The 68,952-nt window shown below is 55.0% G+C and overlaps 2 protein-coding genes and 1 long non-coding RNA gene across 3 annotated transcripts; 2 read left to right on the top strand and 1 right to left on the bottom strand.

The window, feature by feature from the left end:
- Positions 1–9,869: 9,869 nt before the first annotated feature.
- LOC123349544 (thyrotropin-releasing hormone receptor-like) lies at positions 9,870–16,862 on the top strand. Its single transcript, XM_044987709.1, has 3 exons — positions 9,870–10,246; positions 11,013–11,436; positions 15,968–16,862. Exons 1-3 carry the CDS (start codon positions 9,870–9,872, stop codon positions 16,397–16,399), a joined length of 1,233 nt encoding a protein of 410 aa, XP_044843644.1. The 3' UTR covers positions 16,400–16,862.
- Positions 16,863–26,554: 9,692 nt separating this feature from the next.
- Positions 26,555–47,329, bottom strand: LOC123349593. Its single transcript, XR_006573589.1, has 3 exons — positions 47,174–47,329; positions 33,504–33,636; positions 26,555–26,847 (listed from the first exon to the last, which is right to left on the bottom strand). It is a non-coding gene; the product is annotated as an uncharacterized LOC123349593 (long non-coding RNA).
- A 3,681-nt stretch (positions 47,330–51,010) lies between these two features.
- CIDEC (cell death inducing DFFA like effector c) lies at positions 51,011–55,397 on the top strand. The gene is made up of 6 exons (XM_044986773.1): positions 51,011–51,102; positions 52,822–52,895; positions 53,211–53,352; positions 53,431–53,580; positions 54,315–54,499; positions 54,862–55,397. Exons 2-6 carry the CDS (start codon positions 52,843–52,845, stop codon positions 55,025–55,027), a joined length of 696 nt encoding a protein of 231 aa, XP_044842708.1. The 5' UTR covers positions 51,011–51,102; positions 52,822–52,842; the 3' UTR covers positions 55,028–55,397.
- Positions 55,398–68,952: the final 13,555 nt, after the last annotated feature.

The following is a 68,952-nucleotide window of genomic DNA, read 5'->3' as shown; positions in this document are numbered from 1 at the left end:
AAATCCTTGAATGAATGATTTGTTGTGAATCATCCACCTTGCGCTGCCTCCCACTCTCTCCCCTCCGCTCCTGGCTGGAACCGCTCTCCTCTTCTCAGGCAGCTGCATACAACAGAGAGATGGGTCTGAGCCCTTTCTCCCCATCTGTGGGCTCTGGAGAGTCTAAGGCACGTCATGCTGATCTTGATATCAGTCAGCAAGCAAACAGCAACTCAGCCTGGTGTCTTTGGCTTCACCTGGTGCCCCGTGGCCCCATCATTGTTCAGTCACACAGGCGCCTGAGTTCTTAGCCACGGACGGAGGAGCGACAGAGTGAAATCACTGATTGGTCCCCTCTGCTCCCAGCGGAGGAGAGTCCCCGCCTAGGAAAGGATGTCCAGTTCCCTGGGGATGGGGTCGCGAGACACCACTGTGGAGTCCTTACCCCGAGAAAGAGGCAAGGAAGTGTGTGTAACTCACCGATGGAGCCACATGGCCAATGGGCCTGGATAGCGAGAGCCCTGGTCTTGTCCCAACACTGATTTCTCTTGAATTAGCTGAACAGGCCATTGCCCAATGCCCCACGGCCCAGCTGGCTGGACCCCCACCCGGTGCTTACAGCACCAGGAATACGGACTGGGGGCACTCGACATTTCCACGAGCTAATTAACTAATCCCGCACCTGACCCCCACCCAAGGTAGGGAAGCGCCAACACCCCCATTGCACAGATGGAGACACCGAGGTACAGAGCAAGCCTATGGGCCTTGCCCAAAGATGCTGAGAGCTGGGTCACCCCCTCTCCCTTAGGGCGTGGCCATGCCCAGTCCGTCCCAAGCTGCTGTTCCACCGAGGGCTGTGAAAGTTACCCCAGATACTGGCCTCTGAACCTACAAAGCCTCTGCCCTGATACAGGGATCCCCAGCCCACCTGCCACCAGCTGAGATTCCTTGGTGTGTCTGCCGTTTGCTAGTAGTCAGTGTCCTAGTCAAACAAACACCCACTGAGCCAGGTTCCCCCCGAACTAGCACAGGGGCTGGAGACCCCTTGGCTGCAGCAAAGCCCCCGGCTTCCCCACGAGGAGTGACACCTGTGTCCTGCCTTTACCCTCCCTTGAGAGCGCTAATGGGGAGGGCAGATTTCATTACCCCTGGGGGGTATCCTAGGGTCCCTACTGGTGGGGATGAGCTTCACCCATTGGCCATGCCCCCACCCTAGCCAGAGCCGTGATCCTCATTCCAGGCTGCAGGAGGGCCCTGGCAGAGGGAGACTCTCTGCGGTGGCCTGAAGCCCTATGATGGGATTGACTCCACTGGAAACCAGGGGTGCAACCAGCAGGTGGAGAGACTCCATTTCCCATGCAGCCACTTCGAGCAGAAGAACGGCCGTATGGGTCAGATCGAAGGTCCATCCAGCCATGTCCTGGCTTCAGACAGTGGTCAGTGCCAGGTGCCCCAGAGGGAATGAACAGAACAGGGAACCATCAAATTCTGCCTTTACTCTCTCTGTCCTCTTGGGCCCATCCCCATGGTATCTAAGCATTGCCCTGCCGGGGGCATATAATGCACATCTCCCTTCTAGAGGCGAAGGAGCAGCATGCTCTGGCCCTGCCGCTCTGGGCGGTTGGTTTCAGCACCCAAATCCTGTGGACAGCGGACCCAGGGAACTCTTCATTAGCACCACTCAGCGCACCCAGGTTAGGGACTGATTCTGGCCAGTGCCACAAACATAGGGGCTGGAGCCAGGCGTGTTGGGGGAGCTGCAGCACCCCCCCGGCTTGAAGTGGTTTCCATCATATCCAGGGGTTACGGTTTGGTTCAATGGCTCGCAGCCGCCCCCCCACTCTACACATGGCTCCAGCTCCGCAGGCCATCCAGTGAGGTACAGAGACTCCTCTCAAACCCCGCAGAGCTAGTGACCAGGGAGGGATGTCTGGGGTGATTCTTGCATCCCTCTTTGACAGGGCCTGGCCTGTGGGGGTCTGATCCCAGAGGACCAGGCCTGTTCCCCTGCACACACCTGTAAGCATGGGGAATGAAGCCCTCAATCCGGCGCAGGAAGGCCAGCATCCGGGGGCACCTGCGGGTTGCCCTCATGGGCTTCTGTCACATTAGCCACTCCTGGTTTTTTCTTGCTGTCAGCGAGGCAGCGGGGACTCGTCTCTCCTCTCATAGGTTAGCCGGAGAGTGAGGAGCTGGATCAGCTGATGAGGAGCCCTCTTATATCTGTGAGCAAGCGGCCCCAGCCAGGCAGAAGGGGGAGAGGGAGGGAGCTGGGCTGCTGGCTGGCGGGGAAGGGACCAAGAGGAGCCACCCCACAGAGGTGAGATTGGGTCCCTGGCCGGTGCGCCAGCCTTGGGGTGGCGGGAGCGCTCTCCTCCAGCTGAGACCCTAGGAGGAAGCAGATGCATTTGAAGGTAAGTTCTGCAGGGAAGTTTCTTTGGTGCTTTGGAGTGGCTGGAAAGGGGGGAAGAGATGGCCAGGGGCTGGGCGTGGCTGATGGACAGAGCCAGGCGAGCCAGAAGTGTCAGTGCGGGTCTAGCATCCGACGTGAGGGGAAGAACCAAAGTCATTCCCCGCAGGGCTCCTCGGGCAGCAGAGCGGGACCAGGGCAGCTGCTAGGTGGGGAAGCCGCGTGAAAGTGACCTGGCGCTGCCAGCTGGCCGAGTGTCCATCGAGTCCGCCGGATCCCCCGGGCCGGTGTCTTGTCCGGGGGCTGCAGCCTGGCGTCTGGCAGGACCAGACCGGTCCTTGGCCCCCCTCCGCCTGGCGCAGCGGTCACAAGGCGGGGCGGCTTGGCTCGCCGGGTCATTCCCTTCGGGGGACTGCAGCCGTTCGGACACCCAGGCAGGGTGTGTTTTCAGCGAGAACCCCGCCGGGCTCCCTCCCGGGCGGCCCGACGGGGCGGAACCAGGCGGTGGAGACCAGAACTTCGCTCCCGCGAAGAGCCGGGCGGGGGAGGCAGATTCCGCGGTGGGCAGGAGGTCGAGATTCGGGTTCATTTCGGGTCCGACCAGAACAACGGAGCCTTCTGCAGTTCCCCGGGGTGGGGTGGGGGGATTGAACCCCCCCTTTAGAGCGTCAGACAATCCTAGGAAATAACCACAAACCGGCACGAAAATCGGTTCACAATCATCGCGGAAACCAGAGCGGACTCCGGGGCTGGCCAGGCCCGGGCGGGACAGGGGAACAGCGCGGGCGCTCGGGGGTTTGGGTTGGAGCCAAAGCGGAATTTCGGAGCGATTGACGCGCCGCGGTCCCATTCCCAGGCCGCCGCCTTGCCCGCGTTTGCCCAGCCAGCCCCGCTCAGCAGGTCGCCCCCGGCCGCCCGCTCCCTGGAGCAGACGGGGTGCAGCGGGGCTCTCCGGGCTCCGCTCTGCGAGCGCTGGCCCCTGTGCGGAGCTCAGCGCGCCAACCTGCCGGCGTAGGCGGGGAATCGCCGGAGCGCTGGCGAGAGAGACCACGGGGAGCAGCGAGCGGGCTGGTTCTGCAGAGTGCGCTCAGCCACACCGGTGTGAACACGGAGTACCGGTTTGGTTCGCGTGCCTCCAGATCACCAGAGCGTGCCGCTCGATCACCAGAGAGTGCACCCAGATCACCAGAGCGTGCCTCCAGATCACCAGAGAGTGCACCCATAGCATGCCTCCAGATCACCAGAGACTGCACCCAGATCACCAGAGCGTGCACCCAGATCACCAGAGCGTGCACCCAGATCACCAGAGCGTGCCACCAGAGCGTGCACCCAGATCACCAAACTCCCCCGACACACAACCACCACCGCTGCCCAGTGAAACCCAGGAACTAACCACCTCTTTTCCGGCCTCGGATCCTTTACATCCCCACCCGTCTGTTTGCCCCAGCGCAGACGCTGGGCTGCGGGTGTAGCTTGCCCGGGCGGGGAGTGGGTGCTGTGACATGCCCCCGGGAGCATCATGGCGTGGGCTCCCTGCCAGCCTGGCTGGAGCCCCAGGAGATGCGCTCTGCAGGAGGATTCTGCATTGGGCTTGGTGAACTAATCCAGCTCCAACTTTTGGGGTTGACGGGGGGCTCAGTGACCAATGGACATGACTGAGCATGAGCTGGGGAGAGCCCCTCATGGGGAGTGGTCACCCCTCCCCAAGCCAGCCACTGGCACCCGCTCAGACCCCTTAACGCATGAGCATGTCGGGCTCCATCCTGCTACAACTCCCCTCGGCTTCGGGGGCGCTCAGCACGCGGCCGGATCAGGCCCTCGCTGAACTCCAGCCTGGCCCTGCCAGAGAGGGGTGAACCAGAGAGTGAGCGAGCCCCGTGCCCGGAGCTACCCAGGCTCCCGCCCTTTGCACTGCACCCCCCGGGCAGCACCAGAGCCGGGGAAGCCGCTGAACGTACCGGGCAAGGAACAGGACACCCGGGTCCTGCATGGAGGGGGGCTGCGCGCTGGCAGCAGGAGGGGCCGGGCCTCCAGGGCTGGAGAACGATTTTGTAATTTGCTCCAGTCTCTAAGACTGACAGGGGGGAGCTGTTACTATGGTGATGCACATGGGCTGGATGGAAGCGACCACACAGAGCCAGCAGTGGTGCTGATGCTGCGCGTGGCTCGAATCCTAATGGAGCCCTCCAGGGCAGAGCCAATGGGGGTTGGGGCACGGCTTAATTTGTGCCAAGGCTGAGCCCCGGGCACCTATCGGCCTGGCGGTTCAGAGCCCCGGGCACCTGGGCACCTCCAGGCCTGGCCATTCAGAGTCCGGCCCCCGGGGCACCTCCAGGCCTGGCCGTTCAGAGCCCGGCCCCCGGGGCACCTCCAGGCCTGGCCGTTCAGAGCCCGGCCCCCGGGGCACCTCCAGGCTTGCTGTATCAGTTATGAATGTAAAAAAAATTGCTTGTGTTGCAGCATCTCTTTTGTTACACGTTAAGCCCCGGCTGGAGGCGCTCACTGGGCATTTCCAGGAGGGGTGCAGGGCTGGGGTTCTTTGACACGTGAATTCCCTGTGCTGGGGACACGGTCATTACAACCTCCCTGCAACCCCTAACCGCACTGGCACCATCTCTCCCTCTTCGCTCCTGCCCAGCACAGGGCTCTGTCTAGGAATTACTGTGGCCAACGCGATTGCAGCCAGGGCCGCACTGGGCCAGGGACTGCACAGACACATGACAAAGGCTGGCCCTGCCCCAGAAAGCTCCCACACCAGGGACCATGCAGCAGGTGGCATGGGAACAATGTGCCCAGTGCGGAGGCTGAGAGCCATTGAACCAAACTGTAACCTCTAGAAACCACTTCAAGCCTTGGGGTGCAGCAGCCCCCCCCGGCACCTCTGTCTCCAGCTCCTATTGCTTTGTGTGCGGAGGGAGGAGGACAAGGGAGCAGCAGAGAATAGTCAGCACAGTAGTTTTAACCCTATATCTTTTCTCATCACATACGCCGACAGCTTTCCATGCCCCCTTTTGCCGTCCCTAGCTGTAATTTTTGGACACATGCATTTTTGGTGCTGTCAGCCATTTTAGGGGTGTGTGTGGGGGGAGAGAGAGAGAGAGAGCGAGCGCACGCATGCTTTAAAATTCCCATTTAATCTAACCTTATTGGGAGCATTAGAATTAAGTAAGTTAATAGAGTTTTCCATGCCTTTTCCTTATTTGAAGAAAACGTATGTTCCATATTAAGTGCAATTCTAAATAAAGTCTAGTAAGCAGGGGTACGAAAAGTCTCAGGGACAGAAGACTATAGTGGTGTTAAAATTTTTTCTAAGAATGCATGTTAACAGCACAATTCTAAATAAAGTTATATAATAATTTTAATTTTTTAGGGATGACAGAATAAAGTCTTTATACAGAACATGCATTTCTCATTTACATTTTATGCATTTAGTACATTTCTAAATAGCCATTAAATAACCGGACAAAGTCTTCATGAGAGAGGAATAAAGGAAACAAGTTAATACATATATAGAATTATGCATTTTTATAGGAAAATGTGTTTTATGCCATTAGTGCATTTCTAAATAAAGTCATTAAATAATATATACAAAATCTTAGTAACAGCAGAATAAAATGTGTTAGGCCATATATATGTTAGCATGCATTTTCCTCAGTTTTTAGAGATTTTTTTAATGCAGTTAGTATATTTCTAACTAAAGTAATTAAATAACTGTACAAAGTATTAATGACAGGAATAAAGGAGAAGTATTAATACACAAAAAAATTCTAAAGATGCATGGTATCACAGCTAGTACAATTCTAAATAAAGTTGATCAAACAATTGCAAAAGGTCATAGTATTAGTGACACAGAGGAAAATACAGCCATAAAGTTAGTTACACTACACAGAGTACAGTTGTTCCACCACCACCTTAAGTTTCAGACATTAGCAAGGAAAAAAGGCAGGAAGAAGAGATAAGCGTCTCATCCCATAGACTGTTACTTGCCAAATGGCAGAAACTGGAAACCTTGTTCCGGGAGCTTGGGACAAAGCACACCTCATTGGCTCAGCCAATCAGAAGGCATTCTTTTACCCCAGGCTGTCTTGCAGAATCACACATCATAGAATATTAAATTGCATCACATTTTCCTGAGTCACTCTGCAGGTTTTTTCTAAATCTACAACCTATAGAAATAGTCACTACTGCATATTTTAAAATGTAAATTAGAGCTAAAATGCCAGTCACAAGGGGCATGCATGTAGATTCCTTTACTGAACTTTTAACAAAAAAGTTATGTGAATTTAGCAATTAGCCAGATTTGTTTTTATTTCTGGACCAGAAATAAAGATTGCCTCTTTCTACATAAGATTTGTCCTTGAAAACTGGCAAAGAGACCCTAGATGAATACATGCCTAACTTATTACTTCCCTTATTCCATTTACTCAAGGTAATGTATTTCTTCGGATTTATCGTAAATTAGCATGATTGGCTTTAGCTCGAAGGAGGCCTGTTAATTTTAGCAGACCTTTGCTTAAATGAATAGCCCACCATGCAAAAGCAACCCTAGCTGAACAAAAACCTGGAAATATAGTTCACATGTTTACCATCTGTAACGCATGAAGAAAGTTGTAGATTCCAGGGGATAGTATAAAATCCCCTCTCATTTACAGAGGAGCTTTACAAAAATTAAAAACACAAGCCAAGGCTTTCTAAGGTTTAAAGGACAGGGATAAGAAGGTTGGCATATGCCACCCTCCTCCTCAGCCCCCCTACTTTCTGTTCTGTGTTTTAGTGGTTATCTGAAGAAACATGATTCACCCTCCAAAAGGAGCATGTAGATGTATTGACTTTTTGCAAAACTTACATAAATGTTGTAGTTAAATTTATATCTGTTGATTTATGGACCAGGAATAAAGTGTCCTCTTCCTACATCATTCCTTTCACATTTGTCTTTCAAAACTGGCGGAGTGACTCTAGCCGAAAGACATGTCTAACTTTTATACCAATTTCCCTTATTCCATTTACTCAAATTATATTTCTGCAGAGCCTTTATGTTCATCTGAGATTAGCTTCTATTGGCTTAAGTTGTAATAGAGGCCTTCTGAGTTTTGTTCAGTTTTTGAAGGACAGATCAAGAAATAAAAGTTAGCAAATCATATAACCCACAGGCACAGCACTAGTCACCCCAGCCCTACTCTGCCCTGCTCTCCAAAACAAATTAAACATACATTCAAGCCAATGTGTATACAATTTTAGGGCTCAACCACCATAAACACACATTGAAACTAGTTTTATGTGTGTCACCCAAATATTCATACTTGGTTCCCTCCCCCTCCCCAGCATTTACTTTATGCAAAACACAGAACCTAAAAAAACAAAAACAAAAAACACTAACAGCCTAAAATTGGTTACTGCACCCACATATGAGACAAAATGCAGGTCCAGTTTAAACTACTTTATATAAAAAAAGTTGCTTACACTTTTCTGCACACTAATTGTGCTCTTTGTTGTTCTGGGATCCTGTAACTCTTTCAGAGGTTAAGGTCTGGAATGTAGATGAATTAAACTTGGATTTAATAAGTCAAATAAAAGCAGGAATGAAATATTAGAGAAAATTATAATTTTAGTGTTTGAGGCAGTAGATACAAACAAAATGTTCTTAAAATAGTGTATCAAATTCTTTAGCAGTAAATATTTTGAACTAACAACTTATTTGGCATGTAAACACATGGCCTTCTCCTGAGTGCCCCTGTATGGCTGCCCTGCCTCAGTTTCCCTCTTGGGCCCCTAGTAACTCCATGGAAGCTTAGCCTCTCTAGTCCATCAATACAGTTTATTAACAAAATCAGTGCAAAGAGGTTATAACAGGAGGCCCACAAGAGAGTCCCGATCACCCCAGTGTACATAGTCCTTAAAACCCAGCTTTGGTCTCACCCCACCCCACTGTATTCTGCCATCACTTCAGCCAGGACAGCCAACCCAGCCCTACCTTCCAGGATGCAATCCCACTCGTCGGTTCAGCCTGGCTGTCTGATTTGGGGTGACAGCCAGCAACCCCCTCGACACTCTCCTTGCCTTCAGCCTTCTCCCAGGAAGCACCTCTCTCATCTCCTGCTCTTTCAGTCCCGTATGACTCCTGTCGGACCTTTTACAGCCCACTGGTGCTGTCCCGCCCTCTTCATTGGCCCAACTGGGAGCACATGGCCTAGAACAGGAGTGCTGAGCCCAGTTTAAGTTAATGGTTCAGCTACCCTAGTCCATGGTACATTTAGCAAAATACAAAAAAGGAATAAAAAGCCACACTCCACAAAAATACAGTCAGGAACAGGGGGCCAGCAAAGCCCTCGGTTATACTCTGCAGCCACGCTGGTGCAAAACTTCAATGAGCAAACTCTATTGATTTTTTCAGACATCCAGAGCGCCCTCTGCAGGCCAGTGATCCACCTGTCCTCTGGCCCCAAGTCCCTCCCTGGACCCCGGTGCCTCTGTTAACTGGGTCTCCCGCTCCCAGGGGAACCCCCACCCCACTATCCCCACTCTGCCTCAATATTGGCTACTGCCCAGGCTCCATCTAGCCCCCGTTCCCTGAGGCAGGCTGCAGTATCAGCCACTCATCATCGGCCAAGGGGTTTGGACCTGCTGCCTTTGCCTACCCCTGGGTTGCCCCCTGCAACCCCCAGTACCTCTTGGCCTAATGCTAGGCAGCAGCCTGGGGCTTTCCAGGCAGGAGCTCCCCAGCTCCTCTGCCTTCCCCCAGCCCTGCTCCACTCGAGGTACCTTGTCTAGCTCCCTGCAGCCAGGCCCTTCTCCCTCCACAGACAGAGGGAGACTGTCTAGGCTCCTGGCTCACTGCCTCTTATAGGGGCCAGCTGGGCCTGATTGGGACCTGGCCACAACTGGGCCTGCTTTCTCCCAATCAGCCCAGGCTTCTTGCCCCAGCTACAGCCCTCTCCTGGACTGTTCCCCCACTACACCCCCCCTTTCAGTCCCCTTCCTACTATGACACAAACGCCAGATACAGATCGAGAGTCCCTCATCCCCCCCCAGTTTTCGCTGGGTTGCCCACACCTGGTGCTTCAGATCTCATCCCACTTCATGGGACAGGGCTATGCTGGATAAAGAACGACAGGCAGCAGACAGTGTGTTGCCCTCCTCAGGGGCTGGGTCAATGCTTGCAGAGCCAATGAGAAATCAATCACTCTTTGGGCTTTGCTGGGCTGAGTCCTTGGAGGAGTCGGGGAACTGGAGAAGTGGTTTGCAGGGGATGAGGCAGATAATCCTTCACTTTGCTCCTTTGTGCTTTTCCTGCAGCAAACAAAGTTGAGCCGGTTTGGTCTGACGAAGCCTCCGAGCATCCAGCTGGGGCCGAAGGCCAAAGACCGTGTCTTGGTATCTGGTGACACCGACCTGCCCCTTCCAGTTCTCTATAGAGCCGCGCCATCTGGAAGCACATAGGAAGGCAGCGGTACTGGCTCCCGCCGTCTACGGGCCCGCAGCCATGGAGAACAGCAGCAAGTTCGACAGCCCCACAAACATCTCCCTGGCCAGCGGCGACGCCGTCTTTGATGTGATCGAATACAAAGCCATCTCGGTCTTCCTGGTGCTGGTGATCTGCGGGGTGGGGATCGTGGGCAACATCATGGTGGTGCTGGTGGTCCTCACCACCCGGGAGATGAAGACGCCCACCAACTGCTACCTAGTTAGCCTGGCAGTGGCCGACCTGATGGTCCTGGTGGCTGCTGGCTTGCCCAACATCTCGGACAGCCTGGCGGGGACGTGGATCTATGGGCACGCCGGCTGCCTCGGGATAACCTACTTCCAGTATCTGGGCATCAACGTCTCCTCCTGCTCCATCACAGCCTTCACCGTGGAGAGGTGGGAGAGGACGTGGCCTGCCCCTTTGCTCTTGGTGCTGGATTGGCAGCCCTGGGGGCCAGAGCCCTCTGCCCACAGTGCAGGGCAAGCTTCCCCATAGCCACTCCCTGCCCCTCGCCCTCATGCAGACAGACCCCCTCTAGGGATGTGACAGTAGGTCTGTCTCTGGTGGCTATTCAGTTCTTGGCCTCTCTGGTGAGACACCCTGGAAGGGAGTCAATTAGCACTAATGTTAACTAGACCCAGCTCACCACGGCCTCTCAGAGGCTGCTCACCCACCAGTGAGTGGTAGCAACTCTAGCCGTTCCCAGCCCGGGTCAAAGGGGAATCAGTCACTAGCCACTGAATGGTGCCCTCTTACTCTGAATCTGAGAAAGCCCCAGCTACACATATACAGCTCCAGAATTCTCAGCTCAGTCACCCTGAGCTGCCACCAGAAACAGCTGCCTCCATCACTGACTCTTCAGGTCTCCAACCATCCTCTCAACTACTTCAGACCTTCCCCGCATGGCTGCCCTGTAGCCTCCCAAGCAGGATCCAGAATAGCAGCAGCAGTTTAATCCTCAGCAGATTCATCACACTGATCTATTCCTGGCTGGAAGATTCATTATAATATCACTGAGGCGCCTAGTGTGCGGATCTCTGTGATAAATCTGAACAGAGGTGGTGATACAGCTGCATAATAACATGAGTCGTTTCTGCCCACCCTGCCTGCCTATCTCTTTGTTCCTGGCCAGTGTCATGGCTCTATCCTTCCTGTCCCCAGGTACATCGCCATTTGCCACCCAATGCGCGCCCACACCATGTGCACGGTATCCCGGGCCAAGCGCATCATTGCCGTCGTTTGGAGCTGCACCTCCATCTACTGCACGCTCTGGTTCTTCCTGGTCGACATCAATGTCAACAAGAGCCAGCACCTGGAGTGTGGCTACAAGGTGTCCCGCACCCTCTACCTGCCCATCTACCTGCTCGACTTTGCTCTCTTCTTTGTCACCCCCTTGTTTGTGGCCACCGTGCTCTACGGGCTGATCGGGAGAATCCTCTTCGCCAGCCCCATCCCTGAGCCAGCCGACGCCACCGCTGAGCCCTGGAGAGAGAGGAGCGGGAAGGAGCAGAACGGCGTGGGCACACGGGGGAGCAAGCCCAGCAGCCGCTCCAGGACCAGAGGGGCTCTGTCCTCCCGGAAGCAGGTATGGAGATCTCCCCGGGGGCTCTGTGCCCGGCGTGCGTAGCCAGGTTCACAGCAGGGCCTCCTGACCCACCTGGTAAATGCTGCCTGGGGGAAACCGGACGGTGTGCATGCAAAATCGCTGCGCTAGCAAACCGTGGGGTGGGGCCCCCTGGAAAGGTGACCTGAGCGTCTTTATTTAAAGAAGGAAGATGCTGCCCGGTGCTGCCAGGCTGAGATGGCTGGGCGGCGCCCTCCATGCTGACGGACACGCCCAGCCACCCCGAGGGTCTAGTTGAGCACAGCAGCCATGTGGGGGGTGGAGGGGGGGAACCGGTCTGGCTGGACTCTCAGGGGGAAGAGCAGCCCTCTGGAGGAGCCCAGCACAAGGCCTCCCAGTCCGGTGCCAGACTCTGCCCTACTTAAGCCACAGGCATTAGCCTTATACTGGGCCCTGCATGGGGGGAATGTCTAACTCCCCTGGCAATGTGCACGCCCCACACCGCATGCTGAGCCTTGGGGATGGGCGGGGTGCACATCTCACTTTATACTGGTGACAGTGATGGGCTCAGAGGGGCTGGACAGGGGGTGGGGGCAGGTAACTTTGTCTGACAGCATCCTCCTAAGGCCACCATGGCTCAGCCTTCCCCACCGGCCATGCCCAGGGACCGGGAGGCAGACAGGCGTGGGTATTAAGCCAGGGGGACATTACAGACAGGTGGCCAAGTGTCGGAGTGTCGGGGGACCAAAGGGGAAGATGGCAAGTGCTGGGATAAAGGAGGCTGGAGTGGAACCGTGGCATCCCCTGCTCTGAGGAACAGATGGGTCCTAGTGCAGTGGGCCTCAAACTTTTTACGTCCTACTCAGAGGTAAGGAGGCTGGGGCCAGAGCTGGGGCTGGGAGCAGAGCCCCAGACATGGGCTGGCAGTAGGGCCAGCAGCTGGGGTTGGGGCTAGGAGCAGAGCTGGGTGGCACTCCCTCCCTTCTCACCCATGGGGGCTGGCCTGGGCCCCCCCGAATATGCCTCTGCCCCCTAGGAGGGGCTCGCCCCACAGTCTGTTCTAGTGGTTAATGACATGACTTGATTTACACTGGTACACACACACACACACACCTCTGCACTCTGCTTGGAGCCAGCAGACTGGCAAGAAACTTACCTCTGGGCCTGGTGCTGCTGCTGTGGCCTGGAGGGGGCTGTAAATCTGACTTTGGACAGCTTCCAAGGACATCCTGGGTCAAACACCACCACCTCCAGGGACAGCATGGCCCAGTTCCCAGGCAGCCCAGCCAAAGGGCCCAACGAGGCAACTGCCAAATGCTTCTTTTCTGCATTTAAACTTAGGAGAGAGAGAGAGAGAGAGAGAGAGAGAGAGAGAGTGTGTGTGTGTGTGTGTGTGTGTGTGTGTGTGTGTGTGTGTGTGTGTGTGTGAGAGAGAGAGAGAGAGAGAGAGAGAGAGAGAGAGAGAGATGAGCAGGGGACAGTCAGCATGCAAGGGCCAGCTTGAGTTTCTGCTCCTGTTAATAATGCCCAGCTACCCAATTTGTAGCCCAGGTGGGCAGGACTAGGGGAGCGGCTGTCACCACCGCAGTAGAAGACACAGATGTTCCCCATAGGAATGGCCAGACTGGCTCAGAGCAATGGTCCATCTAGCCCAGTGTCCTATCTTCCAACAGTGGCCAATGCCAGGTGCTTCAGAGGGAATGATCAGAACAGGGCAGCAATCGTGTGATCCATCCTCTGTCATCCAGTCCCAGCTTCTGACAGCCAGAGGCTGGGGAGATGCAGACTATGGCGGGGTGTCCCTGTCCATCCTGGCTAATAACCATTGATGGCTCTATCCTCCATGAACTTATCCAGTTCTGTTTTGAACCCCACACGTGGGCTCTGCTCTGCTCTCGCTCCCTCCTGTGGCTCCACTCAGTATAAATAAGCCATCAAAACTGCTAATGGGAGACGCGCGTCTCTGATAACCTAACTGCGGCCGACAGGAAATTATTCGAGCCCGACGCAATGAATAGTGAGCGAATCCAGGCTGCTGTGCCACAGGGATTCACTCATTCGCTCAGAGACGGGATTGTCTTTCTGGAGCCCATGAATAACATTAGGGCCATGGGGGATGTTGCAAAAAAGGGCTGAAATAAACCAGCACCTCATAGACTTGTTCTAGGGAAGCGGATGATTGGAGGATTTTTACAAATCAGGACACAAGTGCACTAGCAAAACGTGTGGGAGAGATGGAGGAGCCCAGGGCTGGGCTAACAGGGGGGTGTGGGTCAGGACTGAGGGGCACTGGCAAAGCTGTGGGGGTGGGGGAGCCCAGGGCTGGGGTAGCAGGGGGCTGTGGGTCAGGACTGAGGGGCATTGGCAAAGCTGGGGGCGGGGGGAGCCCAGGGCTGGGCTAGCAGGGGGCTGTGGGTCAGGACTGAGGGGCATTGGCAAAGCTGGGGGCGGGGGGAGCCCAGGGCTGGGCTAGCAGGGGGCTGTGGGTCAGGACTGAGTGGCACAGGCAGGCGTTTAGGGGTGGTGGGAATGTAGGGTAGGGTGGGTTTCAGGCACTGGAACAATAAAGCGTGCTGCAGCTCAGGAATGTGGCTCAGTCTGGCAAAGCAGGGGTGAGGGTGAGGACCCTGGACCAGATCCTGCCCACACACCAGCCCTGGCTATTAACCTTTCACCTCCCCGAACACTCCGTTTCCCAGGCGCTCAAAGCGGAGAAGAGAAGCCGAGGAAACAAGGGGCTGTGAGAAGCAGGGGCCCTGAGACTGGCGTTGGCTCCCGTGTGCTACCGGCACTCGCTGGTTTGGCCTGGTCCTGGCTGCGCCGGGCAGTCAGCGCGGGGGCTGCCAGGCTCTCAGCTGGGTTTTGCCCAGCGCATGCTCAGGGAAAGATGGATTTTCAGGGGATCACTGACCCCCAGACCACAACTCTGCTCCGTCCAGCCCCTAATGCAGGGGTGGGCAAACTATTTGGCCCAAGGGCCACATCTGGGTGGGGAAATTGTATGCAGGGCTATGAATGTAGGGCTGGAGCAGGGGGTTGGGATGCGGGATGCAGTGCGGGGGTGAAGTGTGCAGGAGGGGTCTCAGGGCAGGGGATTGGGGTGCAGGAGGGGTCTCAGGGCAGGGGATTGGGGTGCAGGAGGGGTCTCAGGGCAGGGGACTGGGGTGCAGGAAGGGTGTGGCAGGCAGGGGGCTCAAGGCAGGGTGCAGGAGGGGTTTGGGGTGTTGGCTCTGGCCCGGTGCCACTTACCTCAAGCAGCTCCGGGGTGGCAGTGGTGCGCAGCGGGGCTAAGGCAGGCTCCCTACCTGCCATGTCCCTGCGCCGCCCCCCCGGGAAGTGGCCAGCATGTCCGGCAGTGACTCCTGGGGGTGGGGCGGGGCAGGGCAGGCGGCTACACCTCGCACTGCCCTCACCTGTGGGTACCACCTCCCGAAGCTCCCATTGGCCGGGGTTCCCGTTCCCGGCCAATGGGAGCTGCAGGGGGCGGTGCCTGCAGGCAAGGGCAGCATGTGGAGCTCTCTGCCCCCCCACCCAGGAGCCTCAGGGATGTGGTGCTGGCTGCTTCAGGGAGCGGCGTGGGGGCCAGGGCAGGGCAGGCAGGGAGCCTGCCGTAGCCCGGCTGCTCCATGGGGCTGGCAATCCCGCGGGCCGTAGTTTGCCCTCCCCTGCTCTAACGCCTGCAGAGCGACCCTGGGAGCAGAACCTGCGGCTGTCTGGGAGCGAGCCACAGGAAACCAGCCTTCGCTTGGCCCTCCCTGTGTCGGGCTGATTTCAGTAGCTCAAAGCGTCAAGAGACACTTCAGCCAATCCACCCTCCGCCCCAGTGCTCCTGTCCAGTCCGGTCGGTCCCGGAGGCAGTGCTGCTCCGTCCTAGCAGTGGTGCTGGTGCAGCTGGCAGGTCTGCTTCTCCACTGTAGGTGAGACACCCCCCGCCCACCTAGCCAAGCCCTGATTATAGCCCGGCCCTCTGGTCACTGTCTGGGGGCTGCCTCCAGAGAGCTCCCAGGGATGCTCAGGGGGGCTGTCAGTTTCCGGCCCTGCATAATTCCTCCCTGCTGCGAACCTGTGGGAGACCAGAGGAGGCAGCTTGCTCGGCCTGCCGGATTCAGGCAGGGCCCCTGTGCTTTGGCACGGGGCCATTCAGGGATGCCCGGGGATGCCTGGCTGGGTTCCCACCTCGCAGCTCTGTGAAAGCAGGAGCGCCGGCTGCAGACAGCAAGCCAGGTGCCGAGCAGTCAGTGCAAAGCCCGTGGCCCTGCTCCGGCAGATCCCCAGGCAACACGAAGCCAGGGGAGGATGTTGAATCCCACCCCTGGCCTTCCCTGCCCTCCCAGCTTTGAGCCACGGGCCAGGTGGGAGCGGGTGTGACGTGGCTCCAGGCCTGACCCTGGTGATTGTGACTATGGGGACCTGCCCAGACAGTGCTTCAATTGCGGTGAGTGGTGAGATTGGGGTCTGGGAGTTGGTTTCCATGGGAGGTGAATTGTCCCCATGGCGACACTCTAGGGCACCAGTGACTCAGCTAGGCCTCCCCACCATGTCCCCTCTGCAGGTCACCAAGATGCTGGCGGTGGTGGTGATCCTTTTCGCCCTGCTCTGGATGCCCTACCGGACGCTGGTGCTGGTGAACTCCTTCATGGACAACCCCTTCCTGAACCCGTGGTTCATCCTCTTCTGCCGGCTCTGCGTCTACGCCAACAGCGCCATCAACCCCGTCATCTACAACCTCATGTCCCAGAAGTTCCGGGCCGCCTTCAAGCAGCTGTGCAAGTGTGGGGGGGAGCCGACGCCCCACAGCCTGTACATGGCCACGGCCAGCTACAGCCTGGCGAGGGAGCCCCTGCCGCCCACCCCCCAGCCCCTGGACCACAAGGAAGGCAAACAGCCCCCAGCGGTGAGCAACACGGCTCTTCCCAAGCAGCAGCAGCCACCACCATGGAGCAAGGGCGACAACGGGGACGAGCTGTACTGCAGTGTGGTGTAGACCCCCTCCATCTCCATGGCTCCCCTGTCTCCATATATAGATGTGCCCCGTGCACGGGGGAGGCTGGGCTCAAAATCCAGATCCGATCTGCATCGATGTCCAGCGCTGGCACTCACAGAGCACATGTGGGTGAGGGAAACTCCAGGGCGCACAGAGACCGAGAGGGCCAGCACGGAGGTGATCAAACCAGACCCACTTTGTGCCTAGATCCAGTCCCAGGCAGGGATCACAGATCCCGAAAGAGACGCGCTTGTTTTCCCGAGGGTTCGCTAGCACCTCTTTGAAGGCTGTGGCACTGTCAGAAGAGCTATAAAAATTGGAGTTCTACTGCTTCTCTGAGCTCATCAGTGGCGCTTGGGTTCCTGTGTCCAGCCTTGGAGGAAGTCCTGATACTGGATGGGGGAAAAAAATCCATACAAATCCGCAAACAGCAGGCAGTTAACAATCCAGCAGCAGTGTTCCAGAGGAGGTAGATGGGGAATTTCTGTTCTCCCTGTCTCATAACACAGAAACGAGGCGACACTCAATGAAACTAAAAGGTGGGAAATTCAAAACGGATAAAAGGAAATCCCTTTTCTCACAATGACTGTGGAACTCACCGCCACATGAAGTCATGGAAGTGAAGAACTTAAGATTCAAAAAGAGACTGGCTATGGATAACATCGCAAGGAGCCAACAGCCCAGTGTCCTACCAGCCAGGGCTCTGCTCACCAGCTAATGTGTCGCAGCCAATATCAGCGCCCCTGCATTGCAGCTGCAGGTTCCACGGGGGGCTCGTAGGAGATCACTGAGCATTGCACAGAAAAGAGAGAGGGGCTCTTGATATTTAACCCTTCGAATGCTGGCCTTGTCCAGCTCAATGACTGCATTAGAGAATCATCTCCATTGGCTCCTAAATGATGGCAAAGCCTCCAGAATGAGAAACTCCTGCCCCACAGATCTAAGGTCTAAGAGAGCTAAGGATCAAAGGTTGCCAGCTCGGGCAGCATTGGCTTGGTGGCCTGTTTGTCCTTAGCTGGGGTCACCGAGAGTCCCGGGGAGCTAAGGGCTGCTTGCAGAGCTGCACCCTCCCTCCTCGGAACGGCTCTTTAGCAAAGGGCCATCTGAAGGTGAGAACTGGGGTGAGACGAGGGCAGCTAATGCTGGGACCGGAGTTTCAGTTGTCCTGGGCCCGTGAGTGAGGAAGAAAGGGGAGCGAGACTAGATAGACTTTACCCCCACATACATACTGCCTGCCTGCATTATTGATCTGGTTTTACTAGACATGGGCTGCAGCCAGGAATTTTGGATCTGGATGTAAAGATCGGGAGTATTTGGATCCAAAGTTCTGGTTCAGCCCATTATAAACAGGGGGCAAAATCGGGAACCAGCCCCCATCTCAAACCCCTGCAGAATTCCTAGATCCTCCGGTCCTGGCCTCGCTCCAGGTTTATTTCTGACCAAAGCACGGGCCTACGAGCAGGATGTGCCGTGCCCTCCAACGGCCAGAGCCCCTGCAGCATGAATACAGAGTCCCGGACTGCCCCACACAGGGGCTGTGGTTTGTATCCACGTGAGTCTGGATAGCTCAGCATAAACCCAGGTAGCTGTTGTTTTAATTCACGCCTGGATTTGCAGAACCTAAAACCCTGTGGCCCTTTGTATTTCAAGCCTTTGTGTTTCTGGGTATTTGTATTTCTGTTTTTCAGCAGCTTGCTCAGCGCCCTGAGAAGCCATTTGTAGGGGTGAGTATAACCCGAGGCCTGGTCTCCGCTGGCTAGTTGCAAATCCCAGTTTACTCAGCCTACAACTGCCTGCTTTGGGACTTCCTCCCTTCTCCCTGAACCGCAGAGAATTGCTCCATGTGGGGGCTGTGCTGGGCTGCACAGCTGGCTGCTTTTCCCTCTGATGTGGGGTGTAGCCCTGAGCTGGGTTCTGGCAGGGGAGGTGTCCTGAATAAATAACACCATGGCTGCACTAGCTGGATGGGGTGAAATGCTGGTAGGTTGGTTGCTAAATCTTGGATTTCAGCCCCAGCTGTGGCTCCGGGAGGCTAAGGAACCTGGGCAGAGCAAGCACAGAAGCAGAAGGAATTGGCCTCTTGTTGTAAATTACTTGTAACATTCTCAGAGAATAAATCGTTCATTCAGAAATTCTCGTTATGTATCTGTTCACGGCCTAGAACACGGAGCGATGCAGCCCCCAGCACAGGGCGGTTTAGATCAGGGGTTCTGGTTGGGCCCATTACAGAGATGTACAAAACATCTGCAGTATTTGAGCTGCTTTGAGACTCCAACACCTCCCTCCGCCCCTGCAAACTGCATGGGAGTGAGGCGCCCAGGCTTTGATCTGGGCCAGTCCTAGCCTTCTGTACCCACACTGGAAATGGATGAGGGATGCTCGTTGACCCTGCTTAGCTAGAGAGGCTAAAAGGACTGAAGGGAAGAGGTGAGTTTTAGTGGCCTGAGCCCGCTCTCTGGAGCCAGGAAGAGCTTCTGGCTCCAGAACCCGCGAGCTGGGGGACGTTCAATGACAGAGAAGGGTAGCACGTTTAAGGAGGCTAGGAAGGAAATACTTTTGCACACAAGGCCTGATTAGTCTGTGGAACCCGTTGCCACAAGGTTTCCTGGAAGCCAAGAGGTTAGTGGGATTTAAAAAAAGGACTGGCCAGCAAGAACAGCCAGAGGGGCAATAATACAGATTTAGCACAAACCGAGTGCTTGGGAAAGGAGCTAACCCTCCTGCTTCAGGGCTTAAACCAGCCACTAGCTCTTGGGAGGCAGGCAGGTTATCCCATAATACCCAGTACAGGGGATCTTGCCCCTCCCACTGAATTGAAGCATCAGGTACAGGCCACCATCAGAGTCAGGATCCTGGACTAGACAGACCAGAGGGCAGAGCCACTCCGGCAGTTCCTTAGGAATTCTAGCCCTGGCTTTGACTCGGTTTCCCTCATGCCTCACTTTCCCTGTCGCATGACAGGGGTGCCACTGCTTTCAAAGTCCAACCCCCAGCAGCAGAGGCCAGGGAGCTCCGACACCTAACAGCAGGAACTCCCAGTCCCTCGTGCAGCTGAATTTGTCTCGCTACTCAAAGGGCTGTGTTTTCAGATTCACCTCTGCACTGTCAGACGCCCTCTCCCCCCCCCCACAAAAGCGGCCCCATTTCCCATCACAAAGCAGATCCCTGCAGTCAACCATGCAGCGGTGTCAGCTGGCTGGTGACAAACCTACAACTACTTTGGATTTCACGGCTCTGGCACTATCCTCCTCCCAGGGCTGCTCAGAACTTCCCAACGGCCGCAAAGAGAGAAATCTGCCAGGGCGCAGCCCCCTTCCACCTAGTAACAGGCGTGCTCGTGTCATGCCAGAACGCTCCCCTACACCTTCCAGTGCTTCTTTTAGGAGCTGGAACAGTGTTTCAGGGCTTCTACCAGTCCCTTTTCCGCTCCACGTCCTCCAAGGTGGTAGCTGCTGGTGCTAGCGGTGGGAGCCAGGGATGATGCTGCAAGCGGGAGTGGACGGGGGGCCATTGGGAACCTGGGGCAGAGCCGTTGCTGGAGGTGGGGTGGGGAGCTGGGTAGCAGGGCTCCCCAAACATTGGCACCCTCCGCTGGGAGCAGGAGCTGAGCACAGGTAGGGGGGAGGCGGGGATGGGATGGGCTCTGGTGCAAATCACTGCCTGCTCTCCTGGGCCTTCACCAGCTCCCCCTATCATCCTCTCAGTGGCTTCTGCTCCCTCTGACAGCCCTATGTTCCAGCTCTTCTTTTTTAAGGACCCCAGCAGTGGCTGAAGGAGAATCTCCATCTGTTGTTAGCAGTACAGGGTCTAGCACACAGCTGAGCACTGATATCATCCAACCGAGGGAGTGGCAGGCAATTGCCAGGTCACTGCAGTATATATAAGGAAATGTGAATTCCAAGCCCCCAGTCACATTGCCTGGGGGAGAGCTGAAAATTCAGCCTCCTTTCCCCCGCCCCAGGGTAGAGGCCTATTCAAAGCATCTGGGGCCTGTGCAGAAACCTGCCACTTCCCTCTAACTCCCCAGCCAGCCCAGAACCTGCGCTCCTCCCCCGGCTGCTGGCCCAGGATCTCCTGCAGCGTGCGTCACACACCAGCAGTGCGCGTGTACGTTATCACCAGGCTTCAGAGGAGTGAAGTGTGAGGCGCGTGAACACAAGCCGCGAGCTGAGTCGCTCTGTCCTCTCGCACTATCTTTTTCAGTAATAGACTCGGCGACCTCCTCTCTTCCCCTGCTCGCTCGCTGCCCTTAGGACACCTGCCCTAGTTATGAACGCAACAAGTTGCTCGTCAGAGCGTGTTGGAGCTAGACAGTGCCAGAGCCCTGCAGGGGCTGACGGCTCCTCTTGCTCCATGCGACTGCCTGGGGGAGCAAAGTATCTGAGCCAGATCCTCCACGTGCCGGCCCCAAGGGGCATGGCAGGCCCTGCCCACAGCAGCTACCTGGATTGGGAAGAGGGCAACTCAGCCTGCATGCCCTTGGACAGGAAGCCAAGGAGGGGGTGAAGAGGGGTTGTGTTTCTTGCCAGCGGAGGGCATCTGTCACTCAGCTAAGACCTGGACTCAGAGTTACTCGTTTCCCATATGCCAAGGACCCGTTGTCTAGCAGGGACTGTCAGTCACCACAGCCCCAGCACAGGGCACGTGAAAATCTCCCTCTCTGAGCCACCCCCATTCCCAAGGAGGATCTGTTCCCCACCACAAGCCAGGATTTCCCTTTCTCAGCCTCCTGTAAGATGCCAGCACCCAGCAGAGAGCGAGAGAGAGAGAAAGACAGCCAGAGTGCATGTGTATCATTCACTAAAGGCAATTTGGAAACACCCTGGGTGCTCCCACTTCAGCCCATGTTTTACTAGCTAGTTTCCCTGCAGCGCTTGGCAAGCTGAGATGTGTTAGCACCTCTGAGTACCCATGAGGCAGCACAGCAGCCCCCCGTCCAGGGCGAGAGAACACAGGAAGTATCAGAATGACACTATAGATCCTTGGTCCACCCACACCTGGAATGCTGCGTTCCGTTCTAGTCGCCCTATCTCAAAACAGATATTAGAGTGGAAAAAAGTACAGAGAAGGGTAACAAAAGCGATGCGGGGTCTGGAATAGCTTCCATAGGAGAAGAGATGAAAAAGGCTGGGACCGTTAGCTCACAAAAGAGACGACTAAGGGGGGATATGACAGAGATCTATATAATCATGACTGGTGTGGAGAAAGTGAATAGGAAGTGTTATTTACTATTTCTCATAACACAAAAAACAGGGGTCACCCAATGAAATTAACAGGCAGCTGATTTAAAACAGACAAAAGGCAGTACCTCTTCACACAACGCACAGTGAACCTGTGGAACTCCTTGCCAGGGGATGTTGTGAAGGCCAAACATATAACTGGGTTCAAGAAAGAATTAGATATCCTCTAGGAACTTAGGTCCATCAATGGCTATTAGCCAAGATGATCAGGGACGCAACCCCATGCTCTGGATGTCCCTAAACCAGAAGCTGGGAGTGGACAACAAGGGATGGATCACTCGATAAATTGCCCCGTTCTGTTCATTCCCTAAGCGGCCGACACTGGGCACTGTCTGAGACACAATACTGGGCTGGGGAACCATTGGGCTGACCCAGCACAGCCAGTCACGTGTAAGGCCCAGTGAAGGGCGAGGCTGGAACCCTGGAGATCAGCACCTGCCAGTCGCCAGAGGAGAACGAGGAGCTGATTCTCCTCCCTCCCCTTGCCTTTGCCACTGTAACACCACTGACTGCAGTGGAGTTACGCCAACTCCCACCGGTACAAGAGGAGAATCGGGCTCAGGGAAGGGAGAGCCAGAGCCCTTCCCTCTGGGGGGTTTGGGGAGGAAATAACTAATCTTGGAACAGCTTGTGCAAAGGGCCGAAGCAGCAGGGTGGAGGGAAGCTGCAGGCTCTGCCCTAGCAGCCAGGGCCAGTGGAGGGGAGCAGCGAAAGCAGCATCCAGTCACAGGTGGTCGCGGAACGCGCCAGAGTTCAGTCTGGGCCACTCAGCACCATGGCCATGCCTCCCCCAGCTTCTGTGGGGGGGCTGCTGGCAGGTTCCTCCACTCTCCCCCTCATTAGGTCCCTAATTAGCTACCGGGGAACTGCAAAGCAATTGTGGTTGCCAGGGTGGTTCGGTTTATGACTCTACCTTCCCCGCTTTGTTAGTCGAGCAACGTGTCGGGTTTATTAAACCCTGCTTGTCACAGGCGGCCACGCTACAGCTCCCAGAGGCCTGGCGCATGGGCCCTGCTCTTCCTATCGCCCCCGAGCTGACCCAGGGCAGTTCTCTTTCCAGGGACAACGCCGGGCAGGGCAGGGCAGGGCAGGGGGTGGAGTGTGCTGAGCTGGGCTATAGCAGACACCAGCGAAACCAGGAATAGGGCCCCCTACCCGCTTACTCATCTGCCCCTCAAGGCGTCTGGTCAAACCCAGCCAGCGCTGGAGGGAGAGAAAGCGGCAACTGGCCAAAGGCCGACCTTGGGGTGCGCGTCTCTTCACTCGCTTCCCAGGGCTCTGCCTCACAGACCTTCCCTGGTTGGCAGGGTGAGCAGCCGCTGAGCCCCACCCCTCAAGGGGATGCGGCTCCTCAGGGCAGGGCCTGGTGCCGCAGCTGCTCTGCCTCAGTTTCCTCCCCACTGTTTCTTGCCCACTCTGTTAGCCTGTGGCTCAGCCCTCCAGCCAGGTCACTATGAACGTTGAAACCCCCCTCCCCACTTCTAGGGTGGCGGAGTCCAAAGCCGCAATCCCCAAACGCAGAATAAAGGAGCCTTTATCCCTCCGGGGCTTAGTTCTCAGCCGCCCTGAGGCTGTCAATCCACTCGCCCTCTGGGCTCTCAGACCCACCCCCCTTCCCCTCAGCTAAGCACCCGGTGCCCCAGCTTCACTCCACCACCCCCAGCAAGTCCCTGACAAAGCCCACTAGCCGGGCCTCAGGCCTGCCTCCTGCTAGGGAGGCTCCAGGCTCCTCTCCCCTCAGCAGAGCAGATGGTCTCCTCTCCTTGCCAGCCAGCCACAGCTGAGTGAGCTCATCCCTTCCCACAGGCCTGGTACTCCAGGGGTGACCGTTTCTCCTCACCACCCTGCTGGGAGGCAGGGCAGGGCTATTATGCTGAGTGCATAGATGGGAAACTGAGGCACAGGGCGACTCACCCGAGGAATCGGTGGGAGAGCAGAGACTTGAACACAGGTCTCTCGGGTTCCAGGCGAGGGCTCTAACCATTGGGCAAGCCTTCCTACCCTGGAACAGACGTAAGCAGATGGCAGAAGCCTTTGAGCCCAGTGGGCTGGGGGGCTGCTGAATATATTAAATAGACTGTCTCAGAGGGCAGCAAACAGGATGTTCAGGAGGCAGGTGCAGCCAGGGGTGCAGGGGCCCCTGCTTGATGCTTCTACCCAGGGAGGGGCCCTGCCCACCATCTCCTCATCTCACGTTTTCCGCCTCGCCTCTCTTCTCCGTGTGTGTGGTTGAGACAACCTGTAGCTTCCGCACCTGACAGGCTGCAGCCAGGGAGCCGGCGTCTTCGTCCTGAGCTTCAGCGAGCCGCAAAGCTCCAGAGATTCCTGGCCAGTCTCTCAGCCCAGACCTGTCAGATGCCAGTCAAGGCAAGGGAAAGGAACGTGAAAGGAAGAGTAATGGAAGGGAGACAGGTGGAGGGGGAGAGACCTGGGGAGTCTGAGCCGCCAGGCAGAGCAGGTACCAGCTACTTCTGGGAGAGGCATATGATGGGGATGGCGGGGAGGTGGGGGGCACAGGGCTAGGGAGGGAGGGGTGTGTTAAATGGTGCCACGTAACCTGAGAGAGTTAGTGAGCTCTGGGGGTGCCAGGCCTGGCCCAGGTCCATAGCTCACTCTTCAGGCTGGCTGGGGATAAGAACAGGGACAACTCCCTCTGTCCCGGGAGGAGCCTTATATGGTTTTCCAACAACCACTCCAGACCCTGCATGGCCAGAGGGAAGGGGGCCCTCGGCCTCCCTCGGCCAGACGCGGGGCGGGGCAGATTTTGGGGTAGGTGCTTGGGTACCCCAATGGCGCTGTTGTCTCCTGCAGTTACCTGGGGGCCCCAGCACTGACTCATCAAGGGCCCAGTTGTGTGAGGCGCAACTTCCGCCTCTGTTCACTTCAAAGGACACTCCCCCCCCCCCGAGGTGGGGTGCACCCGCCAGTGCACTCTGCGCACCAGGTACCTCCCACCTGTCCACTGATCTCACTGGACGGCCGGGGCAGCCCAACAGGTGAGGAACCACTCACAGGTCAGTCCTCTGCGTTGGTGGCCAGCAGCTTCCTGCAGGCAATAGCTGAGCCTCCCGCCATCCCCTGCACCTCCTTGGGAGGCAAATCCAACCCAAGTCATCACCTGGCTCACCCCAACCCCAGCTGGGTCACCTCGGCCACCTGCAGGAAGAGACACCCGCTCACAGGCATCAGGAACACGTCTGTCACAAGACAAGTCTCTTGGCTCCAGAGCTATGCACAGGCCCCCTGGGGGTAGTGCAAAGGGACCATTCAGCCTCCCGAGGTTTTGTCAGGCCTGCTGGAAAACCCCCGAAAGGGTTTTGTTCTGTCCTCAAGGAGCCACGTGCTGCTGGGGAGGGGAAGAGCCACCAGGAGCGGGTTTGGGGCTAGACAAGGATTAGCTAAGGCCCCGGAGTTCACTTAGACACACCACGCACAGCTCAGATGGTTCCTGGCCCTCAGTATTGATCAGAGACGGCCTCCCGCAATGAAATTCAGAGCCAGATTCCAGGGCCCAAGCTCTGGGGGGTTTGACTCAGGCCCAACTCTGACTTCTCCAGCAGGGGTAAAATACCAGCCCTGCAGCAGCCGGCGCATCCAGGAACCTGTCCAATGGCTCTTCAATGTCCTGCCCTTTGCATGGGGGTGGCAGCGGGATTTCCCCCTCCAAACCAGTGATCAGATATTTGCTGCCTTGTAACTTTCACCTTTGTTTAGTTAGCAAGAGGGGAGAGGGAGGAGGAGGGACCTACAGTCATACAGGGACATTTGCCAGCCCTGACCCTGAGCCTGCTGCTGCTGCCATCACTGCAGTGTGGGGGTGAAGGGGCAGCTGCCAGCTCAGGCCCCAGTGCTGCCATGACATTCTGAGTGACTGTGGTGCATGGTGTGGTGCCAGCAGAGAAATCCAGGCTAGCCACCGAGGGGTCACCAAAGCCAAGTGTAATGGGCAGCGCTGGCGGAGAGGCCCTATACAAGTGACGCCATCCCCAGTTACACCAGCTCCTGCCCGCTGCTGCTTTCCCCCTGCCCCCAGCCCCATTCCCCAAATAATCAAGTGGAAGCGGGAAGAGGCCCCCATCCCTGGTTCTCTCTGCTTTGTAGCGAGTTCTAATTACGCTCACTCTCCGTCCTCCGGGAGCCGGAGCGCCCACTCCACCCCTGCCTCGCTCGGCTGCCAGGATCAAAGGCTGGCGCAGCGGCCGTGGCCATTAGCAGAGCTGCGCTACCGGCGAGCAGCAGCTTCATAAGGAATCTCAAGGAAAAGACAGAAATACCAGCTCGTGTTTTTTTAATTAGCAGAAACAGATCAGAGCACACCTGGCCTTATTAACACACCGTAATTGGCTATGTCATTACAGGTTTCAGGGGCACTTCTGGAAACAAGGTACCTAACCTTAGAGGAGACTGACCAGTGCTGTCAACTCAGATATTTCTTGGGGCAGGGGGAATTCTGGTCCCATCGCCCCAGCAGAGACCCTGCTGTGTGCTCCCTGCTCATCTCTCCCACTCTCTTGCAGTGACCCCAGGTCTCTCATTTACTCACACAGTGCATCAGCTGGTACCACCCAAAATCAAATTTCCCAGGGATTCCCCTGCACTCTACCATTCAGGAACAGGCTCCCTGGGCTCCAGGTCACAGCACCATCTGGCTTGGACAAAATAGTGCGGCATTGTGGCTCTGCAGGCGGAGCCATGCTCCCGACCCCTCTGTCGGCAGCCATACGGATTTCCTATGGGATCACTGCTTTCAAATGGTCATGTCCCAGCCTCCCGGCTCTTCAGCCTATGGTACTTTAAACAAGTGCAAACACCTGTTGTGTCAGCAGTTAGAAGGGGGTGGGGGGTTGTGAACAAGTATTCCTGCAATGAGAATTCCCTTTCCTCTCAGAAACGGGGAGGGGGGGTGGCAGGGGGACTAAGAGGACAAGGCAAATTGGTACAGCTTCTATACAGTGAAATTAAGCAAGGTGTGACCCAAACCAAGGGAAGCCCCATTTACATGTGACTCAACAGAGATGGGAAGTCCCCAGGCGAGGAAGAACAGCATGAGGTCTCCCCAAGTCTAGGGACAAATCAGTGAATTTGGGACGATATAAGGGGAGAGAAGAAGCCACCGTGTCATCCATCAGTGGACAGACAAGGGACTGGAGCTCCTGCAAGCTGAGGCAGACGGGTTCTTCAACCAAGGAGGCCGGCAGTCTCTGGGAACTGAATAGAGATGAGAAACCTGCTTAGGCAAAGCTCTTCCAGCTAGGAAGACAAGGAGAACCAGCCCCTTGTGCTTCCGCGGAAGGTCCCGACTGAGAGAAAGTCAGCCATGGCTGGGAAGAACCCTACCTTGAGTTAAGTCTTAGCCACTAGAAAGTGTATTTCACTTTTGTGTGCTGACTTGATCTCTGACTTTACCCCTTATGCTGGACCTCACTTAAAACCTCTCTCTGGCTGGTTAAATAAACTTGTTTTACTTTTATTCTAAATCACCCCAGAATGGAACTTGACACAAAGTGATCATTGTCTCGAGCTCAAGCAACAAGCTCCTGTGCTTTGGTCTCTGTAAAGGAGCAACGGCCCTTATTGCTCCTGAGTGTCCCAGGAGAGGGCTGGATTTTTCAGGGCAGACAGTTTTGGGGAAATTCAGGGCTGCTTTGTGGTCACTTGGACAGTAGTAACCAAGGCTGGCTGAGATCGGCGTGTGGGCGTGGCATGGTCAAATGGGCAGCTGGAATCAGAGCTGCTGACCTAGGCACAGACAGAGGCTCACTGCATGCTGGCTGAGAGCACCGGGTTACAGGACAAGCGGTGACCACCTCTCACTGGTCTGGAGTGCACCCAAAACCGTTACAGGAGCCGAGTGCAAATCCTGAAGCAAATCCTGCAGCCCTTCCACTTGATCCTCACTCAGGTGGATGGGAGCTGTGGACACAGGCCCTCTGGTAACTAAGGATCAGACCCAGTGAGGGGCAAACCATGGCCCCTACTTTGTAGGGGTAGTGGCCATAGGTGCTGGACCTTATCTGTGGGGGTGAGAAGGGGCAGGGATAGGGGCACAAGAACCAGAAATGATTATGAAACTGACCAGCTTGAGTATAATGCCCCGTCTGAGTGAAGGGCAAAGGAGTAATACACAGTATTAGGGACAAAAAGCAAAATTTGATTTTTAAAACCTTTCCCGTCTGGTCCTTTGAGGTTACAGCAGCACGTGGTATTCTTTTAATTTAAACCTCCTCCTGTCCCTTTGAGCCATAAATCAATGCTACATAAAAATTTAAGTGACATCTGGTAGATGAGACGACATTTACAAGAGAAAAACAACTGATGTATGGGCTTCCTGGCAGAGGCTGATGCTCCCCCCCACCCACCGGAGAATCGCTGCCTGGCTTCTTAGCAGGTCTCCATTGATTGTGTTGTGCCCAGGGGTTGTAACAGCGGCTAACCTGGCATTTTGGATTAGGCACCTATATGGAGACATGTTAAACATTTAGGAGAAAGGCAGTCAGGGAAAAACATCTGCCTGGCCTTGAAAACAGAGCTTATAAGTGACATGGAAAGATGATCAAAAGGATTCTCTCCATCTTTCCGGGAAAGGGTCCTCCCTTGCAAAGATATATCTATTGCCCACACCCACCCGCTCCAGGGTACCTGAGCCAAACATCCCTCAACCGCAGAAAATGTCCAAGCCAGTTCAAGCATCAGAGCTGCCCCTTTTCTCTAGAATGGGCTGAACCAAACCCCTAGAGCAGCACAGCTGGACTTGGCAACATGGTTCATCTCTCAAGTGGTCACAGCCACGTCCTTCACCCTCGTTCCTTCAGCCCACAGGAGGTAGAGCTGCCCATCTTTAGCCACTGCTAAGGAACCTGGGGGTGACTTGACTAAAGAGGTGCCTGGAATCCTCTGCACATCTGAGAGCAGGCTGCAGTAACATGCGTCTCACTTCCCAGGCACCCTGCTCCCAAGCGGACTGCTAGTGGATCCTGGTGGATAGGGGATCCTCCCCACAGCTGGAGTCTTTGGGACTGAGACAGCTTGGGGGTCCCAAATATCTTTAAAAATCTGGCACCCAACCATGGTGGAGGCCCTTGTCTGCCTTGGAGCACTAACAGCCTTGGAACATTGTTCCCCTTTCATGGCCAAACTCCTGGGACACCCCAATCTACCACTCCACCACCTCTGCCATACCTCAGGCATGTGATGCTGCAACCCCCTGAGCGTTCCAGACCCTCCCCACCCCATTCTGTAGGAGCTGAGGAGAACTGCAGAGCAGACAGCCGTGTAGGTTTCATTCCAGTGACGACTCAGCCAATTTAATTGTCTCAGCCAGTGTGCAATTTCTCCCTTCATAGAGGGCACGAGGGGAGATTTATTTTCTCCAGACATCATTTACTCAGTAAACTCCGAGTGAGGCTAGAAATCACCGATTTATGCCGCCCTCGGATCAGAATAAAATGAGGATGGATTCTCCCATTTAGCACAATTTTCCATTCTGCATTCACAGAGACTCTTTTAATTGGACGTTTATAAAGCTATTTCATCTTGGTTATTGTAGCCGAAATGATTTATGTCCGCTAAAAACTCAGTGAGCCCTTAAAAAAAAAAAAAGACTGAATAATGAATATCGCCCTACAAAATACCCAACAAAATTCCTTTCTGCTGCGGATTGTGGGCGGGGGCTGGAGAACGAGCTTTTCTGGGGGATGCTTAAAAACCAAAGACGTTTGGGTTTCTAAGGCGGCGGTGGGAGCGGTACTTTTTGCTGGGAGAGGGAACGGCTACACAGCTAACACGGCTACGTTGTGTCTCCCCTTGTCAGGGAAGGTGGGATCCACCAGAGCAAAGCCTAGACATCACCACAGCCCTTTAATTGCCCCAGGCTGAGGAGTAATCGGGGGAGTTTAGCCCTACAGCTCGTGTAGAAGTAGTAAGGGTCAGAAAGGATCGTATTGAACGGTGGAATTGTCTCTTTTAATCCTTCTGCTCCCTGGAGTCAGCAGCAACAAGGGCCCAGGGTTCCTCTTAACAACAGAAAATAGAATGAGGCCGAGACCTACCCAGTAATCTTGGAAAATTAAACACCGGCCTTGTGGTGCCTCTAAAAGGCAATACTTCCCCAGGCGCAAGCGCTGAGTCTGGGTATAAAAACTTGTATTAAAGGGGAGAGGGAACCCAGGATTCGTTTGGGAAAACACCACAGCCATGTGACTATAAGCAAACCGAACCCCAGGGCATGTTGGGCAGCATGCTTTGCCTCAGTTTCCTACCTTGTGGTGAGAAAGTCCAATGAACAAATGTCCCTTTAACATTCCCTTCTGCCTCTGCTCTACCTCACTCCCGGGTGGCTGTCTTTGGTTAGCAAAGACCCAGAGATCAGAGGTGTTTTTATGGGGCTCACCTCCCCCCTGGGAAGGGGTGTCAAGCAATGTCTCTGCAGCTGGCTCATAACTGCTGCTGTCTCTGCTACCACCGCTGGCCACTGCTGCTCCTGCGACATCACATTCTGATGTTTTGAACTCAACCCTACCCATTGCTTAGCAAGTGAGGTTCAGATGAGGGTGACCCCCTCACTCAGGGCATGCCAAGCATAGTTCTGCTGCCCTTTTCTCCTACAATCAAGGTAAAATGTCATATACACCTTCACTCAAATACCAGAGTGATCTGTAACCCACAACCAGCCAAAATTGATCATTTTGGCAAAGCAGCAGCTCCATCTGCTGCGCACCTAGGCAGAGTAGGCATGTCTATGCAAACACGCTCTGCTCCTGAAGTCTTTCCCCCTGGCTCCCCACTAGATGGCAGGGGAGAGCTCATTCAGACCTTGCTTACATCTAAAGTAGAAATGAAGTTGGGAGCTGGCTCAGAATTCAATCTGCAGGGGAAGAGGACCCAGCTGGGAGCCAAGGAGGAGGTTTAGATTGAAAACAAACCTGTATGAGCCAGTGCTCACAGGGAGAGCTGTGCCTGCTAGTTCCCTAGCTTGGAAGCTTCCCCCTGGCTCTGCCTTAGGTAAAGCAGGCCTGATGGGGCCATGCTCAGACTGAGTAGGGTGGCCAGGGGTGCATTTTTTGACTGGAACACCTGGCCAAAAAGGGACCCAGGTGGCTCTGGTCAGCATTGCTGACCAGGCCTTTAAAAGTCTGGTTGGCAGCGCAGCTGGGCTAGCAGGCTCCCTGCCCGGCTCCCGGGAAGCTGCCACCATGTCCAGCTCCTAGGTGGAGGGGTGGCCGGGGGGGGCTCTGTGCACTGCCCCTGCCTGCAAGTGCTGCCCTGAGTGCTGCCTCTGTAGCTCCCAGTGGCTGGGAACTGCAGCCAATGGGAGCTGTGGGGTGGTGCCTGCAGGCCTGGGCAGCATGCGGAGCCCTCCTGGCCTCTCCTGCACCTAGGAGCCTGAGGGACATGTCGCTGCTTCCCAGGAGCTGCCTGAGGTCAGCACCACCTGGAGCCCGCACCCAAACTCCCTCCCATGTCCCAACCCCCTGCCCCAGCTCGGAACCCCCTCCCATGCCCCAAACCCCTCGGCTGCAGCCCAGAGCCCCCTCCTGATCCCCAGCCCCTCCCCAGAGCCCCCACCCTGAGCCAGAGACCTCACCTCCTCCTGCACCTCCAACCCCCTGCCCTAGCCCAGAACCCCCACCTGTACCCTGAACCCCTCATTTCTGGCCCCAGCCTAGAACCCACACCCCCAGCCCAGAGCCCATATGCCCCTCCCACACCCCAACCCCCTGCCTCAGCCCAGAGCCTCCTCCCACACTCCAAACACCTCAGCCACACCCCAGAGCTCCCACCCCCAGCCAGAGCCCAGAGCCCCCTCCTGAACCCCAAGCCCCTCCCCAGAGCTCCCACCCCCAGCCAGAGCCCAGAGCCCCCTCCTGAACCCCAAGCCCCTCCCCAGAGCTCCCACCCCCAGCCAGAGCCCAGAGCCCCCCAGAGCCCAGAGCCCCCTCCTGAACCCCAAGCCCCTCCCCAGAGCTCCCACCCCCAGCCAGAGCCCAGAGCCCCCTCCTGAACCCTAAGCCCCTCCCCAGAGCTCCCACCCCCAGCCAGAGCCCACACCCCATCCCACTCCTGCGCCCCCTCCCGCTCCCTAACCCCCTCTCCCAGCCCGGTGAAAATGAGCGAATGAGTGAGGGAGGGGGAGAGTGAGCAGGCGGTGGGGCCTTGGAGAAGGGGCAGGACAGGGGTGTTTGGTTTTCTGCAGTTAGAAAGAAACTGGCAACTCTAACCCTGAGGCCATAACTTGCCCACATGAGCGTCAGAGACAGAAGGGCTTAATTTCATCTTTGTGCAGGCAGGTTAATCTCCCGGCTCTCGTCACATCCTAGTGGACAGCGCCTCAACACATCCTGCTCCAAAGGATGCACTAAGCGAGCTCCTGTTTAAATCGCTAAGCCACTCGGCTGAATTAAGGTTTATCTCCTGTAAGGTTCTTTCCCACCCCACCTCCTCCTCCCCCAAGCGTCCAGGGAAAGGAGCTAATTGGCAGCACAGCTTCCTGCGCAGATCCAGGCCCTATCGCTCCCTTCATCTCTGGAGATTATTCCGCCGTTCGCCAACAGAGACTTCGCTGGGCTGCACAAAGCTCCTCTCCTAGCCTTTATGCCACCTCGTTGCAATCTGTGGCCAATTTCAAGCTTGTAACGGGAATTCAGACAGAGGGCTTAAGAAAAATGATTAGGGTTTAGTGAATGTTCCTAGTGCAAATTCTCATTTCCAGCTGCAGACTGGATCCGTCACAGCACAGGAGGCTGGTGCTAACGAGGATTGTGATGAGGAAGGGTTTGTATTACAACGGGACCCAGAGGAGCCTCCTCCCCCCCTCCCCAATTCTGCCACCGCTTCAGGATCCGAGCTACATTGTGCTCAGTGTTGCACAAATATGGGACGATGAAGGTGTGGGTCCTGCCCCCAAGAGCTTAGAGCAGGGGTAGGCAACCTCTGGCACATGTGCCAAAGGCAGCACACAAGCTGATTTTCAGTGGCACTCACACTGCCTGGGTCCTGGCCACTGGTCCGGGGGGCTCTGCATTTTAATTTAATTTTAAATGAAGCTTCTTAAACATTTTAAAAACCTTATTTACTTTACATACAACAATAGTTTAGTTCTATATTATAGAGTTATAGAAAGAGACTTTCTAAAAACGTTAACATGTATTACTGGCTCGTGAAACCTTAAATCAGAGTGAATAAATGAAGACTCGGCACAGCACTTCTGAAAGGTTGCCGAGCCCTGGCTTAGAGGCTAAGGCGGCTATTGCAGAAGGTCTGCACAAGAGGTGGACTTACCTGGTACATAGCTCTGGTGCAGGCCCCTGATCACAGGGCTGAATTCCACCCAAAGGGATAGGCCTGAACCAGCATCCCAGATCCAGACCTCCCCGAACTCCAGGGGATTTGAAATTGAAACCCCGCCCTGAGCTCTGCGCACACTGCTCCCGCCACCACACCCCAGATCCGGACATCCCCAGACTAAGGGTGTGGGTGCGAGAGACGCTGCCCGGGGCTCCTTGTGTTAGGAGGCACCTTGCCCCCACCTGCCCTTAGTGCGAGGAAGTCTCTCTGGGCCTGCTGCGGATCAACTCCCTGAAACCACCAGCCTCTGGCAGCACGAGCCCTGCCCGTTGCAGACCTCGCTCTCTCTGTACTAGTAGCACTAGGCACATACCAACCCCCTCAAGTCTTCCAAGTGTTCCCTGGAGCCTCCACTGGACTCCCAGAATCACCCGGCCGGCTGGTCCTGCAGAGTAGCCGCAGCTTGGCCAAACACAGCATTTGGATACAGCGCCAAGAGCGCGGAAGGACAGCGAGCACCCAGATCGGGCTCAGCTGGTTACATGCACCACACAGTCGGACCCTGCTTTGTCGAGCCTCACCTACACGAGCAGGTCACTAAAGGAGCGTCTCACCCAAAGTTCTCCCCAGCGTTTTCAATCGGGCCCTTTTCAGGAAGCAAACTCACTGTCCAGTTACTTGTGAGGTGAAGGATGCCGGGGTGTCCTCTTTGCCCTGCAAATATACCAGCACAAACCTTTGAGGTGCACCCCAAGATAGGGTCCGCTGCTCTTTACCTTCTGTTAGCGTCTCTAAAATGGGGATAATGATGCTGACCAAAGCATTGCCAGCTACCGATTAAAGCACTAGATAAAAGCTGGGCATTATTCTTACCCCCAGGAGAAAGTCCCTTCCATAACCCGACTGTCTCCGGAACAACCAGAAGGGGAGAGCGCTCCCAAGAGAGTCCACCCCGTGTTTTCTGCTGAGCCCAGTCCAGGCTGTGTGGATGCCCATGGGTGCAGACGCACTCCGAGCTCAGGGCAGCCCCAGTGCCTTGGGCTGAAGGCGCTGCACCTGCACCACACCATGCTTGGCACCGCTGCAAGCTTTCTGATCGCCTCACCCCTGTGGAGCCCAACTCCTGACTGTTTGCAAGATACACTGGAGGGGGAGACAGCTGGCGAGTCACTAGCTGCAGCATTCTTCCCCCATTTCTGCCCAAACGCCATCTCACCGCAGTGCCCGCTGGTGTTATCCCAGACGGGTGTCCGGGGCTGTCACCCGGCTGGTGCCAGAGAATGCACAAATCCCAGGTTGCCTCCCACTGGCAACGAGTTGGCCTGCAGCAGCGCTCGGCCCCATAGCTTGCTGTCCGGCCGCAAGTCCCCCTGGCCTGGCGTCTCCAAAGCGATGTCGCTTTCAGCAGAGAAGCTGGTGCCCCCTCCCCAGTTCTTGGGCCACGTTTTGCACGTCCTGTCACAGCAGGACAAAGCTGGCTTATCTCCCGCAGGGCGTGCGGCAGCTCTAACTCCACGTGCTGCCCCGGTAAGCCCTCGGGCAGCTTCACCTGGCACGTTTCCTCTGCCTGCTGCTCTGGCGGTCAGTGCTCAGAACCTCACGCCCTTCTCTAGCACCTCCCAGCAGGGGATCTGGGACCATTTCCCTACCGCCCAGGCTGTCCTGAGGAGGGCTCTCATTTCCCCCATTTTGCTGATGAGGAAACTGAGGCATGGGGGCAGGGACTTTACACAAGCAGTCAGCACCTAGCCAGGAAGAGGACAGAGTGACCATGGATTTAACCTGATTGCCCCAAAGCTTTCCAACTGGCTGTAATTTTCCCAAATGATTGAATAGCTATCCTCCCATCATGTCTCTTGATCCCTCCTGTCCAGGGAACACACTCCCTCTAGTTCCAGGGTTACATGCCACACAAATCTGGAACAGCCTTCCAAGGGGAGCAGCAGTGGCAAAACAAAACTGGCTTTAAGACTGAGCTTGATAAGTTTATGCAGGGAATAGTGTGATGGAACTGCCTGAAAGGAACAGCCCATCGGCAACTGCCAGTAATAAAAATTCCCAATGGCCGGTGATGGGACACTAGATGGGGAGGCCTCTGAGTTACTCCAGAGAATTCTTTCCCAGGTGTCTGCCTGCTGGGTCTTGCCCACAGGCACAGGGTCTAACTGATTGCCATATTTGGGGTCAGGAAGGAATTCCCCCCGGGTCAAATTGGCAGAGACGCTGTTTTTTGGGGGTTTTTTTTGCCTTCCTCTGCAGTGCAGACAGGGATCAGTTGCAGGTTTAAACTAGCGTAAATGGTGAATTCTCTGTCACTTGAAGTCTTTAAACCATGTTTTGAGGATGTGAGTAACTCAGTCAGAGGTCGGGGGCTATTACAGGAGTGGGCGGGTGAGGTTTTGTGGCCTGTGAGGTGCAGGAGGTCAGACTAGATGATCAAGATGGTCCCTTCTGGCCTTAAAGTCTGAGTCTATAAATCTGGTGTTCTCTTATGGAACCGAGCAGGCTCAGTGTTCTCTTATGGAACTGTTTCCTCAAGGCCTTGAATTTGCAGAGCCCTTGAGCAAGTGCTTAACTTCAAGCAGCTGCTGATGTCCCATTGAAATCGATAGCAGCCTCGCTAAGGTCTCGTTCTGCCAACCTTCCCAAAGGGCGATGGCAATACTGCTGAGGACGTAAAAACTCTTCAAGTCCCTGCCCCTCTGTGCCTCAGTTTCCCCATCTGAGAAACCGGGCTAATGGGAGTTGCCAACTTCCCCAGACGTTGTGAGGATGAACTGGTCCTGCGTCAATGTGGAGCAGGGGAGGAGGAGGCGGGAGGAGTGGATGACCTCTCATGGTCCATTCCAGCCTGACATTTCTCTGATTTTCAGTAGGCTCATGGCCAAATTCACCCCTCCCCTCTCCAGCCCACACTAGGTAAATGCTGCAGAGCTTAGGTCAGGCCTGACACTGACAGTCTCAAACCGAATGGATTTCCTGGGAGCATTCTCGCCCGTGGAAACGCTCCTGGAGGGACTTGTCTCCCCGTGCCAAGGAACCCAGATCCAGGGTTGTGCCATGAACAGGAGAGCGATGCCGACCGCTCCACTTTACCTGTCCAGGCTGAGCAAAGGGCCGTCAAACGAGCAGGATGGAGAAGGGGCCATCGTAAGGGCATTCGATAAGCAAACCATACTGCAGGAATGGGCAGCCCTGGCGCCCCCCACGCCCACCCCACAAGCTGTTAATTGCATAGCAACAGCTTAATCGCCAGGGAATTCTTGAGAGCTTTGCAGCCGGTTAGCAAGTCTCTGCATTAAGAGAGACACTCCTCAGTCCTCACCAGCCATTTCAATCAGGTCAAGTGTTCTAGGTGTCACCGAACCAGCCCCCAGCCGGTCTAAGCTAGTTCAGAATTGATTTGTAACGGGCAAGGCCGAGACCAGACAGCGGAAACACTCAGATAATCAGCCAGCTGCTCCCCGTTGGGTGCAGAGCTCTTCTGAAAATCCACCTTGCCCAGCCTCGCACAGAAGGTCAGTCAGTGGCCAAGCCAGGACCTGGACTCCAGGAATGAACCCCATTAACTCATTATTTCATCAAGCCAGGAACGACCACAGCTAGAGGGAGGAGAAAAGTTTCCTCTCCAGAGTAGTACATACAAATGCAGGAGATGCTGCCATCTCGCCTGCTGGGGGCCTCTTCTCGCTATTGCGAGACCAGCCTCCCGGCTACGCCACCTCTCGCTTTGTGGGGTGGCAGCTGACATGGCCCAGCCTCTCGGTGCCCACAGGTCATTCTGGGGAAAGATGCTGCCGGTTCTTGGAATTTTATAGCACATTGTACGAAAAACAGAATTGGTTTTGGAGGATGACGCAGGGCAGTTTGCTGCAATTAGCACAAAGTGCAGCTCTGCTCAGAAAAGGGACAAACAGCCAGCGTCGGGGGGGAGTGTCTCTTAGCGACGCCACATTGCATATGATCAGTTTACAATCAAGAGGGTCCTGCTGCCCCCCCCAGCTCCCCGCTCTGCAAACACGGGGGGGGGGGGTAGTTCTATCTTAGCTCAGTTGCAGGTGCCGGAGGTTTATTTTACGAGAATCTCAGTTTTCTTTTAAAGAAAAAGGAAGTTTCCAGCATTCCTGATGATGGAGAAAGGCTTGAAAATGTGACCCAGGTGTATTCGACATTCTCAAACAAATCAGAAATCAAAGAAGAGGAACACCCCACGGTTTGTCTTAAATCATGAGATTTTTTCTGCTTGACCTGTGAACGTTGCAAACTTCCCCTGCTACCCGTGAGCCAAACTGGGTATGGGTGGCCATTCCACCAGGCAACGTGCTCACACTCTGTCTACTTGGCTTCTGGTAGGCGAAGGGAAAGAAGAATGAACAAACAAAACAAATCTCCATGCGAGTCTGCCACTTGGGAAGTTCCTCCGGGCAGCAAGCTTCCTACAGGCCAAAAGGTGGCACCTGCAGGAAAGAGACTCACAGCTGGATGCAGCACCAGGGCAGGGGAGAGAGAAGCACAAAGACCCATGGGGCAGGGGAGCACGTGGAAGGGGGCTGAAGAAGGAATAGCTCAGCCCCAGCAGTTGGCAAAGAGCATTTTTGTCTGTTGCTTTCTGACTGGGCTGGGAACCGGGGAGACCTGGGAGTGGCAAGCAGGGCTCACCAAGGTGCAGGCAAGGGCTCAGCTGACGGGAGAGTGTGGAAGGGGTGGGTGCTGGGTACAGAGAGGGAAGCAGCTGGGTTTGGCAAGAGCCCCCCTGCTCGTGGACAGAGGAGGGCAGAAATTTGCTGGCTGAATCATTCATGGCTAGTAGTTCACTAAACCCCGATATTCCCCGTGGCGGCGCACGTGCTTTGGCCCGCCGCAGGGAGCGATATAAACAGCAGCATGCTTAGAAGCACCGTGGCATCCTCAAAGGAGCCAGAACTCCTGGAGGCGCTCGGTGGGGAGCGTGGGCTGCTACAAACTAAGTTTGTCTGGGACACAGGGAAAGATCCCACTTGGACATGTGTCCTAGTGCACCTCCTCCCCAGCCCATAGACCCCTCTGCCCATCCCTCTCAGCTTGTCTAGCCTGGCCTCCTCTCTGTCCCAGCCTAATCTTGGGGCAAGAGCCTTCTCCACCGCAGCACCACAAACTGGAAGAACCCTCTCCAGGCAGCCTCTGCTCCTCCCCTCTTCCGGTCTGACCTGAGACCATCTCCCCCACACATCCACGCTGCATCTCTCCCGCGGCGGTTAGTTGTGGGCCCCGGCTGCAGTGTTTAACTCCACCAAGCTGCGTGTTCTCTGCCACGCTTACCTACCAAAGCAGGTGGTTTGCAGTGAGACGGGGCGGGGGGTTGAAAAACCGATTAAGCTCTTTGGCTGGCATGCCCATTGGGATGAAAGCTATAATTAGTGGTTGCCAGCTAGGGAAAACGGCAGCCCAGGTTTATTCCAATTAATAGAATAGAGGGAGTGAGGCGGAGCAGCTTGGCTTGCGGCAAAGCTCATTTCCATAACAAAGGGTGAGGTGCCTATCAAGTGGGCCCCTGCTAATCTGGAGAGCGGGGTCTGACGTGGCTGAGTGGGCAATGCGCTGCATGTGAGTTTGGCGTGTGTGAGAGAGAGGGATTGGGTGCTGCTCTGCATGTGTGTATCTGACTATGTGGTGCATGTGTGAGCAATGACATGCCTGTGAGCATGACAGAGCATGTGCACTGCAGCATGCCCCGTGCATGCCTGTGTACACGCGTCTGTGCGCACTTACGTATTCAGATGAAGAGAGCCGGCTCCCTTATTAGACGTCTCCCCAAATTTCAAACAAAGTTGTACTTGGCCCCATGGAGCAGGGACACTTCCCGGGGGAGAACGCCAGCAGCAAGGCTCTCCTCTCACCCGCTCTTGCAGCCAGGCTGCTGTAGCTTTCATTCTAGCAAACGCTTCAAAGCCTCCAGTGAGCTCACTGACTTCTGCAGCCACTTGGGCTGCGTGGCCTCCCAGCTCAGTTCAACACGGCCGTGTTGGCACGACCGGCTCAAGCCCAGAGTTTCTGAAGGGTGCTAAGGAGGCAGAGCCCGCAGGTATTGGGCAGAGGCAGGTCCGATTGGGCTGCATGCCGTGCTTGGGTTTGAACCGTGTCCACTGCTTTCTAGGATGGCATTAGGACTTCCCACTCCAGTAGGATCTTCCAGCCCTTCCCTCCCCAGCACTAAACGCAATTGAGAAAACAAAGAGAAACCCAGGCCAGGGACCTCCAGAGCTAGAAACATGAGCTGCTACAGCTTGAGCTAGAAGCCAAGCCTCTGGCGCTGGGGCTGGACCTGGACCAGATTCATATGCTCTGCAGGGAGCTGTAACACCCCTCCCCCCCGGGTTACAATAGCTCCTGGCACACACTGAAGCCGGGGTAGCCCAGGCTGAGGGATGCCCCTGACCCGGCAGCCCCTTCCCTCAGTCTCCAAGTGCTCGGTGGTTTCTCTGCATCTCCCGGCTCTGCAGCATTGCTAATGAGCCCTGGAGGCCAACGCTCCTGCAGCAGGATGAAGGCCTCTGGCCGTAATTAGCGTCACCGAGCCTGGACCTAAACTAATCTGACAGGCGATGGAGAGTCACGACCCAGGCTAATCGCCAGATGTTTGAGCAACCTGCCACCGAAGGGGGGGGGGGGGGAGGGTCAATCCCTCCCCCCAGCTGAACGAGGGACATGGGGAGTGAGACTCCAGGCCAACTGACACTTTATGGGGGAAGATGATGCTCCACCCTGAACGGCCCCTTTGGCACAGGCTGCTGAGCCCCAGCAGAGCCCAGGTCGTGCCCTGCCCACCTCTCCAGCCCTGGCAGCCACCTGCCATAGGGTGTGGCCCTCCCCTGCCCACTCAGCCCTGCCCTCTCCTCTCCAGGGGCGCTGGAGCCATGTGTAGAGTGGGGGGGGCATTGAACCAAACTGTAACCCCTGGATATGATGGAAACCACTTCAAGCTGGGGGGTGCGGCCGCTCCCCTCGTTCCAGCACCTCTGCGCCTCCCCCCTTGTGCACAGCACACCCTCCGGGCAACTCCCCAGGAACCTCACACGCCAGCAGCCTGGGCTGCAGAGTCCCAGTCACCTCAGCCTTTCGGAAAGCCCAGCCCCACACCAAGGGGGGCAGGACCTGCCTCGCCCCTCCAGGTGCGTGGGGCTGAGGGGAGAGAGAGGGGGTCTGCACTAGGGAGGTAGCCAGTGGATCCAGCACCAGAGCCCTTCACGGCTCCTGCAGCCAGTATCCATCTCCATCGTCCCTCTAAAGCCACCATGCGACTTGCTTGCCCCAGCAGCGATTGCTGGGAGGGGAAGGGAGAGGAAGAGACGAGTGTTGGGAAAAGACTCGCCCTTGCCACTGCATTTGGTTGCAGATCCCCAGCACCTCACTGAGCCCTCCTCCGCGCTTGGGCAGGGATGGAGCATCTGAGTCCATAGCTGCCTCCTGGGAGGCCTGGCCCACCCCAGCCCTGCTGATGACAAGCCGCACACAGCTGCCTTCAGCAGGCCCCCCACCCAGGCTGGAGCTGTCACTCTAGCTGGCATGGGGGAGGCCAGGTGTGCAATCCCCGCCCCTGGGGGCTTCTCCAAATACACAGCAGAATAGACACTAAGGAAACCCTTCACTGCTGCGGGGCCAGGGAGAGGGGCCAGCCCCAGCAGGCAGCCGTTCTCCAGCAGACGCAGGCCAGAGCTGGCTGCCGTGCCAGGCGTGATCCTCGGAGGACGCTGGCCAGAGCCGCCCTGAGGAACGGCTGGGTAGGCAGCTGACAGGTGAGCGTGCAGCGCTGGGAAGGCGCTGTCCGCACTGCGGCCAGCGCTCCGCAGGGCAGGCCCTGCCCACCCCAGCAGCACACAGGCCAGAGCTGCTCAGAGCCCCAGGGCGGGACGGGGGCCGTGCAGGATGGGGGAGCCCCGGAGAGCAGCTGCTGCCCCGGCGCGGAAGAGATCGACGCAGTGCTGCTCAGCCCTGCGCTGGCTGGAGCCTTGGCCCTCTCTGGGGAAGGCTGTTTGCTCCGTTCGGGCCCAGCCCAGCAGGCTCCGCTTCCAGCTGTCACCCCCAGCAGGTCAAAGCCCCCCCCACTGCTAGACCCTAAGAGGCCACTGCTCAGCTCCTAACACTTGTGGCTGATTTACAGCTGGTCAGCACCTCACTCCAAGGGATGGGGAGGTGCATGTTTCACTCCCTTCCCCCACCCAAAGAGCTACTGCTGTGATGACCAGCAACACTCAGAGGCACAAGTGCTCGGAGCCGGACAGCGGCACTCAGCTCCTGCAGGATCAGAAGGAGGAAATCCCGGCACTCAGGCCACGTATTGTCTGTTCTCTACCAGGGAAGCGCTGGGGTGCGGGAGGAAACAGGACGCGGCAAGAGAAGGCAGCAGTTCCCGGCCCTGAGACTGGGCAGGGGGGTGACAGGGTGAACGTGACGAGAGCCTCAGGCAGAGCGCTGGAAACAACTGGACATACACAATGGACTCAATGGAGACAACTCAGGGATACAAAGTGGCTTTGGCCGCGAGAGGACCCCGCACTGAGACAAGACCCGGCACTTCAAAACACTTCTTCCTGCTCTTACCAAAGTCCAGCTGGCTTTTCAGAGCCCTCTTTGGGGTGTCTCCCTGCCCCTGCCAAGCTCATTTTCCCTTATCCCTGCAGCTGCCCCGCCCCCGCCCCCTTGTGCATGAACTAGCCTGGGCCTCTCTTGCTGCTTCTCCTACTTTCAACTGCTTCTCTGGACCCTTTGAAAGAGCAGCAAACAGCTAGGGCCTCCTCCTGCCCAGAGGTCCATGCACTCCGCTCCGACCAGCCCCACCTGTGCAGATCTGAGGGCACCGACTGGGCTTAGACTAGGAAGGAGACAGCTGGAGCACCACGTGCAGGACGCTGCTGGGGCACAGATCTGTGGCTTTTGGCCAATTGGGATGGGGAAGGGGCAGCATGTGATCCCAGGCAGTTTCCCTTCCCTTCCCTTTGCAGGGTGGGTGCCAGCGAGGCTGCAAGTTGGCAGCTTGGAAGGGAGCTAGAGAAGCGGTGGGGGTGGGGGTGTGTCAGTGGACCAGCCTGACCCACATGCTGTTGAGTTGTGTTTTCACAGTCATCAGAAGAAAGTACAGCCAGTGAACACCGCTCCAGTCACAAGGGTCAGACACCCAGCTGGTACAAATCAGTGTGGATCCATTGAAGTCCCTAGAGCTCAGGGGTGGCTCCAGACCCCAGCACGCCAAGTGCATGCTTGGGGCGGCATGCCGCTGGGGGCGCTCTGCCTGCGTAGGGTCCAGTGGAGCCGCGGGAGCGTGCGGGAGGTCCACCGGAGCCGCGGGACCAGCGACCGGTGGAGCACCTCCTGCGGCATGCCACCCTGCTTGGGGCGGCGAAATGTCTAGAGCCGCCCCTGCTAGAGCTACAGCAATTTACAGCAGCCGAGGCTCTGCCTCGTCTCACTGCATTTATATTTCCTTCCACCACCAGCTCACACCAAGTTATCCTGGTGTGAGCTCACTGGATTTGGTCCATCATCAGAGAGACCAAGGGTCTGATACCACAGGGTTCTCAGTCAATGGCAATAGGTATCTGTCAGCACCTCCTGGGATCAAACCCAAGAGACAGTCAGGCCAGCGCAGTCCACTTGAGTCAAGTAGTCTGAGGCTGCACCCCCTGTAGCATCTCTTCTACCTTCCTCTGGCCCCTTGACTGTGATCGCGCCCGCGTGAGGCAGGAGGGCTGCCTTCTCTCCTGGCCCAGCTGCTTGTAAGAGACCTTGGCCAGAGCTCACTGAAATCAATGGAAAAACACGCAGTGACTTCCAAGGGCCAAAGCAACTTCTTACTGCTGCCTAATCTAAACCCTTCTCCTCTTAGCTTCAGGTCAACCGCCTTTGAGGCTGTTGCTAAGATGACAATTTGAGAACTGCTGTGGCAACAGTGGTTTGAGCATTGGCCTACTAACCCCAGGGCTGTGAGCTCAATCCTTGAGGGAGCCATTTAAAGATCTAGGGCAAAAATCTGTCTGGGGATTGGCCCTACTTTGAGCAGGGGATTGGACTAGATACCTCCTGAGGTCCCTTCCAACCCTGACATACTATGAAATGAACCCCTAGATTTTGGCTAGCTACCTGCAACCCCAGGAAAGCAGGGCCGCCCAGAGGGGGGGACAAGTGGGGCAATTTGCCCTGGACCCCGCAGGGGCCCCCACGAGAGTTTTTTGGGGCCCCTGGAGCGGGGTCCTTTACTCACTCCGGGGGGCCCAGAAAACTCTTGCGGGCCCAGGCCCCCGGAGCTTCTTCCGCTCCCGGTCTTCGCCGGCGGGGGGTCCTTGCGCTCTGGAGCAGGACCCGCTGCCGAAGTGCAGCCGGGCCTTCGGCGGTAATTCGGCGGCGGGGGGTCCTTCCGTTCCGGGACCCGCTGCCGAAGTGCCCCGAAGACCCACGGCAGGGGCCCCCCGCCACCAAATTACCGCCGAAGCGGGGGCCCCCCGCCGCCAAAGACCCCAGCCCCCCAGAATCCTCTGGGTGGCCCTGCAGGAAAGGAGCAAGGCAGACCCTCGGGGGGAGGGTTGTTTATATCAGGAACCAGAACAAAGCAACAAGTGCTGCTTAAAATCATTGATGGGTCACTGGCTGCTTTGGAAGGCTCGATGAGGTAAAATCCCTTAGAGAAGCCTTTTCTGGCTTCATAATGGGTTGCTAAAGAAAAAACCGACAGACTTCAACCCTCCTAGAAGAGAGCTGGATTCACCCTTACCCACAGCTACAAAGGAAACAATCATTTGCTATCAGAGAAATGGAGGCTGTAGGTAGGATAGATCGGAGAATAATCATGCAATAAGCATTACCGGCTCTTTCCTCCTTTCAGCCCTTTCTGCTGCCTTCATCAATACTGGCTGTGTAACAGGACGGCGGCTGCCCCGGCACAGTGAGAAACTGTTACAGCTCTAAAGCCCAGCACTTAAATACTCCTACATCCATGCACTTACTGAAAGGCAAACGCAACAAACTTCCATCATTTTCACCCCAGCAGTAATGCTCTTGAGACACACTTACTTGGATTGCACCAGGAAATGACTGTACCTTTCAGGCACATAAGTGCACCCCTTGTCTGTATGCAGCGGCTTTTTTGTTGAAGGAAAGCAGTGTCGTTCTGAACAAACCTCTTAGCTGGTGGGTCTCTGCATCCCAGAACCATGATTTCTAACCTACGCAGCTTCCCATAGTCCCCTGCCATGAGCTTGCTAGGGCTCAGTTTATAATTTGAGGGGGTTTTGTCTTTCTATTAAAATATAAACAGCTGACAGAGACTGGGGGAAAACACCCTGCAGGAGCCATGCAAAGTAGTAAGGGCTAGTGAAATAAGCCAGGACTGGGAGTTGGGAACCCCGAAGTTTAGTCCCTGCTCAGACACTGGCTCTCCATTACGGCCTCAGAGAAGTCCCCTAACCTCTTTCTGCCTCACCTGCAAGATGAGTCAAGCTCCATCCTGAGCGGGCGAATCAGTTAATACTCATAAAGAACCGGGCAGACGAGTGTTCTGTTGATGAGCTCGTGTTTTTGCTGTCAAGGCAGAGCAGGGAGGTTTGCTAAACTGCTGAAAATTTGGAAGCCTTTCCCCCTGACAGGCGGCTGTTCTGTGCAACAGTCACCCAAAGGAAGGGGTGGGAGCCCTCAGGCTCGGCAGATTTTATGACTAGACTAGACAACAATCCTGTACTGGGACTCTGGACCGGATGGAACCTGGTAGGTATTTTTTACCTCCAGTTTCTCAGGTGTGAGTGTGGATGATGAACGTCACGTATCTCAGACACAGAGAGCTGCCCTGCATTCTCCCCCAGCCTTTGCAGCTTCCTCCGAGGAGAGATTAAAAAGACTGAGACTGTCCAGCTTTGCAAAGAGAGGAGAAAAGGGGGATGACAGAGGTCTGTAAAATCATGACTGATGTGGAGAACATGAATAAGGAAACATTATTTACCCCTTCACAAAACACAAGAACCAGGGGTCGCCTGATGAAATTAATAGGCAGCAGGTTTAAAACAAATAAGTACTTCTTCACATAATGCACACAATCAACCTGTGGAACTCATTGCCAGGGGATGTAGTGAAGGCTAAAATTATAGTGGGGTTCAAGAAAGAATCAGATGAGTTAATGGAGGATAGGTCCATCAATGGCTATTAGCCAAGACGGTCAGGAATGCAACCCTATGCTCTGAAGGTCCCTAGCCTCTGACTGCCAGAAGCAGGGAGTGTATGATGGGATGGATCACTCGATGATTGCCCGTTCTGTTCATTCCCTCTGTAGCATCTGGCATTGGCCACTGCTGAAAGACAGGATACTGGGCTAGATGGACCATTGATCTGACCCAGTAAGGCCGTTTATTCTTACCCTTCCATCCCAAATCTGCCCTCCCCCCAAAATCACCCTACTGCAGGGATCAGTTCCTCTCACTGGACCCTCACAGAGAAAGGGTTAAAGGCAGCAAACCTAAAGAGGCAGAACATACTCCAACCTGCTAGCTTTCTAGAAGCTGATGCTTTAATGAACTTACATAGCACTGATGATTTATAATGAAAAGTCAAACAATTTATTTTTAAAAAATAGAACAGGGATCAAGTGATGACAAGTAAAAGAGATAAAGGCAGAGATTGGTACAAGCAAATAAAAGTGAAGACTCATCTAAAAGTCTAAAGGTTAATCTAGCAAGATACCATCTTGACCAAAGACTGTTTCTCCACCTCCTCAGGTGATGGATAAAGATGGATTCTTTCTCTGTTACTCATATGCCCAAAAGGATTGTTTTTGTCTTACAAGGCAGGAAGGCCTCTGGGGGAATTCAGTCTCCTGTGTGTCTCTGTGGTGCAGGAGTCCTGTTAATGCTCTCTCTCTGTCAAGCTCAAGAGTAGGATAACCCCCGGTTCTTTAGCTCCACGGCTTTGCTTACTGATTATATGTAAACTGAGGTAAACCCACATTCCTTTGTCCAGGGCAGACTTGTTCAGGCTGCTCAGTAACATCGAACCAAGGGAACCCATCACTTCACATACACCATTAACACATGCATTGCACAGTGATAACTAATGTGTTATTAGTGTTCATGACACCTCACAGCACAGTCTGTACAGATATTATTGCAGCAGCGTCTAAACTAGACTCCATATTCCCCAGACGAGAAGTGGGGGACCAGTTTGCCCGAGTTTACCTTCAACTACGTAACTGGCTGAGACCCTGCAGACTAACTGCCTGGCTCCTGGGACTAGTGCTGCCTCCTCAGACAGCCTGGGCCCTTTTCCAGAACTTCAGCCATGTGGGCGCTCAGGACGTGCACTCTCTCTCTTCTGGGGCTCGTGGCAATGAAAGCAGACACAGGCTTTGCACAGGATTTTAGACAGTTACACTACACTTAGCACAGGAGATACACAGAGCTGGACCGTGTAAGCAGCACACCTGCATGCATTTCTCTGCCTCCATTTCCCCCCCACTCTGGAGCGTTCTTTGGGCTCAGGGCAGATTCTTGGTCAACAGTCCCCCTCCAACACAAGGGAGTCTCTTCCAAATAATAGATGTTCTCTCTCCTTCAGCAACCTTCCTTTCACCAGGGCTGGTCCTGCAGCTAGACAGGACACCCCGGCTACAAAAGCATGCCTGCCCCAAACCACCAGCACATGTCTGAGTTTTCCACTAGCCCGTCCAGCCTGCGGGGTGTCTTGAAGACCAGTATCAACAGCTAGTGTCTTTGGTCTGCCGCTCAGGATCTTCCCTGCTTCACTGCCCCAAAGAAACATGGTCAGACTGGTTACACTGGACTTTAGCCAGCCCTGAGCCCACTGTCCCAAGGTGTTTCCTCCTGCAGAGGAGACAGCTAGAAATCTAACAACCCACCATCGGGTCTGGGCTGCGAGAGACAGGCAACAGCCCTGACAGCAGACACCTGACTCCACAGCAAGGTATTCCATGACAGCAACTCCACAACGTGAGGCCCCAGCCTGCTGGTCACCTCTTCCTCACTGCAATGTGGTGGTCACTGGCTGCCCCCCAAATGCCCTCTCCTGGCCAGAGATATCACTAAAGTACCCTGCTCGTGTTCCTACTCTCCCCACTGCTCCCTCCCCCTTTTAAGAACTCACTCAATTTAACAACAGTTCACCCAGTCTCCTCTTGGGGTCAAGTTTTTCTAATCCTGCAGTTCATACCGGCCCTCTAGCCCCCAAACCCAGTTCAGTGCCCCCCTCTTAATTAACCCAAATCAACATAACACAAACTCACACATTCTTCAGCTCACCAGGCCTTTAAATCCTCTCCCCTACTCAGACAGGAGTCTCTTCTAGGCCTCTGGCCCTAGACAGCTTCTCCCACTAATGGGGCACCTTACCCCATACACTATCTCTAAACATAGCTTCAGTCTCCTAGCCCCCCCGGGGTTTCTATCACATGATGCCTGGTCACCTCACCCTTGACCACCGCCCCAAACCCATTACTTGGAAGTGGATAACAAGGCACAGGTGGGACTGAACCCAAATCCCTTAAAGGGCCAGCCCAACCCTAGGCCAGTGCTTTTAAGCCAAAGCCAAAGCCATGTTTTCATATTGTCACCCCTTTTGCCATACCAGGACCACAACAGAACTCCCCACCCCAAGTCAGGACACTGCTCCCAAGTAACCATATAGGAAGGGCAGAGTGGTCATGCACCCCTGCTCCGGTTACTTCCCTGGGCTGAAAGCGTAACAAGCCTAGGGAGCCAGGGGCTGCTGGCTACTGCAGCTGCCTCTGACTGGGACACTAATTAGCCAGTCAAATCAATGAAACGAACTCTTGTGCAGCATTGAACGAAGGCTGGGCTGCCTGGGGGAGTGAATTCACGGCAGGGGGAGGGTGTGAATTACTGGGGAACCTGAAGCTCTGAGGCCTGGAGTCCCAAGGTATTTAGGTGTCTGGCTCCCACTGAAACAAATGGAAGTTAGGAGCCTAAATACCGTTGTGGATTTGGGCCTGAGTCCCAAGGTTACTGGTTTTCCAGTCCCTGGGCCATGACTGAAATAGCTACACCACACAGCAGCACCCGCTGGCCTGGCAACCCTGCCCAGGTGCCAGCAGAGGCCTGGCCATTGCTCTGAGCGGAGCCTTCTGGGAGCAATGGAAGCAAATAAGCTGCTTTTCAGTCACCTCTGGCCAGCCCCTGCTTTCCCTCTGCCATACAACAGCTCTCCTGGGGCCGGGTTTTAGGCACGCAGCTGCAGGCCTAGTTTCTTTGTGCAGCTCCCTCTCCTCTCCTCCCCCCCCCCCCCCGCGATGCATGGGCCTGGGGAGCTGCCCACATCTATACAGCTCCTTAGTCACTTGCCCCAGTAGTTCCTGGGTCTGGGTGCACCATTGGTCACTGTGTTTGCAAACGAAGGGGACATTTTGCAGAGGCATTTGCACTCCGAGAATCAGGCCGTCCTATTGCACTGTCACCTGGTGAGGTGAGAGGGCACCAGAGGTTAGATACCACGGTGATGGGCCCTTCTATTAGCACCTCTCAATACTGCAGTGCCCTGTGGTGAAACGATTCCTTTGAGCCTTCAGTCTCCCGGCCATAGCTCCCTTTGTTCCTGGCCTGCCTGGCAGCTCAGTCTGAACCCTTTCTCCCCTTGCCTGAGTCTCAAACCCTTCCACTCCACAGGATCGCCTCACACAAGCCTTCCCCACTCCCTGCCTGCCCCCGCTGTAGCAACTGAAACCTCTGGGGGCTGTTTTTCAAAGAGGTGAATGGGCCAAAAGCACTAACCGCTAGGCCCTTTGACCACTCTTTGCCTCGCCGTGGTCTTGCCTGGAAATGACAAAGCCGTCTATTATTTTCCTCTCTTCAGAGGTTGATTTAGAGTTGCCCATAATAGCTGCTGATTGCTTAAGCGACTCCTCCCCTTCTTACCGCTGAGACAGAAGGAGGGAGCTTCTCTCCCCACATGGCAGCCTCCGAGCTCCACTGCAGAGCTTTCCTCCTCTACGGAAATAGTCACCGGCACAATCAGGAGCATTAGCAAAAATCCCCTTTAACGCTCACGTGTCCACAGCCGCCAAGACCTCAAGCTGTTAGGCTGAGGGGACCGTGGGCCGGGAATGACTTTAGCCACCAGGTGCCCAATTGGCATCAGGGCCCACTAGGTACAAGAGGCTGCAGTGGAGGGTTGTTGGCAATGGCATGGTGATGGGAGCTCAAAGGGAATCAAGTGCTGCCCTGCTGACAGTCCTTAGCCCGTACAATGCTCAGGCGGACGCTAGCCCTCTTTTAGCAATGGGGGAAAAGCGACAGAGAGAGAATCGCCCGGCTCCTCAAAGGTACTTCAGCTCCTAACATCCCCTGATTTCAAGGAGCCTAAATACCCCTGAGGATCGGGGCCGATAGCTAGGCAATGGCAAAGCAGGGCCTGTGACTTTGGAGCTGCCAGCTCCCAGGCCTCACCAACAGCCGGACGGTGGAGTCCTCAGCCAGCTTCCAAGTAAGGGCAGCTGCCTGCTCCGAGCACCTCTCCCAGGTCTGGTTTGCTGCCCAGGCCAAACCACCACGATGCAAACCAACCGCCTGAGCCTTATGCCCTGGGCATGGCTGCCCCGAGGGTTCCTTCCAGCTGGCCCGGTCTGTCCCAAGCCCCGTGGAACCCAGAATAGCGGCTGTGCTCTGCACAGCGGAAGCACATGCTGGTCGCTAGTGCCTGCCCTGCGTGGAGGTGAAACTCCAGCATCACATGCTGCAGCCAAGCGGCTCTCCCCCGCCCTGGCCAATCCCCATGCTGCAGTCTGTCCCAACCCGCGTAACTGCTGTGTGCACAAAGGCCTCAGAGCTCTGAGACCCTCTCCAGAGACAGACTTTGGAAGATGCCCAGCGTGGGCGCCCTGGGAGGGCAGGGTCATGCTGGGCGCAGCCAGAGCCCTTGGCATCAGATGTGAGACACCCACTGCCTAGGACAGTCTGTGCAGATATGAGTGAGGGAACGGAGCAACAGGCAAGCTTCCCCTGACCCAGCCTGCCCTAAATTCCCAGACCAGCCCTGTGTTAAGAGGGCGTTATGGGTGCGTGGCCAGGTCAGGAATTTATATGACAGGGATGGTGCAATTCTCCCCAAGCCTTGAAAACCCAGGGAATTCAGCCACGGTGCAATTTAAAAGTGATCTGAACCTGTTAAGGTCTGAGACACACACAAACCACCTCAACTCCGCCTGTCACTGACTTCTCAGCGAGATAAAACTCACTGCAATATTGTTCATTGGCTAGATCCGAATACAATTTTTTCTAGGATTAATAATTGTTTCGTCCCCGTTACTGTTCAGACCCGAAGGGGCCTTGCAGAATTAGTTTAATCTAATGTGGTTTCCCACACACTCAGAGCCTAATCATACGGCTCTGGCCTGATGTCATTACTGACCAGCCCCCGCTGAGGAAGAACCGCTCAGTTATGAAGAATAATAGGAGACAATGCCCAGTCGTCTGTCCTCGCCCCCAGCCCCCCGCACTAGATCCCCAGGGACCGGGGCGAGTCGGAGGAGGCTGGGTCGTTCTGCTCCTGCCATGAGAAGGGGCAAGGTAACCAATCTGATGCTCTCTGGCCCTGCTGGTGGAGTCACACCGGGCCGCCGGGGGCAGCCAGAGCTGGTGCTAGGCATAAGCAGACTAAGCTATTCTGAGGGCTCTGAGCAGCTCCAGGGGCCCCCTATTATTAGTATGTGTCGCATGTGGGGGGGCCCCCAAAAACGTTCCTGCTTACTTAGGACCCCCAATGGGCTGGCGCTGGGTGCAGCCCACCAAGGCCCCTCCCCGGGCGACAGAACGGGGCGCTCAGCCCGGGGACTGAGGTGCCCTGGGAATGGTCAGGCGCAGGGCAGCACGCGGACGAGGCACCGAGACAACGGCACAAGCTGCCCACCCCACTCAGTGCCCGGGGGGGCGGCAGGCAGAGGGGCACAGGGATTCCTCGCTCAGAGGAAATTCCATCATTGCCCCCCCCCCCCCTCCTGGAAACACCCGGGGCTCCCAGGAGCCTGCAAGGCAGAAGCTGCAGGTCCGCCCCCCTGCCTGCCCAGGCTCCCTGCGTGGGGATTGGCTAACGAGGCAGAGGGTGAGGGAGGAGTTTGGTCGTGGTCAGGATATAAACTGAGCCAGAGGAGCTGAAAGTGAAGCTGCAGAGATTTTCTGGCTGGGTAGCAAGTGGCTGCTCCAGGTAAGGCTCCGGTTTCTGCTCTGAGCTTGTACCTCTAGCTAGATGGCTGATGTGGGGGCAAGGGGTGCTTTGAAGGGGTGGGGCTCTCCAAACACCCTGGGGTGGGGGCAAGGGGTGCTTTGAAGGGGTGGGACTCTCCAAACACCCTGGGGTGGGGGCAAGGGGTGCTTTGAAGGGGTGGGACTCTCCAAACACCCTGGGGTGGGGGCAAGGGGTGCTTTGCCCCTTTGCTGGGGCTATTACTGATGTCTGCTCCTATGGCACTAATGAGCAGCTTGCTAGCTCTAATCTCTGGGGGAGCAGAGGCCCCTGGCTTGAGGGGCTCAGCTCCTGACAGCGTCTCCCTAGCCCTGTGTCTGAGGGAGGCACAGTTCTAAGGGGCAGTAGGGATGATGCCCTGAAGATGGGGGGTGGGGGCAGAGATTTGAGGGTGAATCCAGGAAGCTGAAGGTGGCTGTAAAAGGCGAGATCATGGATGGGGGAGGAAAGCAGGTGGCTGCTAGAGGGGTGCTGGCTGTTCCCCATCCACCTCCTCCATAGCACTAAACTGTTGAGAAGCCCCAGTCCTGGCTAATGTGCCTGGCCCATGTTGGGGAGGGCTGTGGTGGTCCCTGGTAAGGAATGGGAGAGGGTCCCCACCAGACCCCTGCCTTGGGTGTGCCCCATACTGGGGGGGAGGATTCCTTTTCACTCCCCCCCACTTAGCTGCATGTTCCTGCCCCCATCCAAGGCATGGGAGGAGGGTTCCTTGGTGGGGTCCTCACTTGGAGGCCTGGGGTGTTTGGGGAGGATGGTCTCTCTTGCTGGGGTGACTCAGGAGGGGTGAGGAGATGCTTTGTGGCCATGAGCACAGGGGTCTGTACTAAGGCAGGATGGCCTTGGGTGGGGTGGCACTTCCTGGGGGACCATCCTGCTCCCTGGAAGAGATGGCAGCCTGTGGTGTCTGGGGAGGGGGTGGCCTGGGGCAAAGGGCAGCCCCTGCTCCCCACAACTGAGTGCAAACAAGGTGGGGGACAGTGTGAATGCTGGGCTCAGGGCAGTCCTGCAGCAGGTGCTGGGGAGCCAGTGGGGTGAACATGCTGCTGGGGGAAGCTGGAGTGTTAATGAAAACAGTTCCCTTGCGAGGCGTGAGGGGAGGCAGTGTGAGCTGGGAGTGACCGGGGAACCTTGGCTCGCTGAGTCGTTTTCCCACGTGCTGCCTTGCTCAACAGCTGAGCTGGCAAACAGACTGTGTCCTGGGAGCAGCCTGTCCTCAGCCCTTCCCTGGCCAAAGGGCACTCCCTGCACTGAGGCATTTGTGGGTCAGGGTGTGATGTGATTACCTATGCAGAGCCCTCTCTGGAGACTGGCTATGGGACAGCCACAGCACAAGATTCTGGGGGGTGGGGGGGCTGAGGCTGGCCTTGGGAAAGGGATGGGGGAGGGTCTGTGCTGGTGGGGGGGGGGGGGAGTGAGACAATCTGGAGGGGTGATGCTGATGGGGTGGGGGGAAAGCAGGTCAGTGAAGGATTAAAGGCCCTTTCACTTTGGTATTTCACTTTGGGTGTCTCTAGCCTAGCTGTGACAGCTGGTGACTGAGTTGTGGGGGATGTGAAGGTGCCCATGGGGCAGTGACAGGCCAGTGCCTGGGGGCTGATGGCTGTAGGGGGGGGCTTGCTGGAAGAGGCAGAGGGGATGGTGGGAGCCATGGCCTCTGTACTGAGCAACTCCCCTCTGCAGACCAGGCTGCTGATTACCAAGATGGACTATGCCAAGAAGTCACTAGGCCTGCTGTCCCCAAGCTCCCTCTCCAGGTAAGTGTCAATGGGCTGAGACCCTCGCTGCAGGGTGAGCCCTAGGTGGGACAGCTGGCTGCAAGCCTGGGGCCTTGCTGTAGGGTTGGGGTGCAGAGATGGGAGAGGCAGGTCCCGTGCCTGATTACAGGCTGAGCTTACTGGCCTTGTGCTGGCACTCTGATCCCTATGCCATGGGGTGGGGAGTCCTCAACTGGCTCCTCTTCCTCTGCCTTGAGTGGGTGGCTGATCTTGCTTGCAGGGCATGGTGGCCCCTGCCTAGCTGGGAAGGGCTGGTGGGGCAGATCCCTGCCTGACCCCCTCCCTCTGTCCCAGGTGTGTTTCTGTCAGTGCCTCCATGACCCAGCAGCTGCTTTCCAGTCCTGTCCCAAGGGCCCGGCCCTATCGCATCTGCAACTGGGACCGTAGCATCCGCAAGGGCCTTGTGGCAGAGAGCCTGAGGGACCTGCTTGACAAGGTGAGTGTGGGGGAGCTGATCCTGGGGGTGCCCTGTCCCACCTCTCTGCCTCTCCTCACCTGCGGCCTTGCCTTCCAGGTCCGCGCCACGCTGCTGATGGTGGGCGCCATTTCACTGGTCCTGGATGAGGATGGCACCAGTGTGGAGTCAGAGGAGTTCTTCCAGACGCTGGAGGAGGGCACTGTGTTCATGGTACTAGGCAGTGGGCAGACCTGGCGTGCAGCCAAGGTGAGCAACAGGACCCTGGCATGATCTCTTCTCCCTGCCCCCTCACCCTCGGATCTAGGGAGCTAGAGTCTTGATCACTCCCCAATGCTGGACCAGGGCCCTTGGGATGGAGCCAGGCCTGGGCATCTCAGTCCACTGTGACCTGCAGTGCCTTGTACTAGGAAGCAGGGCTGGATCCTGTCTGCCAGGCACTGGGACCCTCCCACAACCCTGTGCCAGGGACCCGATCTCCTGGAGTGCCCAGAGATGGCCTAGTCAGTGCTAGGCTTAGCTGTGCACCCCACGGGGTAACTTGGGTGTGGGTGTTAAGAAGGGCCCCAGTGAGGCCATTCAATCAGTGAGATGGAACTGAGCCCTGATCCACCCATGGGGGCAGATCCCAGGGTGCTCTGCCCTTCCCCTCATTGAGACAAGTGGGGGAGGTAGGTAATGGGAGGTGGGGGGGCAGTCTGGGAAAGACTATGGGGCAGGAGCAGCCTAAGCCCCTATGGGAAGGGCCCAGGTACAGCCTTCCCACCCTGTCAGATGGGTCCTATGCAGCCAAATGCTCCCTGCTTGTCCCTACAGCTCCATGCTCCCCATGCAGAGGCCAGGGGAACACCTCTGGCTCCCTGCTAGCCCTGTGAAGGTCCATGGGGCTGTCCAATAGGGAGTTCCTGCTAGGGGTTGGGGGAGCTCCACCAGGAGAGGTGGTGGCGGCTGCTGCTCCCTGACACTGGGCTGGTCTCTTGCAGATGGCAGGGTACCAGCTGTCTCTCTCCCGCAAGCCCCGCCGGAGGATTGATGTGGCTTGCGTGACTTTTGACCTATACAAGACCAACCCCCAGGACTTGGGCTGCTTGAATGTCAAGGCCACGCTCTATGGCACATACAGCATGTCCTATGACCTGCGGTGCTACGGGGCAAAGAGGCTCATGAAGTGAGTGCTGGGCAGATAACCTGCATGGTAGACATAGCGGGGAGGGAGAGATCCCTGCCACCTGGGCTGGGAAGGTCAGAGCCACATGGCCAATCTGAGTCCAAGGGCTGGGCTGCCTGGATCTCGGCCCCTTCCACCAAGCTGGCATGTCCACAGACCTGCCCCTGTTCCATTCTGGGAGCTACTGGACCTAGAGGGTAGGTGCTACACCAAGGGATTAAACCCTGCTGACTTCAACTGGGCTGCCCCTGTGCTGGAGGGTGGAGCAGGGTGTTCTCTGGGCTGGCCTCCAGTACAGCTCACTACACCTATCCTGCCACTCGGCTCCTCTTCTGACCCTAACAGCTCTCCCCTTTCCCCAGGGAAGCCCTGCGCTGGACTCTCTTCACCATGCAGGCCACAGGCCATGTGCTGCTCGGCACCTCCTGCTACATGCACCAGCTGCTGGATGCTACAGAGGAACAGAAAGAAGAGGCCTCATCTGTGCGGAGCCTTCAGCCCCTTCACTGCAGGAAGATGCTTCAGTGAGGCCTCTGCCCTTGCAAGTGCCTAGACTCTACTGTGACCTCTCCCATTGCCACATCTGCCCAGGAGCGTGAGGTGGAGAGTGGGAGCGTCAGCACTAGGCTGGCTAGGAGGGCCCAGCTCCCCAGGGCAGGTTCCCTTGGGCTCACGTTCCTTGTGCATTCTGCCTAGGGCTGGAGGCCTGGCAGAATCAGCTCTGCTTCAGCTTAAGCCAGCCTGCAGCTGGTGACTTGCCTGGAGTAGGTTCCTTCCACACCCTGAGCTGGCCTCACTCTCTCACGGCTTGTTGCTGCCCCATGGCACTCTCTCAGCCTTGGCACTGTCTGCTACTCCCTGTAAATATATTTAATCACATTAAAGATGATCTATAAAAGCCTCGACTCCTGCTTGTTCATACACACACCCCACATCTCTGGGGTGTCTGCAGCCTCCTGCTCCCTCACCTATCCCACCACTACAGAGGCTGTTCCTTTTGGTCTCTGACTGAATTCCCCTCAGCCATCCCTACAATGCCCTCCTGGGCTTAAGGATGCTCTGACCCAGGCAGGTAGAGACCTGGGGCTAGTTTGGCTTGTTAAGCCATTCCTCGAGCTTCCTCCTCTCAAAGGGGATTAAGCTGAGGTGACAAGGGCTGCCTCTTGCCTGCACAGTAGCTCCTGGCTTCAGTAGCACACAGCCAGGATGGGGCACCCACTCCACTACTAACTTGCCCAGCAGTGCATGAACCCAGGAGTCTGCAACCTAAGCCAGCTCTGCATACAATGCAGCAGAGGGACCAGCCCCGGTGAATCCCTCCTGTCTCATGGAAGGCAAGTGCAGGGATTTTTAGGGAGACAGGGAAGGTGTGATCAGCAGAAGCTGCATGGGCTATAGGCTGGTGTCTGACTCCGGATGACTCTCCAACACACTCAGCAGCTTTATCCTAGCCCCCTGCCCTTGCACTACAAGCCTTCCTAGCATTAGGTGCTACAGACACTTACCTGCTGAGGTGGTATCTAAGCCATGTCTAGCTGGGTTGGCAATGGCAGAAGCCAGTTGTGGTTTGATTCCTCTCTAGCTTGGTAACCTGTAGTGCCCTGGTGGGGAGGGTCACCTGAAGAACAAACACCAAGATGCTTCAGTTGCTCTTCTGCAGGGTGTTGCTACAGGGCTGAAGCCTCCATGAGGAAGAGACCAACAGACCTCTGCCTCTAGTAAGACACTCTGCCCTGTTCCACCATGGGTGAGGGGAGCTCTTAGGGGGACTGGATCTAGAGTAGCTTAAAACACTTCCTTCTGCTGCATCAAGGGGGGGGGGCTGGCTGCTTTAGCTGTGCACTTCCAGAGCTTAAAATCCAAAGGGGCTACCCCCAACTCTGGGTTTGGGGATAACTGTTATACAGTGGAATTAAAGCTGAGTATCATGGCTTATGGGCTGGGGAGAGCCTGGAAATTCCATACTGAACAAACACAAGGAGAACATTACCAGCTGTCACTTCTGATGACGTGATTGGGGGGAGGGGGAGTCTTCCTATACTTTCAACTCTACCATGACTTATGGCTGGAGTTGTGGGGGCCTCATGCCACTCTGGAAAGGCACAAAGTAGCCACAGCCTAGAGACTAGTAAACAGGCTTGCTGCCCTCTTGTTTTACCAAATTAGGGGTGGAGACAGATTCTGACCACACCTGCCTATTACTCATTATATATGCAAATGCTGGTCTCTTCCCCCCCAGCTCCCCATCATTGAGTAGGTTTGATGCAAGGGTGGCAGCTTTCAAAAATATTCCAGCTTTGCTAATCGTTTACTATTCTGTCCTAGGTGAAAGTTTGTCAGAGAATCATCCTCACTCATTGTTCTAGGGAAGCCATCTTGCCCCTCAGCTTCTCCCTAACCACATAGGAGGACACTGATCACCAGGGTACCATGGACAATGACAGGAAATACCCTTTCCAGAAAGCTTCCCCCTGTGAGGCAGTTGCAGTCCCATTGCCAAGGGGCTGGGGCAGCCATTTTGAAAGAAGGTAACTTTCAATGCACTAACCTAGCACAGGTTTCAGAGTAACAGCCGTGTTAGTCTGTATCTGCAAAAAGAACAGGAGCACTTGTGGCACCTTAGAGACTAACACATTTAGTGGAGCATAAGCTTTTGTGGGCTATAGCCCACTTCATCAGATGCATGTAGTGGAAAATACAGTAGAGACAGACACACACACACAACATGAAGCAATGGGTGTTACCATACACACTATAAGGAGAGCGATCAGTCAAGGTGAACTATTATCAGCAGGAGAGAAAAAGAACTGTTTGTAGTGGTAATGAAAATGGCCCATTGCCAGCAATTGACAAGGAGATGTGAGGAACTGTAGGAGGGGGGGAAAAGTTTTACTTTGTGTAATGGCCCATCCACTCCCAGTCTTTATTCCAGCCTAATTTAATGGTGTCCAATTTGCAAATTAATTCCAATTACAGACCTAAAAGTTGCAATATTAAAACAAAAAAACTTCAAAAACAGACTCCAGTGAGAGATTGCTGAATTGGAATTAATTTGCAAATTGGACACCATTAAATTAGGCTGGAATAAAGACTGGGAGTGGATGGGCCATTACACAAAGTAAAACTTTTCCCCCCCTCCTACAGTTCCTCACATCTCCTTGTCAATTGCTGGCAATGGGCCATTTTCATTACCACTACAAACAGTTCTTTTTCTCTCCTGCTGATAATAGTTCACCTTGACTGATCGCTCTCCTTATAGTGTGTATGGTAACACCCATTGCTTCATGTTCGTTCTCTCTCTCTGGGTGTGTGTGATCTTCCTACTGTATTTTCCACTACATGCATCCAATGAAGTGAGCTGTAGCCCACAAAAGCTTATGCTCCACTAAATTTGTTAGTCTCTAAGGTGCCACAAGGACTCCTGTTCTTTTATCCTAGCACAGAGGAGTCTCTTCCTCAGTGCTTGCAGAAGGGGAGAAGCTAGTGGGCTGGGGGCCACTCCGAAGAAGAGGGGGAGGGAGAGAGAACCGATCACTAATTCTAACATGGCAGATGGAGTCTACACAAGATTTCAGTGAGTTTTAACCTGAGGGGAAGCTTGGTGCTGAGATCACTGGGGCACAATGTCTTGCAGCATCTTGAATCTCTTTAAAGGGTCCTTTAAACTTAACCCAAGTAACAAATTTACCTACAAAATGTCATTCTGGGTGTGGTTTGTTAGTGGAAGATACTCTGTATGGCTCATACAACAGCCTGAATCCCTGCTTTACATGGGAAACTTAATAGTTAACAGTAGTAAGTCAGGAAAGGGACCCTACCAAAAGACCAGCCTTGTGTCCTACACTCATCCCCTCTAGCATTGCCAGGCCACCCACGGCTTTCACGTCAACTAGAGAATTATCCCCTAGTCCAGCACAGAGGTGGGTTGGTAGCAGTAGCTGCCCCTTGAAGGCCTCTAGGGCAGGACCATAAGGCGTGGGAGGAACCATGGAGTTTCAGGCTGGAAGATGTGGCTGAAAGCCTGCCCAGGAGGAGCAATCACAGCTGAGCTATTACCTAAGGGATAAACCGAGCACTCAGCGTGGAAGTGCCCAGGGCCGTGCTCATCCCATCTAGGAGCAAAAGTACCACCCTGGGACTGAGCTAACACCTCAGACAACTTGCAGCAGACTTGTCACAGTCAAGCCGGAGAAGAAAAACAACCCAGAATACAGGACCCAGGAGGAGATCTGCTCATTAAGAGGTTTTTTTTTTTTTTTTAAACCAGCTTTAAATTTGGCTGCTGCCCATTCTTCTGTCTGCTCTGCTCATGAATCATAATTATTCACTCCGTGCTATTCATCCCCGATGCTGAGTGTCTGGATTCCTGGCATAATTGGCAATTCTGTCACTGAGCCAGGCAGAATGGGGCCTTTCTAGCCCGTCTGTAGCTATGCTGGCAGGAGGAAGGGGAGCGAGTGGGGAATGAATTGGCATGTTACTCAGAGCAGCAGCAAATAGTTAAGGGGCCCATGTGTCATTTTCATAACTCTGGTCCCAACCCCCAGAGGTGGTGCCCAGGCTCTAACGGTGGAGCCTTTTGCACAGTTGGGCCTATTGCATTTTAAACTCCACGGGCCAGACTCTCCGCTGTCTCCCTGGGGGCGAGCCCCACTGCTCTGGCCAACAGCAGAAGGCTGGCTGGTGCAGGCAGCCTGGCCCATGGGCCATCTGAGGACACTTTCCAAGTGTGTGAGAGAGAGACAGTAAATTGCTGCTCAATAGGAAAATACTTATGCAGTGTCTCCATCCTGCATCTCATGGGCCCCACCCTCTCCTCAGGCACATGCCTCCTGTTATAACTGTTTGCACTGGGTAGCCCAGAGGGGTCACACTCAGGGGCTCCATGATGACAGGCGCAGTACAGCCTTAGTCCTCCCAGGGGCAAATTCTTTCTGCTTACAAAAGATCAAGGGTGGGATTTGCTTTTTAAGCTCCTGCCACTCGTCTCCTGCAGTGTCTCTGTTTGACTGTAAACTTGGGCACAGGGACTGAGGGGCCATGTGATTTGTCTAGCGCCAGGCACATTAGTTTCACAAGCCGGTGCAATGGATCCTCCCCCCCCGAATGGCTTCGGGACGTTATGATACTCCTCGAGTACAATGCTGCACTGAGATGCTGAAATCGACAGGAACGGCTCCTTTTTAATGTCAGCCCCTGCTGCCTGCGGGGGGAAGAGATTTGTCCTACCTACGCTCTCACCTGCTGAGCCTCTCCCCTCCCCCGGGGCCTCAGCCAGGCCTGAAATTGGCCTGCAGCAACTGGAGAGAAGAGGCGTGCTGAGCTGGTTCGAGCGCAGAGGGCTCCGTTTCTCTGCAGGTGTACGTGAACAGATGCAATGCTGTGACGCACAGCTGGACAGGCACAAGCCAGGACCTGGGGCTCTTCCTCACACCCCTTTGGCACGACTCCCTTGGGCTGAGAGGGTGGTGCGCACAGCCAGACCCATGGGGCCCTCTACAAATAATTGGCCGAGAGGGGGCACTTGAGAGAGCACCATAGCCACCTCCTCCAGAGCTGGAGCAGACGGTCAGCTTTTTCTATCCATCTGCCTAGAGCAACGCCCATTGCCAGTAAAGTTCACTCAGTCGCTTGTTGGTGCTTACCTGGCTAGTGATATAAATGCCCAGCAATCAAGTTTTATCTCATCCTCTCTGCCTGCACCTGGTTAGTAGCACCCTGGCTGCAGCAGCGGGGAAAGGGCTTTATAACTAGCCTAGTCAAGCCCCTGGGAATAAATAAATTGCAGTTCCCAACCCAGGCTAATCGAGGCCCAAAGCAGGGACCCGGCCTTCTGCCGAGACAGCCTCGGCCAGGTGCTTGGGGTAGAATTAAAATGGAAATCAAACCCCGAGAGTTCAGGTTCAAAGCCGAGCCGAGGGGAGGAAGCCAGACACAGACCGTGCAAGCTGCCTCTCAAGAGGAATTGCAGGGAATGAAGCACCGCTCCAGGGCGAGCACAATCAGTTCTGGCAGCTCAGACAATGGGGACTGATTGCGCCTGAGCCCAACGTCTCTGGGGCAATGAGCCAAGCCAGCTTTGCACCTGAGGATCTTGTTTCCCGTGTACTGCACCTTTCAATTGCTAAAATCCCGGCTGGCTGCAGCCTAGAGGCAGCTGCAGCATGTAACCATTACAGAGGGGGGAGCTACCTGGTGGGACTTCACTTTTGCTCTTTCCTGCTGGGTGTTGCTCAGACTGAAAGGACACGGCTGCTCCTTGCGAACACCACGTCGCCAATGCCAAGCCTTCGGAAAATCATGAGTCAGGCCCCACAAGCTTTAAAAAAAACCAAAACCATTTTGGATTCTTTTCCTTTTCTTCCCGGCTTCTGAGCCTTCAGGGTGCCTGCGGGTTACACGTTTTGAAGCTTTTCTCTGTAACCAGCAGAGGTAGAAATCTTTTCTTAAATGAAAGCTGAGATTTTCAGATATAGTCACATGATTCCAGGAGCTGGGGTTTTAGAAAAAACACCAACGATCACAAAACACAGCTGGCACCACTATGTACCACCTATAGAATGCCAGGCATGTACACCGCCTCCACTACACCCAGAGCAGTATGGCTCCAGCATCACCCTTATGGAACAGGCCCTATACACATTGATAGGATTTAAACAGTGGGCTGCTCAATAACTAAATAACTAACCCCCTGCATCATTTCTCTATTTACTGCAGTCACTGGTAACACCCACAGCATTTCTGAGTGAATAGAATCATAGAAACATCGGGCTGGAAGGGCCTTGAGAAGTTACCTAGTCCAGCCCCCTAGGCTGAGGCAGGACCAGGTAAACCTAGACCACCCTTGACAGCGATTTGTTGAACCTGTTCTGAACAATCTCCAAGGACAGGGATTCCACTGCCTCCCTGGGAAGCTTATTCCAGAGCTTAACTCCCCTTAGCGTTACCAAGTTTTCCCTAATATCCAACCTAAATCTCCCTTGCTGCAGATGAAGCCCATCACATCTTGCCCTACCTTCAGTGGACAGGGAGAACAATTGATCTCTGTCCTCTTAAACAGCTCTTAAGAGATTTGAAGACTTATCAGGTCCTTTCTTGGTTTTCTTTTTTCAAGACTAAACATACTCAGTTTTTCAAAACCTTTTACCGTGTTTGTTCCGCTCCTCTGGCCTCTCTCCAATTTGTCCACATATTTCTTAAAGCGTGGGCCCCAGAACCAGACACAGTACTTCAGCTGAGGCCTCACCAGGGCCGAGCAGAGCAGGACAATTACGTCCTGTGTCTTACATACAACACGCCTGTTAATAGACCCCAGAACATTAGCCTTTTTTGCAGCCACATCACACAGCTGACTCATATTTGATTTGTGATCCACGCTAACCCGCAGATCCTTTTCAGCAATACTATCGCCTGGCCGGCCATTCCCCACCCTGTAGGGGTGGATTTGATTTTAACTTCCGTAGTGCTGTACTTTGCACTTATCTTGATAATAATAAATATAATATCCCTGCCACAGCATTCTAACGGCTGGTTTAAAAATTCAATATACAGTTGAACATGCTGTAGTAAATTCTACAGGATTTTTCTTATGGAAGTCGCCCACAGCCTAAACAGGCCAGACCAGACACTCCTATCCCACCATAAAAAAAATAATCTGCGAACAAGGTTCCTCCCAGGACAGCTGAAAGGAGTTAGCCAGGAAGCCTGGGATGAGCACAGCATAGTTGACGTAGTCAAAGCTTGGTGCAAACATTAACTAGTTAATCCTAATTAATCATCCTAGCAATGCGATGTGTTGCCCCAGTAAATCAATGAGCCACAATACAAGTGAATGGCGCTGCCTTAATCTCCTGCCACCTGGACAACTGCTGATGGTCACAGAGCTGGTGGCAGGCGGCGATAACGGCTGAGCAGGCTGCGGATTTAGGGAAACCCTTGTTCTCGCTGTAGAAGAGGCGTATCTAGAAATGACAGGCCAGCAGCCGTGGGCACATGTGCAGTGCAAATCCTTCACTGAGACAGACAGACAGAGCAGCCGTTCGGCGAGGATTTGGACAGCTGCTGTGATCCTGCTCCTGGTTGATGTGTCACCTCCCACCCCCCCCAAGGGAGCAGCATCCTTCTGCTGCTCTAGTTTTGCTGTGACATTGTGTGGGTTGAGGAGGCCACGTCGTGCTCGATAAACAGAGAGCCCAGTTATTGCAGTAGGCAACAGTCACATCAACTGCATGTTTTAGGAAGCACCGAATTTCCTCTCCCACTTTGGGACGGGAAGAGATGTGTGGATTTGAATGGTTTCCCAGCCCTGGTCAAGCTGAGTCCAAATTGGGCAGGCTGCATTACTGCTCCCCATCTCTTTCTGCTAAGGACACGAGACCAGCCAGACTGGGTCAGACCAAAGGTCCATCCAGCCCAGGATCCTGTCTACTGACAGTGGCCAATGCCACGTGCTTCAGAGGGAATGAACAGAACAGGGCAATTATCGCGTTATCCGTCCTCTGATGTCCAGTTCCAGCTTCTGGCAGTCAGAGGTTTAGGGACACCCAGAGCATGGGGCTCTGCTCAATCATTTCCCCTCTTCCATGTGCCATGATCCTCAGCCTCAGGGGTTGGACATTTCTCCTCCTGGCCATGCAATCTCCCAAGAGGGGTTAGTTGTTGAGGAGCTAGACAGGGCTTTAGGGAAGACACACGTGCACGTAGACAGTGGTTTTAAAATACTTTTTCTCTAACGGCTTTATTCTTATTGTTAAAACAAGTGACACTTTGCTTTAAAAGCAGGCTGGCTGGCCATTGTATTCCCCACTGGTCCCAGACCCCGAAAGGGAAGAACCCAGGCAGAGATCAAACCCAGCTGGGTGCAGTAGTCTAGGGCCCAGCCGATGAGTGGGAGAGTCACAGCACATCTCCCCAGGCGGGGGGAAGACCTGAGCTCTGACACTCAAGGGACACCTATGAAAGGCCCGCGGCATGGGCTGCAGCTGGCCCAGGGAGCCGAGCTGGGCTCGCGGGTTCAGGCTGCGCCCTGGGGAGCTAAAAGATGCAGTGTAGACGTTCGGGCCCAGGTTGGTTCTTGCTGTGTAGATGTGCCCAGAAGGCAAGGAGGCGCCTTGTAACCGTGACACCAGCTAGCTGGGAAGATAAAGCAACTGGTCCTGGATTTCACAGACCAGTTTAACAGCCTCCCTCCGGTGACTACAGCGCCGTCTTCAGGCTCCTCCTCAACCCAGGAACTTCCCAAGAGTCCAGGAACAGGGTTTGCCTCTCCCCAGCACAGGACCCTGCTGCCCCTGACTGGCTGCTCTTCAGCTGCTCTGCCAACTAACCTGCTGTGATATGGCACCCGATGAGCAGGGAAGAGGCAGGCAAGCAAGTTTGTCTTCATTAAAGGGTGTGTGTGTGTGGGGGGGTGTCTGTTGCTATGGGCTATTTGGGAACAGGTCCTGACTGTCTCCAAATGATTATAGAAGGGTCCCTGTAATTTTTGCCACTTCTTTCTAATTGGCGTAAGAATCTAAAGAAGGTCTTAAAGGAGCAATGGGAAAATAATGGAGGACTGCACGACCCTGTGGCACAGCCCCTGCTGCGATCCACGGTGCATCGAGGAGAGAGACCGATACGTCATTATAAGTAAGCCAGACACGGACCAGCCTAGCAATCTGGCTGTAAGCACACAGCCCTGCCGTGGTGTCGTGCGGCCACACCCAGAAGAGTGCATTCAGCTCCATACAGCTCCTTGCCGGAAAGATCCCGGGCTCGGCTCCCGGTGTGTCAGGGACAGAAATGATTGGGGGCTGATCTGGAAGTTTGGCTACACAGAGCTTGGCAGAGACGCGGTCTATCTTGGGGAAATGCGTCATGTTAGCAATGGGTTGGTTAGCTTGTTAGCCATCACTTAGCACCAATGTAGACAAAGTCCCCTTGGGTTAACCAGGACCAGCTAACAGGTTTTTAAACAGGAGTTCCGCTGTCAACAGTGGGTACAAAGTCCCAGTGCAAGACACAATCGGGTTGGTTAAAACGTGTTGGCTAACAAGCTTTAAAACTCCAGCCCATTTTCCGAGGCCAGACATGGCCCAGGAGTGACAGCTGAGCAGCACATCATGAATTAGAACCTGAAGGAATATGGCTTGGGGCAGGCGTACACGACAGAATTACTTTGGTAGAACTATGTCGCTCAGGGGTGTGAAAAACCCACACCCCTGAGTGACAGAGGTACCGACACAACCCCGTCTGCAGACAGCGCTATGACACAGCTTCTGCTGCCGCCACAGGCGGGGGTGGAGTAACCATCCTCTCTCTTCACTGAAGCGCTACAGCAGTGCAGCCCATTGCAGCCAAAGCTTGTAAAGATCCACGTCCGCGTTGCATTCAGCCCCCTCTCTAGGAAGAGTCATCCCAAAGGGATTCCCCCCCCCCACATGGGAAGTGAGAATAAAAGCCAACTTCGGCTGGGACAGACGGGACAGCCTTGGTCAGCGTGAGGTCTGGAATCCATCCCACCGACGAGCGTCTGCAGCCCCTACTTTAGGAGCTAGCTGAAGCCAGTGTGCTTCTGTGAGGCTGTACGAGAACAGCTTTGCTGCTTCCCATCTTTCACGATCTCTTTTTATTTTATTGCTGTTTCCCGTGAGTATTGGGGGGGAGGGGCTGGGGGTGTACGGCAAGTGAATGGTCTCTTCTGGGAAGACAGGGCTTGTCTGTATGAAGCTTAGGTCGCAGCAAGCTGGGGGGTAAGCTACCCCCACCAGTCTGCCGCACGCTAGTGGTCCGTGTGGACCCTGCTGTCGTGCACTAAAAGTTCCCTACTGCACTTTGAGTTACCCCACTTTGAAACAGGAATCGCAACATCCTGGAATGTCATGAACAAGCGTCTTGGGGTCACAACCGCTCTTCTGTATCCCAGTGAGACCCAGCCAAATGGGCCCAGTATGGAGAAGGCTGAGAACCACTGCTCCAGTGGGATGAGGTGGCACCTGGAGATGCTCCTGGCAAAAGCATGATGCAGATGATGAACTACAGCTCAAATGGTGGCGAACTCCACTAGCTTCCTTAAATGCAGGGTCTTATTTCTTCGGGAGCTACTATCAGCCGGGTGCAATCGGAGCCCAGAGAACTCTCAGGCAAAGAAACCAACTTCTCCCTCACTTGCGGCAAAGAGACCGAACTGAATTAAAGCCCTGGGGAGCTGGCATCGTCAGAAGCAATAGCTCCTCTGCTAAGGTGAATACCGGTGCCAACCCTAGCCAAACAAATCAAGCAGAACTGCATTTGCTTTCAATGGGTCTCTGATTAAAAGTGCACATGCCCCGGTACAAAAAGTCATTTGAAAACGCCATCAGCCTTCACCTTCCTCGTTGGCAGGTTTAAAACCACAGCCGCAGTCGCACGTGACACAAGGCGGCAGCTGTCACTGGTGACACTGACCTCTCCAGAGAAGCCAAAAGCAAGCTAGGTTTCAGTTCTGTCAAGGCCATCCAGGGGCACTGTGGAGGGGGAGGGAGAACTGGGCGAGCGAGCGCTGAACTTTCTGGAGGTTTATCCGACGCCGCAATCACGCTCCTCAAATTCTCCAGCTCCTGGAAACAGACACGAGCTATTTCCATAGCAGAACCTGGTGACGATTCCATTAGCAAACCCATCTGCCATCCCCCAGCAGGAGCCTTGATTCATCCCACCCATACAACCATGGGGAACATTCACAGGCTGGGCTTTCCTCCTCCCAACTACAGCACATCCGTCCTCGTGTCGAGTGGATCCCAAAGGCCTGGGAATGCTGTATGGATCAGAGGGGCTTGTTTGGTGATAGCTGTTGGGTAGAGTTTGCTTCTTGAACCTTAATGACGCTTAAAAGCCCCTGCAGTTTGGAGACTGAGCTGCTTCTACATTTGCCATTGTCCTGTCTTTCCCCAGTTAGCAAAGATCATCCGCTAAACCGGGATCTTTATTTGTTACAATAAACTCTGGTGAAGCAGCAAGAGCCGATGAACTTTTTAAAAAAAACCTGGGCTCTATTTTTGCACATATCCGTGTGAACATGCACACACATGCTGTTCTGCACAAACTGCCATTTGCCCCCAAACCCACAGAACTGGCCCATGTAGCCAGATTTTGATAACTCCTTGCAGCTAAACACCTTCAGACTTAACTGACACATGCAATCACAGTACCTGCGCACCCAAACAACCAGGAACACACCTCTTTGGCTAGTGGCATATGCAAAAGAAATATGCAAACGGACTTGAATTTTTGCAGGCACAAATTTGCACCCGGCTATAAAAATCAAGATTACACGCTTTATTTGCCAACCTCATGAAAATCCCATTTGAGTGTGCCGTTTCCACCATGAGCTGGGTGTGCTCAGAACTGCCCCCGTCTATGGATGGGCATGCAATTGCAATGTCAAATTAGAGACCGGGTGTGGGAGCCTTTGAAAATGTGCCCTGACAGACTGACAACCCGGTTATGCATTTATCCCTAATAATAAGAAGAACCCGAATGAAAGCCGGAAAACAAAATGAGTGAACATGACAGTGAGGCTGAATTGTCTCGAAGTAGAATGCTTTTTAAGCTTTCCCACGAGGCATCAGTGGGTGTCGAAGATTTTGCATTTGGGGGCCGCACAGCAGAAACCATCAGTAAATGGAAAATGGAGCTAGTGGCTACAGCATGAAGCCTCCCCACCGATCTGAATACCTGGGGTGCGGATGTGTGGGAGGAAGGCTTGCAAAGTGGAGGTGGGGGGAGAGAGAGAGAGAGAGAGACGGGGCACGGCTGGGCTGGGCATCGAACGGATAAAAAAGCATTCCAGATATAGACACAGAAGAAACGGGGAGCGCAGGTGTGTGTGTTGCATTTTTTGATGCTTGCAGTGCTACAGACAAGTAATTATAATCAAGTTTGGGAGTTGTGAAATAATCCCCATTTCCCCTTGGTTACACCCCCTTTTATAAGAGAAAGGTAACAAACCCTCCATATATGTCTCCATCTATCTTCAGTGCCCCAAACCAAAGCCTGAGCACTGATCTACATTCTCCGTCCCACTCTTTCTCCGGGGGCTTGGCTTCCACGGGCTGCCTTAGTGGGAGCTAGTTGTGGTGGGGAGAGGGGAAGATTGCCAGAAGGGAGGCTGCCTTTGCTGGTCATGGCCTCAGCAAACACATGCTTCTTGCAGCCTGATCTACAGGAGGGAAATGGATTGAATATATTTAGATTTCATAGAGTTTAGGGCGAGAAGGGACCAACTGGTGTAACCTGCTCTATACAGCAGGCCATCACATCTCACCCAGTTACCGCTTTATTGAGTCCAATTACTTCAGCTAGGCCAAAGCATTTCAGTCCTCAGTAGACAAAACTGTTCTGTGTCACAGGCAAGAGACTCCTGGAAACCCCTGCCATTGATTGATTAGGTGAGACATGCCTACATGATCCCAGCAGCTGATCCACACTCCATGCTGCCGAGAAACGTGAACCCTCCCACCCACAGGATCCCTGCTAATCTAACCTGCGGGAAAAATTCCTTCCTGACCCCAAATCTGGTGATCAGTTAGCAGGGGCGGCTCTAGGAATTTCGCTGCCCCAAGCAGGGCGGCACGCCGCGGGGGGCGCTCTGGCGGTCGCCGGTCCCCCGGCTCCGGTGGACCTCCTGCAGACATGCCTGCGGAGGGTCTGCTGGTCCCGTGGCTCCGGTGGAGCAGCCGCAGGCATCTTTTTAGAAAGAAGATTTTCTGTTCCACCCCTGAGACTGGTTCACCCCATTCGGTGTCCTGTCTACAGCTGTGTAGAATCTCAGATGTGTCAGAGGAAGGTGAAAAAACAACCACGTGTCCTAGCATACATCAGGCCAATTGGACACTGGGGGTGGGGAGGAACCTACCTGAACCCCAGCAAGCTACAGGCTGAAGCCCTGAAGCATGAGATTTGATTACAATCGTTGTCTTAATGCAGAGTGTTATGAAGCATATTGAGAGCATTGCAGGCAATTCTGTTCTCCCCATGGCTCAGGAAGGAAAATCCACTTGATCTCCTATAGCAGATGGATGCTCTAAGGAAGCTGTTGCCATACAAACAAAAATTCTCACTTAAAAGACATTTTTGCTCAGCCTCTGGCTCTGCAAAGTAAGAGCCAGGCAGCAGTTCAGAGAGTGGCTCAAACTTTGCTCTAAATTGAGAATTTGGAGGGACAGAGCTCTCCATGAGGATGGTCCCTCAGCTATGGAATTCACTCCCCGTGGACCTAATCGGCCCAGACATATTGGTTTTCAGGGTATGCTGCAAAAATCCATCTTTTTGAGCAGCCTCTGGGAGTCAGGAGGATTTTGACTGGCTTTATCTTGATTTGCTGCTTGGTGGCTGCACATGCTAGAGGTGCATCGGGGACAGTGTTGTTCTTTTAGTTTTGTAATGGTTTCTATGTGATGGCAAAGGTGCCTGGGCCCTGGGATCTTTTGTGG

This window comes from Mauremys mutica, chromosome 14 (assembly GCF_020497125.1).
Source record: "Mauremys mutica isolate MM-2020 ecotype Southern chromosome 14, ASM2049712v1, whole genome shotgun sequence".
In the NCBI taxonomy this organism is placed as follows: Eukaryota; Metazoa; Chordata; order Testudines; family Geoemydidae; genus Mauremys; species Mauremys mutica.
Note: the sequence above shows the minus strand (reverse complement) of the source record. Positions and strands in the feature narration are given on the sequence as shown.

Excerpts from the sequence above, each read along its gene's own strand:
- LOC123349544 (XM_044987709.1), top strand. The coding sequence starts at position 9,870 with ATGGAGAACAGCAGCAAGTTCGACAGCCCCACAAACATCTCCCTGGCC. Across the intron at positions 10,247-11,012 it reads ACAGCCTTCACCGTGGAGAG|GTACATCGCCATTTGCCACC; the intron begins GTGGGAGAGGAC and ends TCCTGTCCCCAG. Across the intron at positions 11,437-15,967 it reads CTCTGTCCTCCCGGAAGCAG|GTCACCAAGATGCTGGCGGT; the intron begins GTATGGAGATCT and ends TCCCCTCTGCAG.
- CIDEC (XM_044986773.1), top strand. The coding sequence starts at position 52,843 with ATGGACTATGCCAAGAAGTCACTAGGCCTGCTGTCCCCAAGCTCCCTC. Across the intron at positions 53,581-54,314 it reads AGACCTGGCGTGCAGCCAAG|ATGGCAGGGTACCAGCTGTC; the intron begins GTGAGCAACAGG and ends GGTCTCTTGCAG. Across the intron at positions 54,500-54,861 it reads GGGGCAAAGAGGCTCATGAA|GGAAGCCCTGCGCTGGACTC; the intron begins GTGAGTGCTGGG and ends CCCTTTCCCCAG.